The 54,629-nt window shown below is 34.1% G+C and overlaps 1 protein-coding gene across 2 annotated transcripts; it reads right to left on the bottom strand.

Moving 5' to 3' along the window:
• Window positions 1–2,929: 2,929 nt before the first annotated feature.
• On the bottom strand, window positions 2,930–54,218 carry LOC129001069 (alpha-tocopherol transfer protein-like). 2 transcript variants are annotated; one of them, XM_054428223.1, is made up of 8 exons: window positions 53,963–54,218; window positions 11,730–11,909; window positions 9,759–9,859; window positions 8,092–8,245; window positions 7,031–7,224; window positions 6,015–6,125; window positions 4,638–4,788; window positions 2,930–3,741 (listed from the first exon to the last, which is right to left on the bottom strand). In XM_054428223.1, exons 1-8 carry the CDS (start codon window positions 53,997–53,999, stop codon window positions 3,701–3,703), a joined length of 969 nt encoding a protein of 322 aa, XP_054284198.1. In that variant the 5' UTR covers window positions 54,000–54,218; the 3' UTR covers window positions 2,930–3,700. The 2 variants fall into 2 exon arrangements, with proteins under 2 accessions (XP_054284198.1, XP_054284199.1); XM_054428224.1 differs by lacking the exon at window positions 53,963–54,218 and adding an exon at window positions 30,394–30,462.
• Window positions 54,219–54,629: the final 411 nt, after the last annotated feature.

The following is a 54,629-nucleotide window of genomic DNA, read 5'->3' as shown; positions in this document are numbered from 1 at the left end:
AAAGAGGAAGAGGAAGTCTAGCAGTTTCTGAGAAATACGGTCTTCCGCTGCAGGAAGTCTTTCAAAGCTGAAGATTGGATCTTGATCTTCTGCACTTCTTTCCACTGTGTCATCTCTAGACAAAACTGGGCACTAGTTTAGACACACAATCTGCTAGATAAGACAATTGTCATTCACAAATGGGTCATTTAGGAATGGACTCAATAGTTTGTTCAATCCAACTATTCTCAATCAATCACCCTAAAGAAAAATAAAGTAAAACATTTAATATTCATTGTAAAATTGAAATCTTAATTTTAAACTTATGAAACCATATTTCTTATGGACTATGGGTACATTGAGGTGTAGATAGATCAATTATAGTTGCTATTAATTTATTTAAAGTTTCAGACCATTTAACCTGGGTGAAAAAATTCAAGGCGGACAAAAATAACTCGCATGTTATATACTCTGTATGTAGAAAGCTCGTAAGACCGTAACAATATCGTCAAGCTTAGAATTGATAAACACTTAACAGCTATGATAGCAGATTTTACTATACAGGGTGTGTCCATCTTCCACAAGGACAAACTTTACCAGATTATTTGGGAGGTCAAAACAAGCCAAAAAATGCAAAACAAAATGTTTCCTATATCAAATTATGTTTGAATGTTTTTTTTTTTTGTAAAATATACAGAGACAGGCAGACAGTCAACCGTTCGATATAGGACACATGTATTGCATTTTTTGCTTGTTTTGACCTCCCAAATAATCTGGTAAATTTTGTCCTAGTAGAAGCTGGACACCCTGTATATTGTTATTAGTTATGATAAGGTATTAGGCAGGCAAATCCTTGATCGTTAAACTTGAGCTCGGGCTAAAATGAGTCCCTTTTTTGCCCTAGTGATGAAATATACTACAATATTAAGAGGTTACCTACCAGTATCCCTTAAAACCCTTCTCAAAAGACACTTCCAGAAGAGAACTGAGGGTTATTTGCTAAAACCCTTGCAACTCTGTAATGATGTACTATCCCTGTGAAAAACTTTCATTTGCTCCTATCAAATTTGATTGACAGGGGTATTGCTCTTGTTCATAATAAGAAAATATGGTTTCAAATAAAGTTTTTTTTTCATTTTTAGCGAATTTCCCATATAGGGAATAAGCTATTACCGTAGTACTCATGGTAAGACCTGGACCCGGGACAGATTTTTTTTTTCATTTTGAGGTCCCTAGAGGCCAAAAACACCATCCGTTCAAATTCATATATATATATATATATATAATATATAAATGCATTATTAAATACCCCCGTCGCAGCAAGCCTGCATACTAAGCGAATTTCCATTTACCCGGCTTGATTTCTACTAAAATATTCCCTATAAATTTACAGATTTATTTCCTATTTAAATAACATTAATTTTAGTGAGTAGTTAGGTTTGCTGCTACAGGAAAGATGTTGAGGTGTGTTTTTTCAATTGAAATATTGATAGCTTAGTATGAAATAAGCCAAATTGCAAAATTTGATTAAAATATATCCATAAACAAGCAAACTAGAACAGTTTATTTATTCTCCATAAGAATAACATGGGAATTTTAAATTTACAATTTTTTAAATTTTCTCCGTAGTCAATGAACATTCAAAAAAACTTCAATATACTAAATTATTTGTTTTTTTAAGCTCTTCAAAATGGTCTAGAGAGAAATTTAGAAATTTAAAGTTTGTACCCTACATAGTTAGTAAGAACATGTTAATAGTTAGTAAGAAATTAAAACATTTTCCAAATTTGGGCAAAATATCATGTTCATAAACAAGCAAACTACAACAGTTTACTTATTCTCCATAAGAATAACATGGAAATTTTAAATTAACAATTTCTCCGTAACCATTAGGCGCATTATAACGCTTCAATATACTAAATTATTTGTTTTTTTAAGCTCTACAAAATAGTTTGGAAAGAAATTACAAAATTTTATGTTTTTTGGGTCAAAAATTGGAAAAACTCATTTTTACCCCATAAAAGCCCCCATAAACCCCCGTTCCCATGGTCCGATCATGCTGGTTCGCGAACTCGTTCGAAAAAACGTAGGTTTACACGTTTGTACCAAATTTCATCAAAATCGGATCATTTTTGCTCGAGTTATCGCGCTAACGGACACATATATAAATATATATATATATATATATATATGAATTTGAACGGATGGTGTTTTTGGCCTCTGGGGACCTCAAAACGAAAAAGTAAATCGGTCCCGGGTCTAGGTCTTACCATGAGACCTACGGTAATAGCTTATTCCCTATATGGGAAATTCGCTAAAACTATATATAAGTGTCCGTTAGCGCGATAACTCGAGCAAAAATGATCCGATTTTGATGAAATTTGGTACAAACGTGTAAACCTACGTTTATTCGAACGAGTTCGCGAACCAGCATGATCGGACCATGGGAACGGGGGTTTATGGGGGCTTTTATGGGGTAAAAATGGGTTTTTCCAATTTTTGACCCAAAAAACATAAAATTTTGTAATTTCTTTCCAAACTATTTTGTAGAGCTTAAAAAAACAAATAATTTAGTATATTGAAGCGTTATAATGCGCCTAATGGTTACGGAGAAATTGTTAATTTAAAATTTCCATGTTATTCTTATGGAGAATAAGTAAACTGTTGTAGTTTGCTTGTTTATGAACATGATATTTTGCCCAAATTTGGAAAATGTTTTAATTTCTTACTAACTATTAACATTTTACATAAAAAAACACTTTTACCCTCCCTGTTGCAGCAAACCTAAGTATGTGTTAAACTGATTCTATTTAAATAGGGAATAAATGTGATATTTTTAAGGAGACATTTTAGTGTAAATCCAATCAGGCAAATGGAAATTCGCTTAGTCTGCAGGTTTGCTGCGGCGGGGGTATTTATTCATGGAAAGTTAAATCACTCAAAATACATATTTTCAGTAACATAGTAGTATATTTATTAAATATATCCATAGCCATAATAGAGGTAACAAATCATTCTAAAACTAATAGAGAGTTCATTGTATAATGATACAAAAATAATACTTTCCTTAGAATTAATAATTTACATAAATATTACAATCTTGAGCAAGACTTATTATGTTTGAGAATGAACCCAGTCTTTTGAGTGTGTAGATAAGTTCGGTACTTTCTCCAAAATGGTAGGTTAAAAAAGTGGTTTACGGTACCTAACCTTTGTTTAATTTTTGTGCTTTAGTTGATAAATCCATTTTATATTAACTTAAAAATCACGTCACTACCTACATGCACATTTAAAATTTTAACTAAAAATCCAACTACACTATTAACTTATTTATTTAAGTTATTCTATTGTGATGTACATAAACAAATTCGATCAGTTTTAACAACAGATAATAGTAGGAAAAATCGTAATTGTCATGTTAGTTAACTAATTGAGCTAAAAATCTATGTTAAAAACTATCGTTTGACAATAATACAACCTTAATTTAAAATGGATGTTTTAAATAGGATTGCTTTGTTGTGATGGAATAAATAGTTATGATTTATAAGAGTAGTTTCCTTTTTAAGGAATGTTTTGAAGATACGTATTCTAGGATAATTTAACAATATATTATAGTATATTCTAAAGAGTAAGTAAAACAAAAGTTTTACTTCATAATTCTATTAGCAACGTTGTGTATTGGACATTCTATGATTCCAACATTGATTGATTGACATTGATTTCACGCCTTAATAATGTCCTTGTATCCGTAGGAATTGATGGCTGAAACAAACAAAATAATTTAAGTTAATTAATTATAATCATGTACACTATAGCTTAAGTTTTAAACTACATTACAAATTTCAGAAACAATTTCTGTAATAGTCAGGAAGGTGTTCACCATCTTTTTCATTAATTTCTTTCTCCTCTAATTTTGCATAAAAAAAAACAATCAGTGTGTGCTAGTCAAAGTCAGTAGTTAAGTAGAATACTATAAACTACGATAGTATAAATGAGTATAAGTAGTACAGTAGAACCTCGATTATTCGGCCCTCAATAACTCTGATTTTTAGTAATCCATCGAAGTTCCATCCCTCATAATGAATAAATCAAAGCCTAAAATAAATAATATGTACCTATGAAAATTCATATTGAAGTAAGGCACTGGCGAATCTAGAACAGTCACAAGAAGAGGGGGCCAACCAGGGGGTCTGGGGGGTTTGGGCGTACCCCCCCCCCCAAAAAAAATTTGTGTAAACTAAGTCTCTAAAATGGCAGTTTTATACAATTTCTTTGTCCAAAGTTAGTGTGACAAATTATTTTACGCAATGTGTATGCACTACTGTATTACATGCAGTAAAAAATATATGTATATGTATGGCCGAGAGGGGGCGGTCTCCCCCCCTCTGGATCCGAGATGTTAGATTCAGACAGAAATGTTGCATCACAACCTTTATAACTCGACTTTTTCGTACAAAATCTTAATTAATCGAGCACAAGCTATTTATACGGATTGAAGAGTAGATGGGGATTTCAAGGGTATTATAAAAGAGTCAATATATCAAGGCATTCAAGATATCAAGGTTTGAGTTATTGAGGTCCTACTGTACTACCTCTTACAAATGCTATTTGTCATGAAAAACTTCAAAAGAACATTGAATATTTGACCATACACGTACCCATGTACTCCTTGTCTATGAGGGACAGCAGCTCGTACCACTGGGGTCCCGTGACCCTGGGGACCTCACAAGTGCCTCCGTAACACTTGGGCAGGACCTTCGGGGAGAGGTGCTTGTGTAGGGAGTCTCTGTTACTGCCGTGGAACACAATCTAAAACATGCACAACGGTCATTCGCAGAACAAAGAAAGCCTTTTCGTTGAGTCATGCTTGCTTAAATAGTTGCAGGTGAAGGTTTTGTTACTTAAATCAAGACATCCAATGTACTTCGTTGGTGCTTAAAATGCCCAAGCATCTGAAAACAAAGAGTCTTCTTGGCAATTAACTTTTTAGTCAATTATCAGCTAGTTTCGTAAGTTTTTTTTGCAAACTTTTGTCCAATAGTTATTTGTGTAACCAGTGTGCAAAGTGGGACTTTGCGCTCGCGTTACACATAATATTTTTCCAAAAGTTACTATAAAGCATAGAAATAATTAGTCTTTCAAATACTAAACAACACGTTTTAGGTTAGGTTAAATCCAAGCGTTGAACAAAATGGGAAACACTGCACCAGCTGATAGTAGGCTAGTATCTTTTAAGTGTTGCCAAATTATTTTCAAGCATACACGTATTACGTGCATAACAAAAGCACACTGTTTTGTGTTGTTTGGTTGGAATACTGCAGTGCAGCAAAAAAAGAGTGTGTAAAAGTATGAGTGTGGCAAAAGAAAGTAGATTCAACAATTAGCTACTCTGCGTACTATAATCAGTGCAAGGAAGCCCGCTTTGTCAAGTAACTGTAGGCAAATGTTTTTTGTAGATTGTATAATGGCCTCTTACATTCTCGGCACATATTTTTGCAAGTTAGTCAAGTGGAAATAATTCTTTCTCTCAGTCTATGGACAATTATACAGTATGTTTCTATAACAATACTAAATTCAAAAGCTAACTTTCCACGTCTGATTCGCTCGCCTCTCATTTATTTCTTGATTATAAATGATAGAGTGGTCAGTAATATCATGACATACATTACTAACAATCCGTTTAACCTCAATATTGCGTTCATTTCAAGCTGCGGAAAATAGAGCATATTTTTAGGTCAAAATGTCCTACTATTCATTGGAAGTTTTAATTATAAACATAACACACACAACAAAAAGCACATAACATTTAATCTTGGGTAACCATACGCTAACCATACATGAAATAAAGCACTGGGGGGAAGTTTTCAAAACAGCTGTAGTTGATTTGTACAGCAAATAATTGCTTCAATAATAACACAGGTGGCATAAACCTTTGTTTGCAAATTGTGAAATGATGTAGGTCTGTTTACCTTTGAAAATACAGAGTGGAATAAAAAATGTGTATATAAAAATTAAAAGTTTATAGTAAAACTTACTCTGCTTTTTAGCTTCTCGCGGAGGAATGGCTTGAAAAGGTTGAACACAATGTTGAAGATGTAGGGTTGGTTCACTATGTGAATCCCCTTTATCCTGAGTGGTACACTGTCCTGAAAACGTGTAATGTGCTAATTAGTAAAAAATAAAACTCGTAAAAGGCTCAAAATCGTATTAAATTGCTTCAAGGACCCAATCGAAAAAATTTTTAAAAAAACATTTTAAATAGGATAGAGGGTCATTAAGATAATGTTAATTCTTTAAACCTGTAAAAAATCAGTAGTTGTATGTACACATTAAAAATCAACATTCTTTTACACTATTTTTGTTATACACAGTTGGACACCCAGCGTAAATCTCGGCGACCAAATCCCACTTATCACAAATGCTAGATTTACCTTTGTTGTTGCTCTGAGTTCTTGTAGGAAACATGTGTCACCCTATGTATTCTGCCTCTTTGTATGGCATCTTCTTATGCATTGATTTTTTTATCACTAATACTCTAGTCTATGTTTACAAACATATTCACACATACACCGTCACTAGTATGGCGTTAAGGTTGTTTGGAAAACAAGAGTAACGCGACGAAGGATACTCACTACTCAGATGGTGAAATGCATAGGGGGCCAAAACATGTAACTTATCTATGATGTAACCTACAATCATATGTTATCTACAAACATATTACAAAAAGGTAAATCTAAATTCACTTCTTGAAACTGAGATAGGAAAAAATATTGATCCACAAATGTAATTGTAAGCTATGTGATTGTGTGTGGGGTGATCCAGTGGTCTGGAACCCAAACCAAGCTGTGTAGGTCCAACTATCTAGAAATGAAAAAGGATCTCCAAGGCACTGTTGAAACTACAACAAAAATGCAAAGATATAAAGAATCACACATGAATTTTAAAGGTCAGAAGCTGTGACTTTTGCCTAACACACATTCACACAATTGTTGAGAAGAAGCCACTAGTGAATTCTTCACTTCAGACTGATTGTGTCTTGTTTAAAATTTACCTGAAGCCAGTCGACAATTCGCTTAGCGAAGGAAGGAGTGAACTGCATTGTCTGTTGCATACTGAGCCCGTCCATGTCAAAGATGACTTCGGCTCCGCTAATCTGAGTCTCGGGTTCTAACATGGCTGCCTCCATGAACAGAACTGCGCCTTTGAACACTTCGTCCAGGGAACACTTGTTGTGCTTCCATTTCTCTGCAACATTGTGTTATTTGAGATTTTGTTAAGGATTAAGCATTTACTACAGTTTTGGTTGCTGCAAATTGAGACAATAACAAATGTTTGTTTGTTTACGTCGGCAGAATCCAAAAAAAGATAGTTTATATATACATAGTAAACATTCTTTATGCATAGTAAATAATTTCAGCATTTTCACAGGTGGTAAAGATACAACAAAAACAGGTCATTTCAGAGTAGTGTAGCAAAAAATAAGTATTTAGGCATTAGCAGTTTTACAGATTTCCTATGAGGTCTATCTCACTCTGTAAGTGGTATACGATCCAGACAACGATTACAATTCAAGGAGGAATTGTTTGGATCGATTCAATGAAGGGATAGGAGAATTACTTAAGAGTGATGATAAGCACAATACCAAACTCAGACAGACAACAAACTGCTGAAAAATCCATCCAAGGGCATACAAATGGGGATATTGAAGGACAACATAGTCAGTTAGGGATATGGAATGATCTATTGCAGCATGTTTTGGCTATAAAAAAAACCATAGTCTTATCTTGCTAATTCTATTAAAATATCTACTTCAATATACAACATAATATGTAAAAAATTAATATGCTTGATGCATTTATTGCACATTCTTGGGATCAAACTGTACTTTGCAAAGTTGAGGTAAATTGCTCCAAACTCTTTTTAAGATTAAGTTTTGCACCGCTTTGAGTTTGAGTTGAGCAACATTTTGTTTTGTGTGTTGAGTTTAGATTAAGTGGAAATGGTTTTTCACATTTCCAGTAACTTCGACATTTTCCTGGGTCTTGTTTCAACAGAACTTTGCTACTAATTAAAAACTAAAATAAGTAAATAAATAATTTTAGTATGACTAACTTCCGAGCTCCAGAACCAACATCCGCCGCCCCTCCTGATCTCTCATTGGCAGAACTGTGAGAACATCATGGTTGAAAACGTTCTTCTCCGAGGAAGGTATGAGTCCTTCATACATGTTCTTGTGCTTCTTCTTAAAAGAGTAGTAGTTTTTCACCTGAAACATACAATTTGTAAAAAAAATGTGTTTCGACCTTTATCAGTTTGTACAATGGCCCAGTCGTTAAATGTCTGAGTGAGAGGGACGTTCATAATATATTCTATGGTAGGACGGAATTCATGGATGATAAGATTAGCCTCATGGTATCCTCCTCGTTTCCTAATTATTGAACCCACCAATCTATTATCTAGTGTTGATCATTGGAATGACAGTTCACCGTGAAATAGAAGGTTGCGTGTTTAGATCACGTTGGGGTCGCCATACAGTGATGTTTAATATGTATAAATAATTGCACCACTATATGAATGAATATTTTATATTTACAGACAAATAAAGAACTGTAGTAAATCGTGACATAAACAGAAACAAAACATTTGAACAAATCAGCTGTTGTGTAGTAAATCTATATAAATAAAATTAGAGTTTTGTCTGTACATTGCTTAGAATAATGAACTTTTTGGTTATTTTTACATTTCATAGGTCAGAGAAACCGAATCAAACCTTATCTCAATTTCTGTCTGTCTGTCTGTCTGTCTGTCTGTCTGTCTATCTGTCATTCTCTTGGTAACGCTAAAATACGCACTTTATTACAACTACTCCTCAATAACTATAGCACTGTCCCGCCTGAAACTTATTTTCCAAATACTATACATATATGAGATGGTTTTAGACGTATTTCATCGAATATGAGACAGTTAGATATTTAACAGTAAACCCTTGAAAATCAAGTTTTTGTCGATTTTTGACGTGGAATTTCTGGAAGCCCATGTTAACCTTATGAGAAATGAAATTATTGAATCTTAACAGCTGTTTCAATTAAACAAGTTGGTTCTGTTCTGTGATGTTCAATAGCATTAAAGTTACAAGGATTACCAACAGGGTGCAGCACTAGCACTATTATTTCTTTTACATTTATGACAACAGCTAATTTGCAACCTGGAGGCGAGTGAGCGTAGCGAACGAGCTAACCTGAAGGCAAGTGAGCGTAGCGAACGAGCTAACCTGAAGGAAAGTGAGCGCAGCGAACGAGCTCCAACATACAGGTGAGTGAGCGTAGCGAACGAACTTCAACCAGGACGTGATTGAGCCATGCAAACGAGATCAGATAGTAAAAATAAAAGTAAGCCTACCGTTATAGGATCGACCGGCAGACACAGAGGTAATTTAACCTTTTATTGATTGTCATACCGATCCGGAACAACAAAAAACAACATAAAATGAAGCTATGTATAATAGTTTGGCCAGCATATCTTAAAATATGCAAACCAACTGCTGTTCTTTATATAAGAAGGTTTCAACTGAATATTATAAGATCCCCGTGCGTAGAACGGGTACACAGCTAGTATTAAAATAAAATAAGCATCTAATCACTGCTGTGGCTAAGTTGACACAACAAGGTTTTCCTTAGTGTGGAAGGAATGTCCCAACATACCTTATTGTCAGTTTTCAACAGATACCTTGTGTATTGATAAGGACTCACCAGATACCTTGTGTATTGATAAGGACTCACCAGATTGAAGGCACTCTCAGGGTAGAACTTGGTAGGTCTCAAGAACCTTGTTAGCCAAGCGACGTTGTCCACAGGGGTTATCAGGCCTTTATCTTTCTCATCTGGAACAGGAAAAGTTACAAGGTATCAGAAATGGTTAACAACACATTAGTAACTAAACTAAATCCACAGAGAAGTAAGGCACAGAGGAAACATTCAAGTACACAAGTGGTGTCTAGCACTAGTGCTCGTGTCTAGAGCAAAGTCCAATACCATCCCTCTCGCCCTCATGCAGTGGCGTGTCCAGGGAAGGGGTCCAAGGGGGGCCGGGCTCCCCCCGAAATTATTTTTAATTAAGAAATGACGTGTTGTTTCTTGATACCACCAATACATTGACAATGGTAACTTATTGGTGTTGAGAATCGATTGTCAAAAGTCGATTCCGATACCGATACCAGATACTTTTGCGGAAATCGGAAACTAACCAATTTTTCCCGCGATCTTGCAAGACGACGATGATGTCTGCACGGCTGCAGGAGATGTTCCAAATTTTGCTGCGATCACGGAAGACGACGATAATGTATACACAACCTCAGGAGATTATCAGAATTTTGCCGCAATCGCGGAGGACTACGATAATTTCCACATGACCATGGGAAGCTGGAGATATTTGTGATTTTGCAGCAATCAAAGGAGACGTCAATACAGTTTTTGTGTCCACCGGAGACGATGATGGTGATTCCGTTACTGAGGAAGATATTCAGGATTTTTCAGTGATCCCAGAGTACGACAATAAAGTATCCACCACTGCTTTTGAAGATGACCTTGTTCATAAAGATTTCTGTACAGTTAAAGGTACTTATAGTTGTATTACACTGATGCTATTCTCTACATTTGAGCCTTCAGAGGTGCTATACATTGCATTTTAGCACCTTAAAATACAAAAATTTCTAGGTGGCTCTGGACCTCCCTATCCTGGATATTCCACCCCCCCCCCTCGGTTTCGGCTCCCCAACGAAATCCTGGCTACGCCACTGCCCTCATGTACTAAAAGGCTCACAGTGGAAGAAGCATGTGCCCTGTGCTATAGGAATTTCCGCCACAACATACTAGAGCTGAAAGCGTACATTCAAGTTTCCTCTGTACCTTACTTCTCTTTGCTAAATCCAATAGACAATTATTTTTTACATTCAATAATTTTAAATTAATAGTAAGGGTTGAATGTCCTACAGAGGTTTTAAACTGACAGTTAACTTGGCTCTATATTGTAGTGGTGGTTTACTTCACCAAATAATATTTTGAGAAATTAATTGGGATTTATTTTGAATGTTTGATTATACCTTTTGTGTGAATATGGGTGAATTGTAAAATATTTACTGTTTGCCTCTGTGTTAGGTAAGCAGTACCGTAGTGAAAAGATGATCGTGGGAACACAGTTTTCTCTCAGCTATTGGGAGTTTCCTCTAAGGATTTTTCATATCATACACGAGAAAAATTGTTCTGACATAAAGAGCAAAATCACACACTCACTATTGAGTCACTATTAGTCAGTTGAGAAATTCAGGCCGTTGTTTACTGTTCCCCCACTTCCTTTTTTGGCTTATCAGCTGATCAACTGCTGGCTGTTGTTTTATAGTTAGGGTAAGGTGGAGGGGATGAAATTGCTTCCCCTTAAACCACCTAAATTTTATGAACCGAGTATAGAAATTTACTATCCATTTCAAGGCATCCTAGTATTGAATCTGGCTTTTAACTATATGGATTTATGTGGTGGAATTTTATTTTTGCCAAAGTGCAATTTGGCTTTTAGGAACCATAAACATGACGGTACCGGTATCTCACTAAAATGTTACAACTTTACCAAGACAGCTAAGAATTAAAACTGGCAACATGGATTTAAGGGATGCCATATTGCTAAGTAAAACAGAAATATTCTGCACAATATATATATGTTAAATATAAAATAGTAGACATTTGTGTTTTTGAACCTACCTCGTAGAAGATCCTGCAATGTAGCTATGCTCTCTCTAGCTAGGTCTGGAGTTTCTCTCAGCTCTCTACGAGCCTTCTCCAGCAGCTCGGGTCTCGGCTCCTCCACCTCCAACCTCAACACAAAGTTACCCAGAGTCACATTGGGCACCTCCGTCAGCTCCGACAGCAAACAGTTGTTGCCTGGAAACAGAAAAATAACGTAAACATCAACAACAACAACATTATGTATCAACACAGAGAATTAATTCAAGAGTACATAGTGTATGTCTACATAAATATTGCATATGTCTGAATTAATTGTGGTTTTTAGGAAACTGGATCCAGCGTTATCCTTGATCAAACGTTCAATCTTTTAAAACAGTAATGTTCACTTGGGTGTGAATTCTAAACTGAATTTAAATGCAAGGTAAGGGTTGAATGAAGTAAGCTTTGTTACCAACAGCTGTTTCTATATCCAGGACCAGCTGTATGATGATTGTGGACAGATGAATCTCAGAGATGGTACAGAGAAAACATTTAATGGTACTAAAAGTTTATTTGTGTATTTGGGTGTTTCTACGCTGGTGGCATTTTTAACGTTTTGAAAGGGAATGGTCCAAGCCCTGGTCTTGTTACTATCTAACGTTGACCTTTATGATAGATAACATCATTAATTCATAGTCCAATGAATGGCATCTGGGTCTGGAAACGTTCTCGCTTATGGATTCGAACCAGCGACTTTCAGATTTGAAGGAGAGCACTATAACCACTCGGCTACCCAGACAATTTGCTAGACACAGTTGTGCCCAGACAGCACACTTTCTCCTCAGGACATCCCACGGATATTGCGACAGGATATGCAAGATATCCCATAGTGGTCCTATGGTCAACCTGGGATATCACAGGATATCCACAGGAATGCGTAATGTCCCCGCCCGGGGATGTCCTACGGATAAGCTCACACGCATATCCGTGGGACATCCGAGGTCATCCCAGGGTAGTCCTCAGGACATTCTCAGGACATATGGGACTACTATGGGATGTCCCTGGGATAAAGTGTGGTCTGGGCCTGAACATAAAAAACACAAAATAATATAGATTTAGTATGAAAAGCTTAATTATAAGTTTAGTAAATTGATTAAATAGTTAATAAACACAAATTTCGAAGAAAAAAACGAGAAAAAAGTTTTTGGCCCAGACGGGTATCGAACCTGGTACCTTCCCCTTATGAGCCTCTTACCTTACCTCCTGAGCTATCTGCGCTTGATGGTTATGGGTGTTTTCAAGTGGTTAAAGAGTAGCCGACAGTTGCAATGGTCGCAATACTTAAAATATTTTTGATACTACAGTATAGGCTATATATGATTCTGTTTATCTGTTTAGGCCTCAAGTAGTTGATTTTTTTTCTGGTAGTTGGAGAGGATACTGGTATTTGAATATAGATTATTTAATCACCATTAGATTAGCACTGTTATAATTGATTGTTATATGATTAAAATTAGTTTTTAGTTGTTTTATTAATTTAAAGTTAGAATTAAATTCACATTTCACACAACTATGATAGAACTCTAGTTTTCCTGAACTCAGTGGTATTAATATGTCAGTAAAGTTAAGTCAACCCTTGCTAGCCATAGTATTAACAAGACATATTTTCAATCTGGGAAACCTTAAACTTTTAAAAGAAATTATTAAACCTCAACATCTTAATGCGTGGGAATCTTATTTTTAGAAAAAAAACCGACCAAAATTATTTGTTAAATAATGAAGACGGCCTAATTATAAATTCGGAATTACTGAAAATAATTACAGTGCATCAAGAACAACACTGTAACATAGGTATCCAAAATTCAAAAGATTAATTTTTCTAATATTATTTTTTATTTTTCCAATATCCTTTAAATCATCTGTTTTAACATTGTTTAAAATTAATTTATTAAGTAAATATTTACTTTTTGTACTAGTGTAAACACAGCCTGAAGATGGAAACCAAGTTTCTGAAAGCACTAGTGAAAAAAACAAATTATTATATATTGGCCTTGTTGAACATTTAAATTTAGATATACATTTCATCAGTGGTAGTATTTTTTTTCTTCAGTATGTTACCGGGACATTACGGGACATTACAGGATATCCAGTGGATGTTGTACATGTCCCGGGATGTCATGGGACATTCTGGGATATCCTATGGCATTCGTACATATCCCGGGACTTTACAGGATATCCTGAGGTTAACTTACAAATCCCGGGACATTACGGTATATTGTAGGATATCCTGTGGATTTCGTACTCGTCCCGGGATTTTGCGGGATATCCTGAGGATAGCGTACATATCCCGAGACATTCTCAGGACATATGGGACTACTATGGGATGTCCCTGGGATAAAGTGTGCTGTCTGGGTGTCTAGCACTAGTGTCTAGGGCAAAGTCCAAATCCTCGCCTTCATGTACTACAACCCTTAAGGTGAAAGGTGGAAGAAGACCCTGAGCTCTGTGTGATAAAAATTCCCGCACAGTGCTCGCCTCTTGGACTCTTCCTTACTCGCCACAAGTATATTTCCGGCACAACATAGAAAGAGAGAGCTAAAAGTAAGAGTAGTAGTAAGAGGGAGCTGAAAGCACTCGTTTGTCCCATAAGTGAGTTTCCATACTTCTCTGTGGCTCGGTCCAGTTTTGAACATTGGTACTAAATTTTCTTTTGATCACAGACAACCTTAATTATTACTAGGCTTATTCTGATTTTTGCAAGCATAGTAATGTAATGGCTAAAGTAATCTCATCCCTTTTTACACTCATCATTTCCTAGGCCTAATAGTCATTTTCCTCTGTTGTTTCCCTCAACACTTCCTTTTTGTTCCTATGTAGTCCAGTCTCTGACTAAACAACACCTTGCCAACAATATTTGTAGTAGATTAGAAGTAGATTCACTTCTTTACATAACAAATTTTTACTAAGTCCATTAAAATTTTTAGTATAATTTATCAGCTGAAGGCAGAGTCAATACTTATGCTTGTATTTGTATAATATGCTTGTATATGATCGAGCTGATTCTAGGGTCTAAACATGGTGATTTAAACTGATTAAGGAACGCCCGCGGATCGACGATGCAACAACCACTGCATCTATGTTTTGTCAGTTGTGTTGTATTTACAATACAGGCGTATCTGAAACAGCTTTAAAAATCGAAAACACTCAAAAAGTCAAAAATGTATTAACCGGTAAAATCAACGGTAAAAAAATGTATTGTAGTAACAAGACCAGTGGGAATGTTAGCGGGTGTAAGGGGGAGACCGTTCCCTTAAAAACATTAAAAAGTACTACTGGTCTAGATAAATACATAGCCAAATTAACCGGAAAATAATAAGGCTATGAATAACTTACCCATAGTTAACTAGGTTTGATTTAATTTTAGTAAATATTTTACCAATAAAACAGGTTTTATCAGAGAATCTCAAGTTAAGGTTAAGAGGTTTTAAATTAAGGTTGGACCTAAACAATAAAACTTTAATTTAAATTTACTAAAACATTTGTTATATTAGTTTTTATGTTATCTTCTATGGAAACCGTTCAGTTCAACATTACTTAACTTTTTTAGTACTTTTTTTACGTAAACCACTTTAAAATTAATATTTGCTTGATATATCTTGGGCAAAATCCTTATTTTGTAGTAATCAAACTGTCTTTACCTGGCTGGAACTATTCTTGGAAAACTTTACTGGTAAATGAAACGGATCTTTAGTCAGGGAAACTTGCGAAATCAGGGATTTCATTTTCCCAAGGTTGGCAGTACCGGCGTGACTCATGTCTGATAACAGTACAGTCACAGTGTTGTCAGCTGACTGTGATTATGTTGGTCACTACCGGAAACGCCGGGTACGCCTCCGGGATTGAACTTGTGCTGTCCGTTCCTCGTTTCTTTGGCAGAAACCGTTTGATGAGAGAGACGTTCTGCCCCACTACAGTGTTACACTAAGCGTTGCGCGTATATATTTCTTTAAAGAAAAATGACAACGAACGTTACCGATAAAAAATACTACAGTATAATAGTTCGTTTCCACCGACCACATAGGTAATGCAATTTTTTGTTAGGTTATGGCATGTACTTAAAAAACCACACCACTTGTCCTTAAATAGCTATACTGTTATTTGGAACTTCAAGCACACATTTTATAAATTCCTAAGTATTAGTACAGTTAATTTAAATTGTTAAAGTTACAGTTTATCATCACCACTGAGCATCAATTTAATGTAAATTCGCAAATAAACCACGCAGAACAACCATAGACTAAAGGAATAAGTTGCCTACTCCTTTAGTCTCTACTACTCCATCTCCTACTACTCATAAGTCCTAAGGAGTAGTTGGTGTTAGGCATTCTACTATTGGTACAACGAAAGTACACTAATTGGTCCTTCCACCTGGATCGATATAGAGAGATTCGAGACGTTTGATGTTGTCTGAAGAGGAAAAAGAGGAAGGGCATAGAGGAAAGCCATGTTGAGATGCTTTCCTATCGTAGTTATGATAATCTTTGCTTATCATGTTAGCAATGCAAATATTTTCATAGAAACAACCGATTCTGGATAGAGAATTTGTCATTATTCTTTATACACTCGTACCCTTCCTACAAGTTTACTTTTAAAATTATACCTGAAAAATTATTATTATTTAGTTAACTACTGAACAACCCAACTATTTTTAGCAAAAATGTAATTTTTGCTTCGCAAAGTGTTTCGTTTTGCGTTGAGGCGGGCGAGCTGCGGTAAAATAATTTATGTAAAAACTGAAAATGCTGTAAAGATTTTTGATTCAACTTTGTACTACTTTACTTTCCAAGGGCACAAGAAAAGTGGTTTTGTATTGAAACTATTGAAACCATAATGAATTTTAATGATGGCCCATGGAAAATTCATTTTGAACAACTAGAATAGGCCTAAATAACCTAATCACTAAGATTTAATTTTTTCAAAGAATTTGATGAAATACGAAAACAAACATAAGATTAAAGGTTAAAAACATTCTCTCAACTAGCAAAAAAAAACTCGGAAATTGTAACGTAATTGTCTTCAAGAATTAATAGACATTCCGATACAGATGAATCGGTTCATTAGAAGTACACAATAACCCAAGTAATGGTAATTGGTAATGGGCTATTTATCACTTGGCAGCTACATAACTCATAATTACTGCAGATTCTTGTTGGCGATGGTGTTGAGAGATAACAACTATGCAATATTACGAACTAATTAACTTGTGTTGTTAAGATTAATTTTTTCAAACATATTTAAACCTCAAATATGTATTTTAAAAGTAAAATATTAAATGGACAAATAAAGGAAAGGGTATGCCCAATTACTAAGATTCGGAAAACAGTGTCGATTAACAAAACCACGACCAAACTCGAGAAAATTACAAAGTCCGCCTATTCGTTTGTACTATCGTTTTATATACAGTACTCCACAAAAATAAGGCTGTTTGAGTTGACGTTCCCCCACCCCTTTTTTCTGCTTAATGTATGTTGATTATACAGCTGATTGACGTTTTGACAAATCTCAGCTGTTGAGCTATGTTGCTATGTTTAAATGACAGATAGATCCCTTCCCCTAAAGACCACCTATATTTTGTAAGTGGATTAGCACTTGAGTGATGGTAAAATGAAGAGAAACAAATGTTTTAGTAATTTTAGAACTCTATTAAACATCTAACTAAATATATAAGTGCAAATTAATTATGAGCAACTTAGCCCTAACCAAAAACTTAATTCATTCAATCAATCAATTATTCAATACGGTGACGCCGTTTTCGCCTGGGATCATTTTCCCTTTTAGGGCTAGGAAAGCCAGTGGTCGCGGCAATATCACTTATAGAAAATCTATTGGTGATTGCTAGGATATGAACCCGGGACCTCAGTGACTGAAGCTCCGCGCTCTACCACTAGACCAGCTCGCTCCCAGTAAGAGTTTGTATAGTAGATTGGAGTGAGATGATTACTGGTTTTGAAACATTTCAGGGGGAACAGAGGGTTTAGAAGGCAAACACATTTTTGATCTCCACTCAACTATTCAACCCGGGCATAACCTAGATTGCTTGTGGAAGCGAGCTGGTCTTGTGGTAGAGCGCGGGACCTCGGTCCCTGAGGTCCCGGGTTCAATCCCACCAAATCACCAATGGATGTTATCTAATTGATAGTGCAGTAACCCCTAGGTCTAGCCTGAATAAATGTAAAAAACTATTCTGGGCTGATGCCTAGCATCTTAGTACAAAAACCTAGATTGCTAAACGTTACCCCGGTGAACCAGTATATAGTAAAATGGTTATCGCATTTGAAAGTATAACTTATGAGCCTGGAGTATATCAACTTTTCCCGCTCTGTTGTATAATATAGTGGAAGTGATTGTGTTTTGGATGAGAGCCAAACTTATGCAACCTAGAGTAATGATAAGGATGCAATTCGGTTTGGCAAGGAAATGCTTTTCTTATGTTTGATTAGAGAGACATTTAACAACAGAAAAATGATATTTAAACTCGCTTCGCGACGATTTTCATTGTTCGCTGTTAAATATATTATACTTTCTCCCCCTATACCATAGTATGGAGAAAGTGTTGTTTTCGTCAAAATTTTCGAGTTTTAGTTTTGAGTGGTTGTATCCGTTTTGGGCCCCCCTGAACCAAAAAAAGCGGTTTACGTAGTCCTTCTGTCCTGTCTGTATGTGTGAATGTGACAGAGAGCTACAGACCACACCTGTTATCCGATTTTGATGAAAATTGGTATGTAGATCTATTTTCTCCAGGATCTTCTTTGGAAAAGATCTATGGTATCTCCAGAAATCATGTTCATTTTTTTTTTAATTTCAATTTTAAATGTTGATTCCCCATAAAACCCAATAAAATAATGGACAAATCTGAATATCTCAAAAATGGCCCGAACGATTAAAAAAGTATGTTATAGTCCTTTAAATTCTGAACAAAATTGGAAAAATGCCATTTCCGTAAAAGTTATGGTTCAAAAGTTATTGTAACTTAGGCTAATTTATTTTTCCATAAAATAACAAGAAAACGGATATAGAAAAAACCGGTTTTGATTAAACTAAATTTATTATGGTCCTTATAATTCTAAACAAAATAGTGCAACCCCCATTGCTCAAACAATTTCGGCTCAAAAGTTATTGCAGCTTTTGTGATTTTCCTTATAAAATATCATAGTTACTCCCGCCGCTTATAAAGATTGTTGATAAGCTAATGGGAGAAAGTATGTGTCAGATTACTGATACAGTTTATTTTGTTCTGTGTTGAAGGCAGAAATTTTCCAAATAATTTGAATGGAGAGTTCGTGTGAATCATTCAGTATCTGGTATTGAACCGATGTTGTGACTACTGCTTATTCATACTCTCCTTGTTTCTGTGATACAGAGTTGTATTACTTACTCTCCCCATAAATTTAAAGAAAATAACATCACACTTACATTTAATAGGCAATATTCTTTAACAAATCCACCAAAGGTCTTAAGGTGTTTTTGTTTTAAAATTGTATAAATGTTTGATTGCGGTTGTTGAGTAGTGAAAAGAGAGAACTGGTTAATATATAGGAATGATATAGGTTAATATATTAACTGATGACTAACTGAGATATGTGTGCAGTGTGTATTTGGCAATTTTATTGTAAATAGTAAAACATAAGTATTTATACACAATACAGCCTGATTATACCGTAATCGTAAATAGTAATTTTAAGGCGCACCTTTACATAATTTGTTAACTGTACGTGATATGTTAGATATGTATCTGACACGTATTAGGATGTTATTATTGATTTCCAAGTGGATTGTATTTCCACAGACATGCTGTTTTTGTATACAAACAGACACGAAGAATGGTGATTTAAGAAGTTCCATAAATCGTGATATAAGTATACAGTGTATAATATACACTTTGCGTATGCCTATGCTTTATATTATGTGCTCGTTGGCCTATGCTAGTTGCATTTGTATAGAGTTAAGTTACTAAGACAAATGTTTCGAAAAATGGTGCTATTTGCGAACGGAAACGTTAAAGTAAATTTACCCTTACAACTAGTCAAAATAAACTGACAGTGTACTGTAGGGATACATATTACAACATTGCCACCACGTAGGCCTATACACACGTGAAGGTTGTTTCTCAGTCTCGCTTTGGTTACTAATCACAAGTTTTGCTTGGCTACGTCATCAGTGCGTTGTCAGAATGTCAACAAGATACTTATGCTAAGTAAAACGCAAGGAGAAGAACCTTTGGAGACACTTGTCAGAAATTTGCGCAACTAAACACCATGTCGTGTTCTGCAAGCGGTTTTCAGGACATTTCTGATTACACGTCTCAGGTTTTGCTGCATAATAAGAGAACTGACTATATTTTAAATGTATTTCGAATTTTAAAATGTATTACGATTGCTGGTAACTTTGAACAATAGTAAGGACACCATGTTGAGAGTACATATGAAAATCAATTGAACAGAAGAAAGCAGTATATTTTGCCTCAAAAACACGTAACAATCTGAAAATTGTTCAACAGATTGTAATAATTACAAATTGTTGAACAAATTGCAATTATTGAGGTACTCCAATTTTCTTTAGAAATTAGGACATTACGCAGTTGTAGACAATCTTGCAAAAGAAATGGATACTCTTTAAAAATTACTACCCACAAATTAAAGTACAAAACAATTATTAGCATGGTAAAATCATAAGATCTTGCGGTATGAAAATTAATTTTTCCAATGTTACTACAGCAATTTTTATAAAATATGCAAAATGATTTGTAGAATGAAATAAAAATACTCTGGTACTCCACCGGTAGCATTGCTGACTTGAGGTTAAAATCTGATAACCCCCGCCTTATCTTTGCAATGCTCATGAAAGTGGCGGAAGCCCCTGGCTTTACTTTAGTTGCACTCTAGGTAGCCGATATAGAAAATGCATTACAGTCAAGATAATACCAGCTGTTACAAAACGTCATTTAGTTAACAGCTGATGTCTCTAGCCTTAACCTTGACGGCTCCAGGGTCAGAAGACGGCCAATGACCTGCACGTGACCTGTTTGTAGGACACCCGACTGTACTGGGTCACTTGTGTTTGTGTTGGACTGTACACTTTACAGTTGGATCGGTGTGTTGGTCCAATTTGGTCACGTTTTTAAAATGTTTAGTAAACTTTAAACTGGACATCATAAAAAAGTGGTTGTAAGGAATCAACTATGAGAGTTGAGAGTCTCTAGGTGAATAATGTTTACTACGTCATAGTGGTAGTAAAACTATTCAATATTCATTACCTAAGACAACAACACACACCTAGCTGAGTATTTTCAGCTGAATATGAATGAAGGTTGAGTGTGAAGAGCGATGATAGTGCACCTTTGTTACAAACCAAGATCAGCTGTTTTGATCTTAACTAAATGATTTACCGTCGAGCCCAATTACAAACCATTTAAACACATTTCTAGGAACAAGCCAGCAAATTTGTTCGTGTTTTTACGCTTTTTTTACGAGAACGGTACGCACCATAGTCTCGTAACTATCAAATGTTGACCTTTGGTTAGGTAGCTTCATTGATTGAATGACGAATGATAGGGCCTATTTTATTTTATCGTTGTATGTCCAAGGTCGTTTTCGCTAAGGATTGAACCATAGCGACCGTCAGTTTTGAAGGCGAGCACTAAAACCACCCAGCTAATCTATAAACAATACATGTCAAACGAATGATTATTTCCCTACCTTTGTTGGAACACTGAAATAAAAAACAGAAAAAAACTGAAAACAAAAATCTAAGTCATTGCCAAAATTACCGGAAAATAAAAACTTTTACCACAGCGACATCATTATCTATATGTGGGATTCAGTTCAAGAATTGAATTTATATATGTAATTTAAATCAATCCTAATTTTATTTATTTATTTCTAGCTGTCAATAGGCATACATACCAGAGCAAAAAGCGTATTTTTTTATGTTCTATAGCTGTTCTAGTTCAAATTAGTTTTATTGTAAATTTAAAAAATCTAACTCATTTTCCTTGCAAACCCATTATATGTAATTACAAAAAATAGATGCTTGTTAATATTTATTGTATGCTAACCAATAAATCGGTCCAAATATAAGACATGATAAGACGGCCCAAAAGACCATTGTTGTAAGTGCTACCTTTTATTTTGTTAAATACAGCACTTTTTCATTTAATTTCAAATCATTATGCCTGTCTATATCATCTAGATAGCAATAACAATACTGCATTTTATAACGCCCAACAGAAAATCACACACAACAATTATAACATAATACTCAGTAGCAACAATGCGCAAAGCTCGAATGAATGCATGTGAAACGGAAGGCGGCATTCAATATAATCACTAATAATTACAAGATAGCGTGTTTGTTAACTAATTGTGGGCAATCGGAGCAAAACTACATGTTACTGTGTGAAAAGTATTATCTAATGTTTCATTCATAGTAGCTTTAGCCTAGGGTGTAAACAGTAATATGCAGGGTGTTTCAAAATGTACATGTGACATGTTTAAATCTACTCTTAGTATTTTGTTGTATTTTGTTGGTGCGAAAAACTGTGTTCTCCACACCGGTAGTTGACAATTTTGTTGGGTAAAATTCTCTTTGGTTCACATTTTTAAGTGATTAAAATAGGGATGGTAATTAAATTACTTTGGTTTCATGAATGTGATTGCTAGTGTATCAAGAGACTGCCAACCTCTAAAAAAGTTTAAAAAGCTAGAATCTCATACATTACCATTACAGTAAATTTTAATGAGCAAGAGTTTTGTGGTCCCAGAAACATACGGAAATATATCTGCAAATTTGGTACAAACGTCTAAGACTACATTTATTCGAACGATTTCGCGAACCAGCATGATCGGACGATGGGAACAAGGGTTTATGGGGTAATCAAACTGGTAAAAATTGGGTTTTCCCATGTTTGGCATTAAAAACTAATAAAATTTCACAATTTCTTTCTAAACCTTTTTGTAGAGCATAAAATTAAATAATTTAGTTGTTGTATGCCTAACGGTTACGGAGATAATTGAAAACATTGTAAATTTAAAATCCCTATGTTATTCTTATGGAGTATAAATAAACTGTTGTAGTTTGGATATATTTTTTTTATATATATACTTGTTTATGGATATATTTCAATAAAATTTGATAATTTTGTTTATTTCATACTAAGCTATCAACAATTCAATAAAAAACCCCACCTCATTACCTTCCCTGTAGCAGCAAACTAAACATAAGTACTCATTAAAAATAATGTTAATTAAATAGGAAATAAATCTGCCGATTTTAATGGAGTATTTTAGTAAAAAATCCCGCCAGGTAGAGGGAAATTCGCTTAATCTGCAGGTTTGCTGCGGTGGAGGTATTTTTCATAAATTTGAATAAATGTTGTGAAATAAAACGTCTATAAAGGGCGATTGAACCCCTGACTTTTTTGAACAAACATTAACTCATTCGTTTTTGTGTCAACCTTTGTTACATTAATATGTTTGTCAAATCTTTCCATTTAAGAAAAACACTATACACTAACGAAAGCTGGATACTCTTGTCAGATCCACACATCTTGACACACACACACATCTTGTTCACGGAAAACAAATTATTTGCCAACTCCTCCACTATTGCGCAGCCACGGACTGCAGTGTTGGACCGTCAGTCCACACGTCTGCAGGTTTTTTCCACAAGGACCTGTTAAAAGGTGAATCGCCTGGAATTGCATCACTTCGTGGAACTATTTTTCGAGGCTGTATAACATTCTCTAGAACCTGATTCGACGATTAAAGCAGGATTTTGTCAATCAGTGGAAGCCTGGAAGGACGGCAATCAGGCTAGTTTTGTCTTTTAATAGAGCAAGGGATTAGTTCGGTTTTTATTTTAATTCCCCCAAGACGTTGATAGAGATAAGTTGAAATTAGCTTAGCCTAAAATTAGAATAAATTGGAAAAAGCATAAGATTATTGGAAAATAAGATCAGTTTTCGTAATCGAGTTAGAGTTTTGAACTTGTGAATACGGCCGGAAAAAGAACTTTTAAAACACGTTTTGCCATAAAAATCAATTTACAATATACATAAATGCACAGCACATGCAATTTTTAGAAATCTGATTGCCCTGAACACGTTGCTTAAAGTACCGTATAAAACCAGAGACTAGGGAATAAGTAGGTATATTTAGTACTTGGTCTGTGATAAAACCCGAAATGATTCGCTAATTTTATGGTAACATAGCCTTTCTCCAAATATCCCGTATCCTTCAAATAATATTTATTATTTATTACACTTCGCTGTATATTAATAGGCAAGCATGTTTCTTGAATGCCCTTTTTCCTCATCTTGCGTGCATCGCAGGGAAAATCTACGCATACTGTTAGATATTTTCCTGTAGATGTGCAGAATCCCTTCATAAATTCAAAGAGGCTAAAAAAAAATTCACAAAATCCTAACTCAAAATTTTAAAAGAAATTAACATGGGCCTTATAGGTTGCCATGTTGGTGATGAAATAACAACGAAACATCAGAAAAACAAAACAAATAGAAGAAATTAAATTCACGTGTTTAATTTACAGCTCGAATTGAAAATAGAGAAGTGCGTACATTAAATATTTTTGATACAGTTTTCGACCACTGGACGACTTTTAGTATACATTATTACTAGCATTTTATTGCAAATTGATGATGTTAAGAGAGCGAGATGAAATGTTTGGGTTAGTTACTGAATAAAATCAGCTGTTTATTTAGCACAGGGCAGTTTATTAAAAAGCTCGACAATTAAACACAGATGGTTTCAGTTAAACCATCCAAAAGTAACTGATTACATCCGAACAGTTACTTTACACCCGAATTCGTTCACGTAAATAATTTTTCTACGAAACTAAGCCATGTGTAAACAGTTCCTAACAGTAACAAATTTGTAGATATTAAAACCTAACCTCAATCCTAAGGATATCTGGATTAGCTTAGTAGTGACTAAACCATCACCCAAATACCCAGATTACCCAGATAATTCCCACCAAAGTCCGGGCGACCCCACGCCGACCTAGCTCTCGGCCGTCCGGTTTTTACCGTCTTATCGTAGACCTTTGGCTTCGGACCACTTCCCACAATGTGACCTCGATATGGCCCCAACATGGGCTAAGTGCACCAGCTAATTAAGTTCCATTACTCCATGTTGGGTTCAATGAACTTCAATTATTGACAACACGGAAGTAAACCATTTAAAAGTAAGGGTTGAAATGTTAGTTAGAAAATGTTGAGGGATGAAAACATTGCTGATTACCTTGGAGAGGAAGGGTGTTTTTTTTTATTTGGATTTTTCCAGCAACAGAAAAATTAAATTTTCCCCTGCTACATTAAAAATTCATTGAGCCGACAGTGAATAGGCCTACTAAGAAAAATGTTATTAGGAGCCTCTTATGTTTGTTATTAATGGATTTGCAAAGTACTGTTACTGTACTTTCATTAATCGAACACACTTTTTCCTTCACCGTGATGGACGTATGATGTTTTTGTACCATTTAGTACAATAATGAAAATTTCAGTTTGTATATTTGTTGTTTCCTTTTTTTTGCTCATTCACGCACTAAGTAAATGAGCAAAGTCTGGAACGATCTTCAAATAGGAATCAACTTAAATCTGCGTTATTTAATCAAACATGTCTATAGTTTTTCTTTAATCCTACTAATATTATAAATGAGAAAGTTTGGATGTATGGATGTATGTTTGTGACAAGTGAACGCGAAAAAATACTGGTCGGATTGGGCTGGAATTTGGCATGATGTTAGCTCACATTCCCGATTAACATATAGGCATATTCTTATTTCAAAAATCCTTTCGGGCTCCGCCCCAGTGGCTCTGGAGTTTCCCATGTTAACCTTATGAGAAATGGAATTATTGAATCTTAACAGCTGTTTCAATTAAACAAGTTGGTTTTGTTCTATGATGTTCAATAGCTTTAAAGTTACAAGGATTACCAACAGGGTGCAGCACTATTATTTCTTTTACATTTATGACAACAGCTAATTTGCAACCAAAAGGTGAGTGAGAGTAGCGAACGAACTTCAACCTGGAGGCGAGTTAGCGTAGCGAACGAGCTAACCTGAAGGCAAGTGAGCGCAGCGAACGAGCTCCAACCTAAAGGTGAGTGAGCGTAGCGAACAAACTTCAACCAGGACGTGATTGAGCCATGCGAACGAGATAATCTTGAAAATTAAGAAGTTAAACGGGGCAAAGCCCGCGGGTTACAGCTAGTTGTTTATAAGTTTAAATGGTAGTCAAGCTAATTCGGTTTGACGTCTCTTCAGTCTAAACAGGTTCCGTTTTTATCTATTTTCGAGGGTTAATGCTTTGATTTTATAATAAGCACGTATTATTTTGACAATAGACATGTACTTTACATACGCTTTATAGGCTATATGGTATGTGGTATATATTCTAGGATATAACTATCCTGTATGGACATAAAAAGAAAAATTCCACGTAATGGAGTTTCTAATGTCTCTTCGTATAGAAATAGCTCCAATAAAAATAAAGTTCACCTCATTTGAGATACCAGTCCTTTTGAGCCTTCTAGAGCTTAAAAAGAGCTCCGAACCATGTGAATATTATTACGACATAGTGCAAAGCCATTAGTGGTTGATGGAACTTAAAACATACTTTCTACGACCCATAAGCTCAGCAGTGTGCTTTTAACTCAGCACTTAAAATGCTAAAAATCTAAACCCACATTAATGTAAGATCAAGCAATAAAAGAAAGAAAGTCACGCGAAGAGCAGAACTAGAATAAATATCAAGTTAAATAAATATCCCTACACATTAACATTGTTTACTGCAGCTTCTCTCTCCTGTGCTGTAAGAAGTCGGACCTCAGTCTCTTCGCGCCATAACGCCCAGAAAGGAGAAATAACGCGGGGAGCGGGTTCACCGTAACGCTGCGTAACGCTACTCTCACTGTTGGCGTCACTTTCTCCCTGGTACGTGCTGGAACTGAGAGATCTGCAATAGAAATTTGATTCAACTTGTTCTACGAAGCTTATAGGAAAGTTTTCTAGACCGATTTGGAAAATTAGCGAATCATGTGGTAATCTTAGCGCTTAGTCAAACCATCGTTTGTTATGCTTGGATCGCGTGGGAGTTTTACTGAATGGAAAATATAAGTTAAATTGATTTATTGATTTCGGGATTGTTGAATGGATTTGATGTAAGGCTGTTTCCGTCGAATATAAAAATAGCTTAGTCCCTCTGTGGGAAATTCGCTATAATAGCGTTCTTAAGATAATAACGCACTTCGACCTTAAAGTTAACAGGTTTCCATAAGATAAGTTTTAAAATACAAAAATATAATTGAATAGTGAAATCACTACTAGATACGAATTTAAACTATCGAAAAACTAAGGCGTTTCATGTTAACACTTCATCTTAGTAACACTTTTTAGGTTGGGGCATTTTACTTCCTTAACATCATTCCGTTTTAAAACTCACTAAAAACGTATACATTATTAATTAGCGATAAGTTTAGTTTATAACGCACTAACCACTCATGATTGGATAAAAGTCGTCAAAACAATCATAAACATGCAGAATGGTAAACAAATTCCGTCGTAATAATAAAAACCGAAAGTGTTGAAATTCAGTCACAATAACTCATGATTAGTTAAGTTTTCAACTTTGGATCGTGGTCTGTTTTTTAAACAACAGATAAATTCAACCTTGGCACAGTCACAGAAACACATGTTTTCTGTGGCACAGTGTACTAATTCAACCCAATTATCTCTATTATATTATCTCTATAACGGTTAAAGCTGAGATATGCATTTTTCTAGTTTGTATTGAAATAGGGAAGGGTGAATCATACAAAAAATGCGTGTAAAACAATTTGTATTCAAACTACACAGGGAAAGTAATTAAAAGTACACTTAACAGATTAATTCTTGGAAGCATTTTAAAATGAACAAATCAAACCGCGGTTGAAAGAAACCATACGAATCAGCTGATATTTTCACCCTACCATGAAGGTCTAAAACTAAACACCAGGTGTTTGAACTGGTTCAAAAACCTGCTTGAGACTATCAATGCTAGAAATCTTGAATTTCTGTCGAAACTGGAACCAGTTGTCCGACTATTATGTATTGCTAATGTCATAACGTCCCAATACTGAGAAATACAAATACATCTCTGTCAATGTTTGGGTTAAAAATCGATCAAATAAAAAAAATACTTGCATTAAACAAAACGTCTAAATAGAAATATATTGTGTTCTTACATATTCAAGAGAATCGATATTTTAACCACAACAAATAATTGTATACTGTTTTGAAGAACTAAGCTGACAAGTATTTTTCACTTAAACTTATTAACATTTTAGATAGTAATGAATTTTATCAAGCTTTGATTTAAATTATTTTAATCTTGGATTTTACAAATTAAAGTGCATAACTAAATACCTATTTTGTTAAATAAATATCGTACCAAGCATTAAAATGGCCTTTCAAAATTATTTTACTAAAGAAAATGTCAAGAGTAAGTTTTATTGATTACTGTAAGCACGTTCAATAAAGCAAACATCACGGCGTGGTTGTCATGGCAACTCAGCACACAAGGCACAAATGTAGGAAAATAAACAATTTGTGACACAAAAGTAACCATGTAAACTTTTTGTAGCATGTTTCTTTATAACTATGGTTTAGAAAGATGCAAATAACTTCTGATTATAAAAGCTAAGAATACCATCATAAGCTAAAGAAGCGTCCTAAAAAGTATAAATATTTTACCTTCACTTTTATGAATAAAACTTTGCGGACAAATACGAAAGCGATTTTTTTTATGAATTGCTATTTAATTAATTTTGTGAATTTATAGCTTTTAGGTAAAAGCTCTTGAAAAGGTACCTTATAATGTGGTGGAATAAAACGACAAAGCTATGGGAAAACAATATTATAAAATAAACACTAAACAATTTTGATTAGGACCAACTTGTCATATACAACAGGAAACGTATTTTTTCCAACTTCTGTTGCTTTAGAATTGAAACTAATTGCGAAGTTTTTTAAAATTGATTTCGTTGTACAAAGTCAGATTGGAACCAGAAGGATAAAATATATTTTGTAACACGAGCGCAAAGTGCCACTTCGCGCACTAGTTACACTAACTAATAACACCAAAACAAACGGATTAAATGTAACAGCAAATTGAAATACTTTCTAAAAGGAATAAGGAAAAGGTTGAAAAGTAATTACATCACTTGGGTTTACAATAATATGATTCAACGAGTGACAAGTTATACAAATGCCTAAGATAAGACCGCTTATCACAATATTTGTGCTGTGTTTATGACTGTATTGTGTGACAGGAAAACATAACGGATTCCAAAGATTTAATGCATCAATCATAGATCTTTAATTTGTCTGATCCATCATCATAATTTTACAATTTGCAAGTCACTAAACAAATGACTTACATCAAGTCTGCAGTAATGACGCAAATGCAGGAAGAACTTATAAGTGTGATTGCAACCATACTTTGTATGATATTACCATTATTATTTACCAACACATTAATACACGGATACAGGATATTCATCTGGCATCGTCGAACAGATTTGATATTAGGATCTAGGCGCTAATGTGTTATAAGGCAAACCACTAGTTTTTAAGTTTCTCAAGGTGTTTGTGAAATGATAAGAAACTACTCAACATAACGGGTTGTGTGTTTAATTCAAATTTGAAAAGTAAAGATAAATTACATGGTAAAAATTACTTGTACAACTTTTTATATCAAGGAAAGTAAATTCAGTGTCATCTGTCTGCATTTTCTTACAGTAATTAAATTTGTCAATTGAATAAGTTGCATGTATATGTATATGTATATATGTATATGTATATATGTATATGCATATATGTATATGTATACATGTATATATGTATATGTATATATGTATATGTTTATGTATATATGTATATGTATATATGTATATATGTATATATGTATATGTATATATGTATATGTATAGTAGTGTATGCCTACATATCCATGGAATAGCAATTATTAATATTTTGAGTGTAAGAGACTTAATTTGTATGTATTCAGTTACTGAATTATAATGATTAATATTTTATATTACCGATTGTATTAAGACCTGTAAACAATATTTGCTCCAAAGTTTATAGGAAAGGCTATGTGTGAAAACATAAGGTTATCACAAAAACCTTGAAGGTATTCTAAACCTGGTTAAGCAACAATATTTTGTATAGCTGCACAATGCATTTGTATATTTATCAATATTTAATTATTTTCGCACTGTAATATATTTAAAATAGATATCACATATAACACAATAAACATCAATTGGTTTAGAATCTCCTGGTTAGGTCTGATGAGGATAGGTATGTTCAACCAAAATGTATTACTGTTTTGTGTTTAAATTTTTAATTATCGTGCAAAACAATATTACACATTTATTATAAGTTTAATTAAGAACTTTTAACCGTCGGCAACTAATAAAGTTCTTATCATGAAATTTATTGTCAACAGCATATAATATTTAGAACCAGCACAATTAAATATGTAAGTAAAAAAAAAATATCCGTTAAGAACAAATTTAACGTTATCTTATAACAGTTTCAGCTTCAAATTCACAAGTTAAATTGTATATAAAATTTAGCCTACCTTTCATTTTGGGTGGACCAAACAAATTGAAGACACTACACAACCTACACAAGAGAAGGCGCGCGCTGAACTGACACTGACGTTAGATCGTCGGTGTCCTCACAACAATCAAAGGAACACTAGCGCTGTAGCGGTCACCGAAGACTTTTCTGATCCAGACGACACCTATAGCGGCTCTACTAGCAGTACAGCGTTAAACACCAGTGAAATGACAAGCTTTAGTAGGAAATATTGACAAATTAACCACTAATTGGTAATTAATTACCAATAAGATAATTTGCATGCCTCAAGGCGTATTAAGTATTCCCTGTTTATTCATCAATTAACCCTTTGAGGCCCAAGTTTGATTTTTTTGGAAAAAAAGTAATATATTTATATAAATCAATAAAGGCAAGTCCTCTAAACATGTTTTGAACATTTTTTTATTTTTTTTATTTTTTCTTTGTAATTTACAGGCTTGTCCTCTGTAGAGGACACTGGGCAAATATTAAAGTGAAATTCTCATATAAATAAAAATAAAAGCTATATTTTTTTAGTAGTTTACAGAACTACAGTATTAAAAACTGTATAAATACAAGAACTACTTACTTATAAATTAAAATAATAACATTATACTAAAAACAAAACAACAAAATTTTCAAAATTTTTAAACTTTTTAGTTTTTTTTTTAAAGTTTGTAATGAAAATGTTCAATCATTCCAGTAAGAAGCTGTTATTATGTGCATTACCACTTGCTTATTACAGTGAACACATGGAAATAATTTTCATTTAAATTTTCATTTAAACATTTTTTGTTCAAATATATGTCCCCTCTAGAGGACACTGGGCGTATGTCAAAGTGGACATGATAAACACTAGGGATCCAATGAAAAATAGACACAATATCAGATACACAATGTTATGAATTTATTTAGTTAACAACAATAATTATCTCTTTCCATTTCAAAACCAATATGACCAAAATTCACTTCATATTTTGTTGTAATATTTACTTGTTCATTGTCACTATCACTTAGATACCGTATTCAAGTTCAGACACATTGCCACTTTCAATTAGGTCTAAAATATCGTTAGCTTCCACTTTTCTGTAACTCATTTTATAACCTCTAACAAAAACCACTAAATCACTGTTGACAAACTGTACCCAGCTGTTCTAAGCATTACAACCATTACAACTCACCATGGAGTAATGGGACGATAGACTACAACATTTGCCTGCTGTCCTCTCCAGGGGACATCGAGAAACAAAAAAATCCAGCAACTTTATTAGTGATTGATGAGGCAAAATACTGTTATATTATTGTTCCTACGTTGCTAAGGAACAAAATAATGTACCAACCTTTCATAATTTTTGAATTTATAATAATGTATAACAAACATATAGTGTGTATGTCATGCCACCAAATTGATACTGCTGTGGCGGCCGTGCCCTGACGTCATATGTTTTTTGTAACTTTAGTAAAATCCAACAGAATGAGCTGAGATTGATATTTGTGTGTTGCCAAAGTGTCCTGTTGACAGGACAGTGGGTTTTAAGTCACTAAACAATGACCTGGACTTCACAATAAATTAATAAATGGCATGTCCCCTACAGAGGACAGTGGGCCTGAAAGGGTTAATTGATTAGAAAACAAGTTATAGGAGAAAGCCAACTGTTTTGACTCCTAAAGCTGGATTGTAGCCAAGGTTAATCGGATTTATATGAATTACCTGGTAATTGAAATTAGTCGAAGGAAATAATAATGATTGGTGGTGTGCTTGTGCGTTTGTTTAGTAATAAATTTAAAAATAACGCTGAACTGTTGGATAAAAACTTGTAAGGGTACACGCGGTTGTTTTTTTTAGCAGAATAAGAGACTTGAGAGACTCATTCGAGCCTAGTGTGGAGTTTAGAAATCTACTGGACCTCTTCCACAGGAAATCTATCTGTGATGGTCTTATATTGAAAATAATGCAAACTTTTTTTCCGGTTCAGTACTTTATTATAGTACTATAACGAGAAGCTGTAGACAAGAAGGCTTTTTCTGTAGTATGTGTTAGCTCATTGACTCATAAGCTGTGCAACATATGGACCGAAAGAGCTTCTAACACTTCACACAAATCTCTGGTACTTCGGGTAATACATGTTTAACTCCTAATAGAGAAATCCATAATTTATGTACGTAGTCTCTCAACAATTATTAATAAACTTAATTGACTAATTTTCTACGACCTTTTGAACATATTGCAATATTCAAAGTTAATTGCCGACAGAATATGACGTTGAGACGAGCGGTGATGCATCATGGATGAGATTATAGCCTTGTCACTGACTAAAATCAGCTGTTTAAAATCAGCTGTTTATTCAGCCACGGCCATCCGTATTAAATCCCTATTGACCAAAGACAGCTGAGACAATCAAACAATTAACTAACGTTTCTCAGGATGGAAACAGCAATCTATTTAGAACGGCTGTTCCTCCCAGCGAACACATAACAAAATAGAAGCGCTACTCGGAGCGCAGGAGCGTGGCAGTCTTACTAGCCGGCGAAACGGACAAAGATGGCGGCGCTAGCCTACCTGCCGGAGAAATAAATATGTGCACTCGAGTTTGAGCCTAAATATCTCGGAGATGAATAATCCAATTTTGTTGAAACAAAAATTAAATATAAGCTGGTTTAAATACAATTTACGTGGTAGCAATAAAAAAAATCCGTTTACCAGAAAAATTTATATTGTTGAAAGATCCTAAAAGTACCGGTTTTAAGAAACTCTGCACTAACACTGAAGTTTAAAATTTAATTGTAAACATACCACTGAGCCAATCGGCCTGCCAGTTGCGGGAGAAATTTTCGTTTACAAATATATATCTGTTTAAAAAAACACCTTTGTTCGCATTATTAATCTGTCATATTGGTGTTATTTCTTGTGTCACGACAAACACGATGCTATTTTGAACGAAGTTTTTAGCGTCTTATTATGTAAGCATACGTTTTAAAAATAAACATCAGCATAAAAACTATTGTGAGTAAAAATTTTAAAATGCATGGAACTGTTAACAATAAATCTACCAATAAGCCATACAAATTTCAGAAAGATTGGCTCAGTGGTTTGTTTACAATTAAGTTTTAAACTTCAGTGTTAGTGCAGAGTTTCTTAAAAACCGGTACTTTTAGGATCTTTCAACAATATAACTTTTTCTGGTAAACGGATTTTTTTATTGTTACCACGTAAAATGTATTTAAACCAGCTTATATTTAATTTTTGTTTCAACAAAATTGGATAATTAATCTCAAGAGATATTTAGGCTCAAACTCAAGCACATATTTATTTCCCCGACAGTACTCCCGGCGTGTGCAGCGCGCTAGTCGTCTGCTATGCTTGATGAGAATAGTGTAGATATAAAGTTAATGATATTAGTGTAAAGGAAAACAATGTAATTGAGGACTTGACGAACAAAGTACTTGGACAAGTGTAGGAGTAAATTTGTTTCCAAATCTTACTAATATTATAAATCTGAAAGTTTGTGAGTTTGTGTGTATGTTTGTGTGTATGTTTGTGTGTGTGTTTGTGTGTGTGTTGCTCAATCACGCATAAACTACTGGACGGATTGGGCTGAAATTTGGCATGATGATAGCTCACATTCCCGATTAACATTAAAACATATTCTTATCTCAAAAAACCCTTTCGGGCTCCGCCCCAGTGGCTCTGTAGTTCCCCATGTTAATCTTATGATTTATCATATTTAAAAGGAATTAATGAATCTTAACAGCTGTTTCAATTAAACAAGTTGGTTCTGTTCTATGATGTTCAATAGCATAAAAGTTAAAAGGATTACCAACAGGGTGCAGCACTATTAATTTTTTTAAATATATGACAACAGCTAATTTCTAACCAAAAGGTGAGTGAGCGTAGCGAACGAACTTCAACCTGGAGGCGAGTTAGCGTAGCGAACGAGCTAACCTGAAGGCAAGTGAGCGCAGCGAACGAGCTCCAACCTAAAGGTGAGTGAGCGTAGCGAACGAACTTTAACCAGGACGTGAATGAGCCATGCGAATACTTATGAAGTTAAACGGGGCGAAGCCCGCGGGTACAGCTAGTAGTACATATTTCTCAGGATATGAAACAATATGGACAAAAATCATTTTTGTTTAGTACCTAATTAAAATTATTGCTCAAAAATATTTCAATGTTAGAGTTCGCTACTACTGTAACGAAAGTTTTCACAAAAATAAAATCAGGCAACATCTCAATAAAACTGTAATTTTTCTGGGACAATAAATTGAATGTAATTCTACAAATATATTTGGGAAGTTTAATTTAACTTACAGAATTATCTTTAGTTTATCTTGGGGATGATATTGAAAGCTAATTAGTCCTTAAAAGGTTGTGCTAATCGGTTGAAAATTCTTCATAGACAATATATTTGAAAATTTCTTTAATATATACAATATACAACAGTATAAATAAAACTTTAAAACACTGCACGCCAAAGTCAGACGACGGCCCGGCGGCGCAGCGGAAATGGATCCCTTTTGTACCTGATTTTTTAGAAACCCGAACATGATAAAAAATTTTGGTGAATCGCATAGTTAAATTTGGTTATTTATCCACAACTTTCCCGCTGACGAAATTTCTCTGACCAAAAAATAAAAAAATTCCTCGCAATACAACTTTTTCATGTCTGAATCTGAAAAATTAAACTACAGAAGTGTTAAACATATTTATATCTCAATTACTATCATAACTAATAATTTTATATTCACACCATCGTTTTCCTCAGTATCATATCTACAAATGTGCAAAATTTCAGAATTTTTTGTCAACTATTAATGTTGTTTATGATCGTGTATTTGTCGCGGGGTTTTTAATGCGAACTGAGCTCGCGGGTCTTGGATTCAGGCTGTATGACGGACCAAGATGGCGGATTTGGCCACTCTTTCAGTGCATTTGGTTAAACGCCGTGTCCTATCTATTATCTATATAATTAATACGCTACATGAAACTTTGTCGGTTGAACTCCTCCGCTATTTCTTAACCGATTTTATCCATTGACATCTCATTGGAAAGAGCGTTTCGCGTAGATTTGCAAACTGACCTTATATTTTTGAAGTAGTCCCTTGGGCTCTGCCCCAGTGGCTTTGAAAGTTCTCATGTTATCCTTATGGAGAACATAATTGTTTACATTTTGATCAGCTGTATAATTTAATTGCTGTTATTTATTTTTCAATTGAAACGCATTGGGTACATTTATTTATTTACTAGGCTATTTGAGTTTCGGTGGGGCACACGGGAGGGACTAAGGCTAACATATCTTGTAGTGTCAGCGTTCGCCGCTAGAACTGCTAAGTTGAAATAATTTAAATATATTTTTATTTTTAGTTATAAAATTAACTTTTTAATTATAAAATATTGTTTCAAATTATAAAATAAAATTTTTAATTTTTAAAATTAAACTGTCATGACATAACCTAACCAACCAGACTTGCTGATAATATAAAAACTATATAAGATAAAAATCTAATTAATAATTACTTATAATTTTTAATTAATTATAAAATTAATTTTAAAATTTAGTATTATAAAATTACTATCATAACCTAACCTAACCAACCAAACTTGCTCATATGAAAAATTTGTTGACAAAAAGTTAGTGCTGCCAGCGGGATTCGAACCCGGGACCTCCTGAACTTCAATCCGAAACGCTACCAACTATGCCACGAACGCCGCTGAAATCACATCGTTTCGTTACGGTAATCGTGTCGCCTCAAGAGAAGACATTAGCCACTAGAGATATGACGTCACTACACCTTTAGCCTTAGTCCCTTCCGTGTGCCCATTCCATTTGAGTTTGTGTAAACATAACCCCCAAGACGGATCGTGTTAGTATGGTTGTATCTTAAATTTGTGTATTTATCGTTGTTTTGTGTAGCTATAATTAGTTTATTTGGTGTTTTTTTTTTCTTTTAAATGCCTCCGACGCGACGACAACGAGCGGTTCTAGCGGCGAACGCTGACACTATGTTAGCCATCGTCCCTCCCGTGTGCCCCACCGGTCAGCACCTGACCCTGGACAATCTCAACTATTAGGTTACAAATACGCCCTAACACTACCCTAAAACGGGAACGAAATTTTCGTTCTCAATTGGCCCCTCCATCCGTGTGCTCCCGCTATCTCCGTGTTCCGCCACCTCCGAACCCAAATCTGTCCCGCCACCTCCGAATTCTTGAGTGACCCTTATAATCCCGTCACTGCCTGCGTTGGTAGCTGTCATTGCATCCACGGCTGCGACGCCCCGTGGATGGGAGATTTAATGAAAATTTAACCCGTGGGCTAGGTTAGGTTGGGTTAGGTTAGGTTAGGTTGGGTTAGGTTAGGTTAGGTTGGGTTAGGTTAGGTTAGGTTAGGTTGGGTTAGGTTAGGTTTGGTTTGGACGGAAAGTCTTAACATAGGTATTAACCGAGGATTATAGGGGTCACTCTGAAATTCGGAGGTGGCGGGACACGGAGGTGACGGGACGCGGGAGGTAACCCCTCCATCAATGACCTGCGTTGCCTGTACAGCGAGGCATTTTGAGAAGGAGAAAACCGGCTGGAATGCTTTAGGTTTTATCAATAACGAATATAAACATGGACAACCTTATTTGGCTATAAGTCAGGAAATGTTTGTAGAAAACATTAAAAAGCAATACCAGGTAATGAAACATGATACAATATTTACAGGGAATGTTGATAACTGTTATGTAGAGGTGTATAGTCAATGCTGTTATATACATCGTGAGTATCTCCATGAGTTACACACCAGCAATCTTTGAGTTGATTCTTTTAAACTTATTGTAAATATGACTGTTATTAGTTTTGAAATAACTCATGTAATACTTTGCAATTGCTCGAATTCGAGCAACATGTACACTAGTTATTATTATTATGTGCTCGCTGGTTCCTCCCCTTATAGTATAGCACATCTACCATGCACTACCATCACTGCACCTAAACAATAGAAAAAGTAAAAGTTCTCATTGTAGCGTTTATCACAGCTTTTTGTTGCTAGTTGTTTCAAATTAGCTTTAGTCATAAATTTAAAAAAATAATAGTGCTGTACCTGGTAAACCTTTTAACTTTCAATGCTATTTAATATCATAGAAGCAACTTCTGTAGTTGAAACGGCTGACAAAATTCTTTTATTCTTTTTAAATATGAATACTCATAAGGTTAACATGGGAAACTCCAGAGCCACTGGGGGGGGGGGGGGGGGGGACCGAAGGATTTTTGAGATAAGAATGTGTAAGAATGTGTATCGAGAATGTGAGCTATTATCACACCAAATTTCAGCCCAATCCGACCAGTATTTTTCGTGTTTACTTGTCACAAACAAACATCCATCCATCCATCTATCCATACATCCAAACTTTCTCACTTATAAAATTAGTAGGAATACAGTAAAATATCACAGACTAACCAACACACCATAGATTGAACATATTGTAGAGGTCGTGTTTGTTTACACTTTGTTTCTAGTTATTTCAGTCATTTAAAACCTCGTTTAACCAAATAATATGATATAATCATAAACAATAACTCGTCCCCTAGTACACAAACAGTGTAGTACCCAAACAAGCTTTAAAATTTACAATGTGATGAAAAGTCTACTCGGGTTGGTTAGTCAATGGTTTTATATTATGTGCACATAGGTCAAGTTCCAAAACACTCAATACATTCATTTTGCACATCAAAAACAAGAAAACAATTTATTAAACACAAATCACACATGAGCACAATTTAGAAAAACTTAAATTTCCAAAGAGTCAAACTTCTGCATAACTCTGTTGAGCTTGTCCGCAGTATTTTCAATTATCAACATCCTCGGGCAGGTTGGTATCACTGGACAATTCTCTATCACAGAAGCCCTGACGAAGCTTGGAATCCTCACTTCTTCTTCCTCAGTTGTATCTTTCCTTCTCAGGTTACTGTTCCTGGTATTTTTCCTCTTTGTTGATCTCTTCCGAAAACGTTGCTGTTTTGATGTAGACGGCGGCTGTCCTTCGATGTCTTGAGACGACCCATCACTTTTACGTCGGACAAACAAGGATTTCAATGATTCCCACGACCGCATGGCCTGTCTGTATATTCTTGATTTGAAAGTGAATACGAGCGAATGAAAATGTTCTAGGAACTATGTCTGGTGTCAAATTTGTTCTACTGTTTATGTTGTTTGACACGGTTGAGGAAACAAACCAAAACAAATAAACAGTTAATTGTTGTGATCAGCTGATCTTATACTTTACAGAACTCCTATGTTGGTTCCTCAATAGAATAGAGCAAGACACCAAGGAGTAGAATACCTTAAATATTTTTGTTTAGTGTAATACAGTTCCTTTAAGATTACAGTTGGTCTTGCACTAATATAAAAACAATAAAATGATTAATTAACAAATAATTAGTTGCAGACGAATATAAACTATCTAGGCTATAAAGATCAGACTGTATTTTACTAGCAACATTTGTTTGCGTTTACTACCGAAGTAGACGAAGAATAATCAACTATTTATTAGCTTCATTTGAGCTGATCAAATTTGTTAGTGAATTCCCCATGTAGGAAAAAGCTTTTACCGTAGATCTCATGGTTTTATTTACAGCGTGTGAAGTAAAAATAGAGAAGTATGTACATTACATATTAATTTTGGTCGAGTTTTCGACCACTAGACGACCTCTAGTTATTAATGTAATGTAGATTGCATAAAATATTAGGAATTGAAATTCTGATGATATTGTTCCTACACAAAATAAAATATATCCTCAGTGATACATCTAATTGCGAATTGACCAAAACCTTTTTAAGAACACTAATTGAGTTGATTGATTCAGACTTTGCACAGGCTTATGACCTTTTGTACCTTATTGTATTGTTCTACCACACACATGGAGTGAATGTAGTCCTTTTTATCTTTGGCGGTACTACAGACTAGGCCTATTTAGGCCCTAAAAGCCTAGTCATGTTGTATGTTCAAGGACCCGGGTAAGTACCTTGGCTACAATGATATGCCAGTCACCTAGCGGAAACCTAATGATACTTAAATTCTCAAAAGGAAATACGTCAAGATCCTTAGTAAGCATTCTAAGATTGACATTCTATTTTTAACATGTCTCGCGTCAAATATGTGTAACGAATCTTAGAACAGAAACGGTATTGATCACAAACATAAACAAATGACGTCACTACTAATGTCTATAATAGATGTAACAGCTGATTTTGACGTTTTTGACAGTTCCATTTACATAACATGTTTACTTTCGGGCCAGTGACATCGTTTATGTTTATAGTCTATTCCGTTTCTGTTCTAATATTCTTGGTTAAAGTGAAGAATTTTCAAGGTTAACGATTCTTCAAGTTTTCGATCAGACGTATTTGGGATCCGCGGGTATTGCATAAACAGAAACGGTATCGGTCATAAACATAAACAAATGACGTCACTGGTATGAAAGTAATCATGGCCGTATTATTATTTAAACGGAACTGTCAAAATACCCCCGCCGCAGCAAACCAGCAGACTAAGCGAATTTCCATCTACCTGGCTGGAATTCCACTAAATTATTCCCTTAAAATTGTCCGATTTATTTCCTAATTAAATATCATTAATTTTAATGAGTACTCAGGTTTGCTGCTACAGGGAAGAAAATAGGGGGTTTTTATTGAAATATTGATAGCTTAGTATGAAGTAAACACAATTTCAAAATTCCATTAAAATATGTCCATAGACAAGCAACTTACAAAAATGTATTTATTCTCAATAAGAATAACATGGTAATTTTAAATTTACATTTTTTGGGATTTTTTCTGTAACCGTTAGGCATACAACAATGCTTCAATACAGGCCTACTCAACTACTTGTTTTTTAACTCTAGTCTACAAAATGGTTTGGAAGGAAATTGAAAATGTTATGTTTTCAGGGTGAAAATGCCACATAAACCGAAAATGTTCTCATAGTCCGATCATGATGGTTCGAGAACTCGTTCGAATAAATGTAGGTTTACACGTTTATATCAAATTTAATCAAAATCGGTTAATTTTTGCTTGAGTTATCGTGCTAACGGAAACATATATGAATTTGAACGGACGGTGTTTTGGCCTTTGGAGACCTCAAAACGAAAAAGGAAATCGGTCCCGGGTCCAGGTCTTTCCATGAGACCTACGGTAATAGCTTATTCCCTATATGGGTTATTCGCTAAAAGACCACTAACCATATGAGTTAATAAGTACATGTTTCGGCCAATGACGTAATTTGTCAATGTTTATGATCCATACCGTTCTTAATATGAGTGGGTTCTGCCATAGACTAACCAACACAAGTAGACTTCTCATCCCATTGTAAATTTTGAAGCTCGTTTTTCATGTCTAGTTCATGTATGCCACACTGGGCGCTAGTGTCGACGAAATTTTGTTTCTATTATTTTAGGGTTAATTCCTTGATTTGTGCTCTACTGTTTGGTTAAATAACTAGGGGACAATTTATTGTTTATGATTAGATCGTATTATTTGGTTAAACGAGGTTTTAAATGACTGTATTAAAACAAATTGTAAACAAAACACGACCTCTACATAAACCGTACAGAACTAACAATAAAATTGTCTTCAGCTGTTCCATAAGGATGAGAAATCTACTTAGGGAGTATGTTTTATCTATGGTTCTGCTAATAACAAACTTTGTACGTTACAGCTATCCAGCACACACATCGAGTTACAGTTTTGGTCCCTAGTTCTGTTTTTGTTGTAGTACATATTTGTTGGACAAACAAGGTTACTTATAATTTTATGGTAAAAATACAATCCATTAAAACATTACGTTTATTGTGCGAATTATAAATAACTTAACACTTTAGCACAACTAATCTTTAGCCTATAAACGTCAAGCTCCGATAGTAAGTATCTCAATTAAGTGTTTGAACCAAAGAAGACATTTATTAACTCGGGATAATGTCCTAAATGGGCGTTAATCACTTGTAATTTTTCACCGCGTCAATCACGATTCCCAATGCAAAATTAAATGACTTGATTGCTATGAGAGCTTTCATTACATTTTTTTTAAAGGAAATAAAGGTGAATACAACCGTACTTTCATAGTGTTATAAGTTATGTAATTAGGATTTAATTATACACTTATCAATGTTAACCACTTCAGCACTTAAGCATTTGCCCTCCTATCGACACAGCAGATATAAACTATAAAAGATCAGATATAGTTAAAGGGTTTCAGGGTATAACATGTCCTTGATGATTTGATGCTTTAGTTGTTTCAAAAATTGTTGTGTTTTTCTGTAAGCTAAAATTTGAAATTTACATATTTTCTGTACGATATTTTGCTTTCAACAGATTGCTTCAAAGTACTAAGATACTTTCGCTAGTTTATAGGTTTATTTTATAGTGATGTTCTAGTAAGCAAATATGCAAATGCTTTAACGTTATCAAATTCTTTACATTTATTTAAAATATCGTTGAAGGTTGTTATTTAGGTCGTGAACTTTGAGGTGTAAGTATTAGCTTCGAAAAAAGAATAATTTTGAATAAAAAATTTAAACTTTAACTAAGCCTAATTAATTTTTTGCCTGTATTCAGTAAAAATAATAAATATGTTTAATAGGAAAAAATTGATTTCATAAAATAATATTGAGTATTCTTTAATAATCACTTAATGTTTTGCACCCTGGTTGAACAACATGAGTAAATTCTAAGTTCATACCATTCCCTTGATTTTTTACGTATCAATTTAAGCTTTTGAAGAAGTGAATCCATAAATACTTACAGACAATTGTTAATACTCAGTATGGTAAAAGTGAGTCAAGTGTTTGAGTTTTTTATCAATCGATTAGCAATGCTTGTGACTATGATGTGTCTTGCCATAAATTGCCAAGAGGGTAAAATTCGATCTGGAAAATGCCAAACTTTATTTAGCTCTTTAGAAATGTAATTTAATGTTTAGTTATCCTGTATGATAAATCATGAACCAGTGGCTGGCAATTTTGGACGCCATTTTAATTTAAAAAAACTCAAAACACTATTTCCGACCTGGATACTCCCTTCTGGAAACAAAAGGTAAGATTTTATGTTAAAACCAATTTCAGCACCCACTGATATTTTTACCACGCTCAATGTGTTAAAATGAAGATAATGAGGCTAAAACCTAGCATTAGTAACTGTGAGACAAATGTGAAAATAGCACATTCTCCATTTCAAACTGATTCTATTTTCAAAAAGAAAGCCTACTTAAACAAATTCAAAACTGTTGAAGGAAATGACAACGACTAATGTAGAGATGTTTTGATAGGTACAAACAAGTCAATATGTATTCAAACAATTAGTTAAGTAACACTAATAAAGAATTTAGGGAGTTAAAACTAAAATATAAAGAAACCATAACAGTTGTATACAAGGATAACTGCTTATAAAGTTACTAAACCTTTAGCGGTCTTAAAAATAGTTGTCTTCTACCCTTTAAGTAGTACGAGTAACAAGTTTGCAGGTTAAGGGTTAATTTGTATCTTGTTATGTAAACTGTTTTCTGTCCCACTTTCTCCCTGTGGCTACCATATCTTATCACTGGGCAAAACTAGATTTGATAATGAAAAACGATGTATCAGTATCTGAGGATAAGATCTTGACAAAACAGGATTGGCAAAACAATGTGACGTTTAGTCAAACCTTTCCCGCCACGTGATAGAAAAAGAGAGAGGATTTTTCAAAAACGGTAAAGTGGTTTTGCGGGAATTAATTGCGCCAACTGACCTGAGTCAGTAAGGTATTCCTGAATTGCGCCAACTACTCCAGGGAGCCAGCTTATACGTGCATTAACTGCGCCAAGTGACGGCGCTCTTTGACTGTATAATTGACTAGGTTAGGTTGGGTTAGGTTAGGTTAGGCTAAGTTAGGTTGGGTTAGGTTAAGTTAGGTTAGGATGACGTAAACAAGGTTACCGTATTCCTTCTGTGGGCAACTCACCCCTACCTTTCTTGGGCTTGGCGCAACTAAGAAACAATTTTAGGGACCCTTTGAGGGCTTAGCGCAATTAAGGAACTCTTTGGCGCAATTAATGCACAACCTTTTTGACACGAGGACTCCGGTTCAACATTTCAAAAAGTTTGAATCCCACCAATAATCAATTACTTTCAGTATGTAATAATGAGTAATGGTTTGGAGCCCTACTAATCTGCAAAACTAACCTTAATAGCAAACAAAAAGATATAAAAATCCGAATAGGAGATACATTTTCTATATGAGAGCTTTCTCTGCTAAAACTATTTTCTCCAAGTATAACATGGTAGTTTTAAATGTGCATTCTAAATTTATTTGTAACCTTTAATGGTACAACAATGCTTCAATGTACAAAGTTACAGTTTTTGGCTGTGAAGAACATTTGGATTTTTATGGGTACTAATTTGTAAAAACTGACTTTTGAACAATTCAAATCCCCATAAAACATTTTTCCATTGCCCGATTATGCTGGTTCGTGAACTTAATCAGCCATATCCACCCCTTCGCATTCATGTCAAATTAATTAAAATTTACCCTTATTTTGTAATGATTTTACCCTCATCTATTGTAGAATACTACAATAGATGAGGGTAAAATCATTGACATCTTCACTCAATGCCATCCACAGGTACTTGACCACAGTAATTTGTAGTAATGATCCGAACATGATTATTATCGCGAAGGCCGAAGTAATCTTTCACAAATAATATTCCAGATTGATACCTCGTGGATTCGGACTGCGAAAACATCCTTCTCTGGCTACAAGTGTGACGTAGATAACGTATCTACATGTGTTAAGTTTTATGCACTCTCTCACTTATCACCTGATGACGGGATGAGACCTCAGATCCGGAAACGTCAGGAAAACATTGTTTTTACTAATCCAGATGGAAAATGTTCCCAACAATCCCTGACTCCACTATCTAGTTAATATTTTCGGGTTTAGACATTAAAACTAGTCTAAATTATAATTTGTATACAGTTTTATTTTGCAAAATGTTTGGACTGTACTAAAGAAACTCCGAATCAATTATGGTTCATCATAATTTGCTTCTACGTCATATATCCTTGATTAACTAATAAAGTAATTTTGATTACTTAAGTTGTTTTACTATTAACAACATCAGTTTTCTAATAGCTAAGCGTTCTTTTCCACAGTAATATGGCTGAGAAAATAAAACTATTTTAAACAACCACAGTCTACGCACAGACCTCTGAAGCTAGGCTTTTTCCATGGATACTTTTTGTTGTTGTAGGAAGCAATACTGAAAAAATATTATTATTTTTTTGTTTTTCAAGTGTGTATGTTAGTTTGGGTAAATATTTAATTAATGCGTTTTTCATTGTATCCAGGTAAAAAAAAATCTGATTATGATTTTATTTTATTGGAATCATCTGGGAAGCCGAGTAGCTATATTATTCGCCTTAGTTCTGAAGGTCGCTGGTTTGATTGTGAGCAAAGGCGATTATTGACTGATGTGCCATTTGTCATTGGGCTATGAATTAGCAATGCTATTTAATAAATGTTTGACGTGTCCTATTTATAACATATTGAATATATATTTTTTCTGAAATATTCAATATATATTTTAGATTTTTCTGAATATGTTTTTGCCTGTCCTCAACAATAAACATTACTTTGCATGTCCCCAAAAAAACATTGAACAGGAGCACCAAGGTGTATACTTGTATTATAAGAAATACTAGCAGCCAGCGTCAATCTGTGACTTCAAGAATTAATTTACAATTTTCTATTGCGAATCCTATCAAAACACAAAATCTAACGTAAGTCACTTTCTTCTTTACATATAATACAAATAACATTACAACGTTTTACTTGAATTTACCAAAACATCACCAACTGAAACGATAACACCATTTTCATATGGATGTAAAAAAAATATCATGGCCATCTCTTTTAATGCAAAGAAGTGTAAACTCGAAAAGTTAAGATGATTGACAGCAGAATTCAGCACAAACTCTGTAATTTTAAAAGCTTATAGGACGAAGGGCTTTCATGGGATATCATCCAAACCCGCAAAAGGCACATCTAGAGAATAAGTGCTTTAAATTGATACCCAACATGCATATAAAAATAAATATTTAGGGATCGATTTGAAGTACTAAAAAATTCAACAGATTGTTTGAACAGCTGACTTTTAAATCAATTGTAAAACCACCATATGACAATTGTAAGAACAATTTATTAAGTATCGAATAACATTTTATTATTCGAAACCAAGAAGTGTTTTGTGATTATTTGCGTCGGGATGATAATTATAGTTCACTAGTAATCATGAAAGATTAATTTCAGTATTCGATATTTGATATTCACCTCATGCCTAGAAATCGGTAACTTTGAGGGCTAGTAAGGGAGTGAAATATACAATTGCCGAACACCAGCTGATTATATGTAGATTAACCATACGGCAAACGGCGGTTTTCAGGACAGAATCCACGAAAGTTAACTAAAACAGCTGATTAAAACAGAGTGTAGTGAAAAAATCACTTTTCCTTCCCTGTCAATGATCACATGGTAAAACTAATTACTAGAAGAGGATGGTGGTCACACAATATGGAAGTTTGGGAGGAGAAGACCTTGACTGCATACGTCAACGCGGTCGTTAGGTTAATCACTAAACTAAAAGTATCCGGTATTATCTCTGATTATATACCCCTTGTGACCGCAGTACTGCAGTGCGCATGCTTAGTGTAGATTGGTAGGGGTATAGAATACGCATGCACCTATTGGTGATGTTGAAAATACTGTAAACAACTTAACTTAACCACTATGCATTGAACAAAGGAGTGTTTAAAACCCTTAAAATTTAATTTGAAAAATAAATCCAATAGTAGACATTTGTTAATACCCCGCTGCAACAAACCTACAGACTATACGAATTTCTATTTGCCTGATCAGATTTCCACTGAAATATTCCCTTAAACATGTTATATTTCCCATTTAAATACGATTAGGTTTAGTAAGTGGTTTGATGCTAAATGGAATGTCATAAAGTTAGTTTTTTTTGTGTGTAAATTAGGCTAAGAAAATGCTGGTTCCGCTTGTATGAGGTACTCCCCACCTAATCCAAACACTTGTTTAGTAGTTCGAATTTATAAACTAAAAACCACCAAATTTATACAAAAATTATAACCTACATTGTAGTCCTCCTTTTTACATGAAAATATATCAATAACATTATTTTCATAACTTACTGTTATAGGATCTTTTTTCATTTCCAAAATCAATGACAAAGTTTTAGACTAAATAAACCTAATACATTGTGTTGTGTAAAATATTATATTTAATTTGTTTGGATCAGCTGTCTGAAATAATTGTGAAATAATCCTTTGACTGTTGTTCTCATGGTTTACGTTGAAATGCCTACACAAAGGTGAACATTGTGAATTTTCTCATGCTTCCGTGGAGATCAATTAGTATTTACTTTGGAAACCTCACCTCAAAACTTTGGACATCCAAGGGGCGTAGCCCGAGAGGAACTTAGGAAAGTAAATAGGCCTAAGACATTCCTAGATATGTGGACCATCTTTGTGCTTAATTTCGTGTGTATCTTTTTAGTATTTTAGTCGTGAGAGCCGCACATACAGACAGACACCAAATCAATTTTATAATAGTATAGATAGATGACATGTATAATGTATAAATCACTAATACAAGTAATGTACAAACAAATACTCTAGTTTATTAATATATGTTCCACGTAGATAGTTGAAAATCAAAAAGGGATTCTCCTGTATAATATTAGACAAAAGTAAGACATTCGTTTGAATACAAGAAGATGACTAGTTTTGAATTTAAAAAAATATTAACCCCTATGACCATTGAGTGTTTTACTACTTGAATCTTATTTGTCATTATTAGTTTTAATCGATGCTGTATTTACAGAGAAAATTACTGTCATAAACATAATGTAAATTTAGTCACAACAATAATGCACATCTATTAATGCTATTCGGCCACTTCTGTATGCATGACTATTGCTCAACGCTCAAGATCAGAGGTTGGGATGTAGCAATGTGAATAATGATATGACTGTGATTGCATTTAAAACTTGAACGACGTTCTTCAATTGTTCTGAAGTGCATTAATTAGGTAATAATAGCGATGGATGCAAATTTAAACATGTAACTCTAATAGAAACAACAGGTGCTGTAAACCACATTGATATGACATGAAGAGATTCCTGTTTCAGGAAAAATTACATAGTATTACGCGAGATAGCATTCGTTTTTGAAATATCATTCGATAAGATACGGCATGACAAATGAAATGATGCACACTTCGTGCTGACTTGTATATCAGCTCTAACAATGCCTTCATTGCGAACAAATGCATATAATTACAAATATACAAATCAACATAGTCTTTTATACTTATAGATTAAATACATTTGTACCTAATCAACTAATACTGTACTACCGAAGTCAAACTAAAGGAGAAATTCCTTATTCGAAAGATTAATGATCTTCTAACAGGAGCTTCGAACTACTCTCTGGTAACAACCTACATAATGTTTTACCAAAAATACTATTCCCGTTCCATCTCCTTCCACTTATAACTTCAACCAAATTTGACCAATGGTAAAGTTGGGCTTCTCAAAACTTTATTGGAAAGTATTAGATAATCCTACTTGATACCAACATTCATAATTTTTTGTCTCAATTGCACTGTGATATTTTGTATTATAGTGACAGCATTAATTACGTCTTACCCTAGTTACAAAGGTCTGTAAATTGACACTCTGTTATAAACAGATCAAATAAACAAATTGAGTGCCTTGAGTTTGAAATGTGTGAGTGTTTTATCAAATGACACTGGTGATAGTTGGTATCAGACATTATCATGACAGTGGGCCACTGAAACAATTCATCCTCATGGTGAAACAACTCTCCGTCGACCTACTTCGATATATGGACATCTGCGAGAATAAACAAAACCTGAACAGTTAACATTAATTAGGCCTATCTGTACTTTGAACATCATGAGCGCAACATGAGTCATATGGACTTTGGACACAACTTGAAATTTCAAGTCGATAACGAACTAAGGGAATACTTGGATCAACATCTGAAACAATTATGACTGAAAATAGTTTCGCACTTTTAAGTTTTGGAACAATACACGTGTTTAATTGTAAAGTGAATTTTTTTACTCATTTTAGCGAATTTCCCATATAGGGAATAACCAATTACCGTAGGTCTCATGGTAAGACCTGAACCCGAGTCCGACGACCAATATTTTTTTAAACAGCTTACCAAATTTAAAATTATGTCGTCAGATGCTAGACTATAACAAAATTAAAACTAAATTTCTAAAAAACTGAAACCCAAACTAAAATTATGGTTTTGACATTCCCCTCCTTAAAAATTACCTTTCTTTCAACACAAAAATCACAAAAATCCCTTGAGTGGTTGATTCAGAAACTTGAAATAAAAACACCTCAAACGTTTTAAAATACCTATATAAGATTAGTGTCAACAATTTAATTTGTAGACGATAAATAGTTTTTTCCTCTATTCCATCCTTAAAGCCATAGCGACTCGTTTTGACACAAGGTTTGGAAAGCAAGGAGGTTTTTCGATACACTCAAAGTAACTAAAAAACTCTCAATGGATTATACCCCCGCCGCAGCAAACCTGCAGACTAAGCGAATTTCCATTTGCCTGATTGGATTTAGACTAAAATGTCTCCTTAAAAATATCACATTTATTCCCTATTTAAATAGAATCAGTTTACACATACTTAGGTTTGCTGCAACAGGGAGGGTAAAAGTGTTTTTTTATGTAAAATGTTAATAGTTAGTAAGAAATAAAAACATTTTCCAAATTTGGGCAAAATATGTTAATCAACAAGCACACTACAACGGTTTACTTATTCTCCATAAGAATAACATGGGAATTTTAAATTAACAATTTTTTGGAATTTTCTCCGTAACCATTAGGCGCATTATAACGCTTCAATATACTAAATTATTTGTTTTTTTAAGCTCTACAAAATAGTTTGGAAAGAAATTTCAAAATTTTATGTTTTTTTGGTCAAAAATAGGAAAAACCCATTTTTACCCCATAAAAGCCCCCATAAACCCCTGTTCCCATAGTCCGATCATGCTGGTTCGCGAACTCGTTCGAATAAACGTAGGTTTACACGTTGGTACCAAATTTCATCAAAATCGGATCATTTTTGCTCGAGTTATCGCGCTAACGGACACACATATATATATATAAATATATATATATATAAATATATATATAAATATATATATATAAATATAATATATAAATATATATATATATATATATATATATGAATTTGAACGGATGGTGTTTTTGGCCTCTAGGGACCTCAAAACGAAAAAAAAAATCGGTCCCGGGTCCAGGTCTTACCATGAGTACTACGGTAATAGCTTATTCCCTATATGGGAAATTCGCTAATAACAGGAGAGCGATGAATGGATTCACGCGGATGCGTGATAAGGTTTTTGTAGATGTTCTAATCTATCTAATTGTCAAATCTTTTGATGTAAGACTAGTAAATACTATATGACTCGTTAAACAAATTCAGATAATCGGTCAAATGAAAGTAGGCAGGTCATTGTTTATTTGACGTATTTGACTAATCGAAATAGCAAACGCAATACAGGATTACAAGTGACTAACATATTTTATAATAAAATGGATCAGCTGTTAGGCATATACAATCACAATTGAAATACAGCTGATTATAGATCAGCTGGTTTAACAACAATGGTAGACGGATTATATCGTGATAGAAGGGTATATATGCCTCCATCTATAGGACTTTTTATCAATTATTTTGAGGTTTTTAAAAGTGACAATTTTTTCCTTATTTATTATTGAACATGTATGCAAAGATTTATTTGATTTGGCGAATTTTTTCAGTGATTTTTAAAATAAAATTGAAAACATTGCGCCTAGCAATAATCAATGAAATGAAAACTCTAAACGGCGTTTTCTCAAAACTACGTTTTTAATCAACGTAAGTTTGCATTTTCGTAAGTTTGAATAACTTTAAAACTACATATTATTTTTCAATGCAATTTTAACCAGATGTTCTTGGTAGTATTTGGAAGGTTTGTGTGTATAAAAAAAAACATTCAGCAATTATTTATTCCTATAAATTTTAATGTTTTACATTAAAAATCTGATTTTGTTACATTTTTCATATTATTGTAAACAGGTCTACTAAAGCTGTATTTGTTGAGGTACCATAGTTTCAATACACATAAATGTTCATTGTTATGTGGGAAAGTAAAATATATTTACTTTTTTCATTATGTTAATAAAAAAAAGTAATTCAAAATTGATTTTTTTTATTATTAAAATTTTTAAAGTTACCTTAATGTGACCCAAAATCGACGTGGATAAATTTTTTTTATATAAATCCTCTAATTTGGTGAAGTAGAAACAGAATAAACCCAAAAAACCATTTTAAATAAATAATTTAAAAAAGTTTTAGAAGGAGGCATATCTCCTTCGGAAAATATTTAACCGTTTTAAAGAACTCTACTGTTCGGATGACAGATGAGTTGATTCTAGCTGAATCATCAAAGACCTTGACTGTACGTGGGGCACGCTTCATCCGTGATACTATGTTTGTGTATTTTGCTGACGAAATGGTCGAACTACCTTGCCAAGGTCACAGTTTCACCCTTGGTTTGTCTACAGTTAAGATGCAATGACCATAACTGTGAGAGTAACTAGACAACCAAATACTGTTGATATTTATGTATTGATCTCTTGCTTACACCGAGACGCAATAATTATCAACAATTTGTAGATATTTGAATAAACATTTGGACCTAATTAAAGTCGTAACCGGTTTTATCCATATGGGATGTATATATTTTCTCTGCAGCACGAACTGTGTTGTTATGAATTGGACAAATGTGTTGACAAACCCTAACGTGATGCACAAAACAGTAAGAAGATACCATAAATGACACTGTAAATCTTTAAGAGTTTCCAATAGTGTATTAGAAATATTTGCAGAGGGTTAAGTTTAAGTATAGTTAGATATTTTGGATCCCATTAAAAGTCTTAATTTTTTTCTACCTTCCCGCTATCCCTTTATGACGTTCGTATGCTCAAAAATACTTTTAATGAAAATTTCTCTAAAAAGCGTACGTTGCTGTAATAATACTGTTTACAGTAATTTTCAACCAAAACTTACAGTAGTGTCAATAGATACAACTGAAATACTTTAACTTGTCAGCATCAGAATAAATTAAGTTGTTGTTCTTGTGTTTTGTCAATATAAAAAGATAGTACAGTATTTCGCTCGAAAATAATCACTAGGAACTTATTACATGTTTTGTATAACATAAAAAAACCTTGAGCAACTAAAAGTGTAAATATAGAAAATAACATTTTACACACCCCAGACAGAAATTTAAAAAAAGGATTGTATATTATTAGTTTAGTTATTAGTAAATACAATATAGTAATTTTAACAATACTAAAAGTCTTGAATAGGTTACTCGATGTTTACAACCTAATTTGCTTTGTTTTCTTAAATTTGGCCATGTTTAATTCAACAAGGTCTTCCTTAAACAGCATCATTCAGGTCAGTAGCCAAAAATAGTGATTCAATTGTCATGAATCAAACTGCTATTACGTGGTATGTGCATGATAGTTTTTTTATTGTTCTTGATTTAATAGAATAAGTTTTTTTTCAATCATTGTCAAAAAGAACCGCCTTTAGACTTGGTTTAACGACTAATTATTTCGACATAACAACAGAGGAACCAAAAGAATTGTTCTCAAAATAGGTATTGTCATTAATTAATTGAGTCATTAATTAATTTTCCTTTGCAATACTATTTAGCTTATTTGCAGTAAGCCCACAGCATAGCTATCTCACCCTCTTTTAATAACAATTATTTCTTACAATATTAAAATTTCATAGGTGAATATACTCGTTGCCTAGTTGGTTTTAATGCCATCATGGTCAGTTATAATCTTTGTCTTCGGCGGTGTTAGAACCTGATAGCTTGGCGGACAAACGTAAAGTTATTTCCGTCGATTTGAAAGGTTTAAACAAAAATACAGAGTGCAAATTAGTGTTGTTTTGCAACTCCATTATCAAATCACTTCGGACTTTTCGCTCTAAACGTTGTTTACAGAAATGCTGACGTCACATTAGACTTCCGTCTGATTTGTGATAGGGTAGACATTGATCACAACATTCACAACAAAACTTATGTTTGTAACTGACCCATTTATTCCAAGCAAAATATAATTTTTAATTGGAGTATGAAACGTATTGTTATGAGTAATGACCTCACACACGTGCCCCAAGAATTGCAATAATTGTCTGTGGAACTTGAACTGTTTTGAGTGTACACGAAAACAATCACCTTTTAGTTGTTATTCCACAATATCGATTGGACTACTGACTTACTGATAGCAAGTAGGTTTTTTTATATTCACAAAAATTTTTAAAGTTTATGAATTACAGTGTTTGGATTAATATTTATCTAACTAGAACGACGCATATTTTTAAAAGGCCTATTTTCACTGTATCGTTTGCTTAAAACGTTAAATTTTCATTTGTACTTCATTCAGCAAGAAGCACAAAAATTGGTCAACATGTCTAGCTTACGAGGTTATGGCAGTTTATGCATTCATTTTTGATACTGATACCATTTTTTTTTATTTTACAATACCAACGGCATAGCCTACACCATTTTACATTTTTTAAACACGTGTTTCAGATGGCCAAAAGATGAGACAACAAATTCGTAGAGATATAACAGAGATAAACTTTGAAAAGAAAACAAGATTTGACAACAAATTGATAAGTAACCAGAACATTAAATAAATATATAACAAGAATAACAATTTAGATTGAGTCAAAGCTGATGTTAAAAATATGGTTGGAGTTATATCATATTCCTATGATGATTTTATGTAGCCTATATTGAAAAAAAAAAAAAAAAATTGTAGTCAACAGTGTATAAAAACAGGCATGCAGTTGTAGTTGATTAGTAAAATTACCTGTTCACATTAATTTGTTCATGAATTTGCTGTAAAGAGGTTAGCTAGAGTAACATCTACGTCAGTTTTGTCTGTGCTGCTGTATTAGGGGTACCTACTTGTGGGTCCCTAGCCATCTATATTCCCGAAAAAATTAAATTCGTCTTCCAATAGCCTTTAACATTAGAGTAGTTTAAACCCACGTAAATACGTAACAACTTTCTAGTGATACACTTTCAAACAGATTGAACATTGTAGTTACCAATTGAACCTTTTGTGTATACTTCTACAATGTTTGTATGAATGTTTGGCACATTTATTTTTAAATTTGTATAGCACTAGCAACTGAAGGCCAACATACTCATAATGTCCTAATAAATATAAACACGACGAAAAACTTTTCATAGTTTTAGGCTGATTTCATTAAAATATTTCACGATTTCAACAGCGAAAAGCTTTAACACTTAGTAAACCGTAGGAACCGGAATCGTCCAATAAAAAACTTGCTCACCGGAATCACCACCCAAACCCTGAATTAAACTGACATACCTTCAGGCACCTTTTCCGACCCGAACACTAGCGGCATTTCACTTGACGGGAAGACAGTCGGTGACGGACTAGGCTGGCTTTCTGCTAGTCACAGCCAATGATTATTCATCACTATCGTTATCATCGGCAAGGTGAACGTCTACAAATGACAGATGATACCTGTCATTCACAGATGATTTATCCCGTGAATATTCTACACAGAGTACGCTAATGCGAGATTACACAGAGCCTTGACACTCTGAACGCACAACGGGAAACAACTAAACAAACTGAGCTAAATGAACATAACCTCAAAACTTATCTGACCTAATAATGATAATGGACGTTCCCTTTGATTAGCGCAGTTAAGGTGGTCAGGGTTCATTTGGTTTTCATTGCGGTGCGTAAAAGTTGGTTTGTGTTTGTACAGGAGTAGTTTCATTCAGATTTCGACGTATTGTTTGTTTAAGAAAGTTGTGGGATGTAAGGAAATAATGATTTCAAAGAATTAACATGAATAATGCTTAGCACTACAGTAGTAGTTGATAATTTAATTTCTATTGAATGGAATGGTTTATTTTTATACTAATACGTGGAAACTCGGCACTGTAATATTGTAGGAATTTGTAAACAAAAATTTACCTGTCACAAACAAAACTAATGTTGATGTCAATCTGACTAACCTCTT

Source organism: Macrosteles quadrilineatus, unplaced genomic scaffold (genome assembly GCF_028750875.1).
Source record: "Macrosteles quadrilineatus isolate MER2022 unplaced genomic scaffold, UCM_ALF_1.0 Scaffold_8__2_contigs__length_117827958, whole genome shotgun sequence".
Classification (NCBI taxonomy): Eukaryota; Metazoa; Arthropoda; class Insecta; order Hemiptera; family Cicadellidae; genus Macrosteles; species Macrosteles quadrilineatus.
The sequence above is the reverse complement of the archived record's forward strand: the minus strand, read 5'-3'. Positions and strand labels throughout refer to the sequence as shown.

Bases quoted from the DNA above. Each gene is read 5' to 3' on its own strand.
- LOC129001069 (XM_054428223.1), bottom strand. From the start codon at position 53,999: ATGCCGCTAGTGTTCGGGTCGGAAAAGGTGCCTGAAG. The intron at 6,126-7,030 runs GTAAATTTTAAA...ACACGTTTTCAG, and splicing joins GAATTGTCGACTGGCTTCAG to GACAGTGTACCACTCAGGAT. The intron at 3,742-4,637 runs GTACGTGTATGG...TGTTTGTTTCAG, and splicing joins CATAGACAAGGAGTACATGG to CCATCAATTCCTACGGATAC.